Raw genomic sequence first — 72,089 nt, forward strand, 5'->3', positions numbered from 1 at the left:
GTGTAATTACCGGGTCCGTCGGTACTATTACGTACATCTGTCACTTGCCTGTATGTAGGGCAAAAATTTGAAAAAGAAGAACATATTATCTTCTGAGTCAGCCCACCTGAGAGATGGAGCTTTCAATTTTCCACATTAATACAATACAATATGTTGCTATCTGAAGAAGAATGATGAAAGGTGGATATATTGGCATATTATATACATCATGCTGACAACTTGGTGGGAATTTTGTGCCATGTAACATAATATAATAAAATGCCACTATTTCTTTTATCCCTTTATGCTTTTAACGGTAATGGAGCTAGGATTTTCATTGAGCGTGTTTAAAATTAAATTGCAGGAACTTTTTATTTTTGATGTCACACTCGTAATGGATTCTCCAAAATTTACTATTTTTAGAGAATCAGGCATGCACTTGTTGATGTTTTTGAAGAGTCCAAGCAACTAAATTCAAAATGTGAACACGTAAACATACGAGCTAACCCAAGGAGTTTAACATCTACTCTCTCTCTCTCTATATATATATGTCTGATGAACCCCTAGCTTCAAGCCGACTTTGCTCGCCCTTGATTTTTAATAAACGTGATATTCGACTCAACTTATGATTTACGTCGATTATTTTAACAAAATTAAAATTAATATGCCACTTTTCCCCAACACAAATAAAGTTTTTCTATGGAGGGGAAAGAATTAATATCACCTTATTAACGGATTTTTGGATGTGTTTTAATTAGTATGAAGGGAAATGTTTTCCAAGAAAATAATTGAATTTCTTATTATTTTTCTTGTATTTGATATATAAATAAAACATATTATTTTAAAAATATTTATATAGAATCTACATAAATATTATAGGAGAAGTAGGGAGATTGAAAAATTATTGCTTTAATTTGATTGATAGATTTAAAAACCCGATACAATTAATTTAGTTTAATATTTAAAAAATCGAATCAACTCGACCATGTACACCCTCCTTATAAATATGTTTATTACTAGCTATGGTAGAAGTTTCAGCATAATTATTAGTATTTGTTTCATATTATAGTATTTGATTCTCATTCTTACTTCTATATCCATCAGGATTTTATTCACAAATAATTACTTAAATATTTAACAGTGTCCCTGTAATTAATTAACTTATTATATGCTCGATTAAAGCTCGTGTTGGATTATTTTTTTACGTAGTTTTCTACTAAAATAGAACTACATGTCATATATAATTATATAGTTAGTGCATATGCTTAGTTTATACTACTAAGTACTACCTTTTTTTAGATTTATTAGACGTAAGTTGTCATTATAAAATATAGGGAAAATGCTTTGTTTTCATCCTAAACTATATACGAAATTGTTGAGACGCGACACACTCGAATTTTAGGAGGGTCCTATTACCCCTGAACTAATTAAAATCGTATTTTTGGCCACCTTAGTGCCTACGTGACACGTCAGTGAATCAACACACTGAAGGTCCACGTATGTGCCATATAGGTAGTAAGGTTGCAAAAAATACGATTTTAATTAGTCCAGGGGTAATAGTATCCTCTTAAAGTTCGGATATATCTTAGAAATTTCATGTATAATTTAGGATGAAAATAATACATTTTCTCTAAAATATAAATTGTGATCTATTGATAAGATTATGTTAAAAGAAGAAGGGGTTTTTATTATCTATAAATAATTATATTTAATAATCACTTAATTAGCTCCATTTAGATTCTATTCCCAAAACCAATACTCATATATCAAGTACAAATTTGACTTCTCTCCATTTTTTTGAAGTTCTTATCTTGATTGGTGACATATGCCATAGTTTAAATTGAATGAATAATATTTAATTATTCTAAAATAAATCTCTAACTATAGTTTAGATAATAAATTCATTATATATTTAATTTAAAAAATATTATGATCCCATAATCTTAGCAATATGTCCATAAATAAAGCAACAAAAGGTTTTCTCTTTCAAATCTTTTAATTTCTTTGTAAATCATTTTTTATTATTTGCATTTTTTGAAACTTTTTCTTTAACAATTATCTATTTTATTTTATTTAAAATAGGTGAAATAAAGTAGGAGAAATAATTGGCTCTTCTATTTTAGATTTTTTTTTATTTTTTATTTTTTTCTTAAAAATTAGATATTTTAATTTCTTTAAAATAGGTGAAATAAAATAGGAAGAACATGAGAGAAATATTTATCTCTAGTATTCTAAATTATTTTTTTTATTTTCTATTTTTTTTTTTTGAAATTTTTTCTTTAACAATGATCTATTTTATTTTCTTTAAAATAGGTGAAAGAAAATAGGGGGGACATAGGTGGAATAAAAGAGGAGAAATTATCGGCTCTCCTATTTTATTTCATCTATTTAAAGAAAATAAAATAGCTGGTAATTATTAAAGAGAAAATTTCGAAAATGCAATATAAATTTTAATTTAAATAAAAATTAAAAGATGGACTATGAGTAGGAATTTTATTTTTTTTTACAAGATAATATGTTGCTAAGATTGTGAGATTATAATTTTTTTTTAAACTCAATATATAATGTATTTATTATCTAAACTATGGTTAGAGATTTACTTTAAAATAATTAAATCTTACCCATTCAATTTGATCTAAGTCATATGTCACCAATCAAGATAGAGACTTGGGAAAAATGAAGAGAGTGGAAATGGAGAGAAGGCAAATCTATTAAGTACTAATTCGTGGTTATTTATTCCAGCATTTATACCATAATGATGGGAGAAGTTATCCCATATACATGGCGGGATAATTGGAATAGCAGACTTATTTTATGCCGTTATTTGAAAATAATTTTTCAACAATGTATGCTTCACTAATTCGTGATGGGAGAAGTTATTTCATATGCATGGCGGGATCATTGGGATAACAGATTTCTTTTAAGTCGTTATTTGAAAATGATTTTTTCAATAATGTATACTCCCCTAATTCGTGATGGGAGAATGGAGAAATTCTATTGGTATGCCTCTTTATTTTTCTTGCTTGCCCTAATTCATTGGTTTATTTTTTTGCAACTTCAGAGTATATATTGGAGTCACTGTAATTAAAACTAATCAATTATTGTAGGATAGAATTTTTGAGGTTTCTATTAAGCGTAGCATTTATAATGATTTAGAATCAACTAGAAATAGCCAAAGGATATAAATTAATCATTATTTTCTTATTAGAAAAATAGTTGTTGTAGGAAAAAAAATATTTTAATGGGTATGGGTCGGGTTATGTTAAATGAATCGGTTGTTTTTAATGGGTCTAAGATATTTTGAAATTAATATTGATTTATTTTAATTAATATCGCGGACCTCTAATAAAAAGCCACATGACAAAACTATTTTTGAAAACCCACCATTAAAAAGTAATGACATGGGTGAGCAGATTTTATAACGACAATGACATGAATGAGCTGAACTTTTAACTGATGGCATAAATGAGTCATTTCTGATAGTTTAATGACATATTTGAGCCTTTTTTTCTTATTTTAATTAATGACGTGAACCTTTAATAAAAGGCCACGTGGCAAAGCTGTTTTTAAAAACCATGATTAAAAATTAATGGCATGTATGAGCCGATTTTGTAACGGCGATGGCATGAATGAGCCAAACTTTTAACTGATGGCATAAATGAGTCATTTTTGATAGTTCAATGGCATATTTGAGTCTTTTTCCTATTTAATATAATCTAAAGAAAAAGCTTTTTAAGAAAATATGGGCAGAGTGCAAATACAGGTTGGCTCAAGGGTAAGACTAGTAAATCATTTGCTTTACATCCCGAAAATTTTGAGGTCTCAAAAATTTTAGTAGTAAATTTTATGATTTCAGCTTGACACTTAAAATAATAATGAAGATTGTGAAATACGTTTAGAAAAATTATCTTAAAAAAAGAAAGAAAGAAAGAAAGAAAGAAAGAAAAAACTATTTACTTTTTACTAGAAATATTTTAAAACTTTGAATCAAGCTACTCAAACTTCATACTAATAAATAAAGTTTTAACAATAACATCCAAGTTAATGTATTGCAAACAAATGACTCATATTTTATTAACTAGAATTGATTTTTACTTTTATTGATAATCATATTAATATGTGAAGTTAAATGATACGTGTATTTTAAAAATACTACAATAAAAATAACTAATATGTCAGAACAAAAATGACAACTCTAAATTATTGTAATATTATTTTTGTAACTATTATTAAAATTTGAATTTAGATTACTAATTTTATTGAGATGCCCGATGCAGACACCCAAAAGTGTATGGAACAAATAATGGATGTTGATTGAGGATTTGTACTTGAAATTTAATATTTGTAGGCCAAACCCATCGGTGGCCTCCTAAACTTGGCACCATCTTTCACTTATGCACGTCAACTGAACCATGTTCATTTTAAACACCTCAAGTAGATAAAAGTGTCTTACTTTGACACTTTTTGCTCTGTTGACAAAGTACGTATTTCACACGTTGCAGAGGCGCGTTCAAACCTCATTTTTTGCTGATTGGGTATAAAAATCTGCAGAGGCGGGTTCAAACCTCATTTTTTGCTGATTGGGCATAAAATCAGCCCCCAACGGTTATATCTCTCTTTCCGCTATTTATATTACTTTCTTCTTCATTCCACCATCCAAAAATAACTCTAATTTCTCAAATTTCTTCATTCTTCTCAACTTCCTTAAATTAGGCCTTAAGTTAATTTTAGATTTTATTTTGAATGGAAAATTTATTCTTCAATTTCTCAAAAGTTTAATTTTTTTTAAAAAATTTTCTCGAATTATATTGGACAATGTCAAGCTCGTTGTTCATAACCTATTCTGAAAATGATTACCGCTATTGTAAATGTGGTCATCAAGCATTACTGAAAACTTCTTGGACTCAACAAAATTCAGGCCGTCGATTTTTTACTTGTAAACTTTCAAAGGTAATGTTTTTGACTTCTTAATTAAATTAGTTGATTAATTATGATTTCATCATCGATTTTGTAATTGATTTTATAGAAATTGGGCGGCTGTGATTATTTTCATTGGTATGAAGAACGACACCTTTCACAAGCAAATAGGGTAATTTGGACTTTGTTGAAAAAAGTGAAGGCGTTTGAAAATAAAAAAATCAAACAAGAAGATTATATATTATTGGTATTACAAAATCCAGGCCGTCGATTTTTTACTTGTAAACTTTCAAAGGTAATGTTTTTGACTTCTTAATTAAATTAGTTGATTAATTATGATTTCGTCATTGATTTTGTAATTGATTTTGTAGAAATTGGGCGGCTGTGATTATTTTCATTGGTATGAAGAATGACACTTTTCACAAGCAAATGGGATGATTTGGGGTTTGTTGAAAAAAGTGAAGGCGTTTGAAGAAAAACAAAATCGAGCAAGAAGATTATATATTATTGGTGTTATTGCCACTGCTTTGCTGTTGTCGGAAATATGGATGTTGAAACCTAATTGCTGAAGTTTTGCATAGAACTCATTCCACTGATATTGATGCTAATTGCTGAAGTTTTGCGTTGAACTCATTCAATTGATTCAACTGGTATTGATGTTGTAAATTGGTCGTTTAGGTGTATAGTTGTGATGTGCATTAGGAATTATAAGATGTAGTTTTGTTGATGCAATGTTGGCCTTGTAATATTTCTTACAGGTGTAGTTTTGTTGATGTAATGTTGGCCTTGTAATATTTCTTACATTTGCTGAAATAAAATGTTTATCGTTAACTTTTGATCACACATTTATAACAACTGTCAAAGAAGACAAGCAACAACTTTATATAGCTCAAAGCAACACCAACAACAACTTCACAAAGCAACACCAACAATAAATGTGTTTGGTACAAAATGTTTGGTACACCAACAAAACATGCTTCAAACAACCCAATTGTTTAAGCTAATTGTTTATTGCATACGCTTGCATATTTAAACTACTATACACTACTAGATTTAAATTATCAAATTGTTTGGTACAAAATGTTACACAATAAAAATACAAAACACCATAAAAAAATACTACTTCTTCTTCTTTTTGTTTGTCATTTGCTACAATTGATTGGTGGTGACAACATCTTTACTTTTCCATTTCAAGCCTCTTGGCTTATAACCAAGATCAACACCTTTAGAACTTGCATCCTTGTAAGTTGTACCACTTTGTAGGATCCTTTGGCTTGATGTCTTCGATTTTTATTTTTCTTTTTTGAAAAGTAGGAGCAATAATTAATATATATGTACTTTCTTGTTAAAAAATTAATATTTGAGTTAACTTACATTCAATATTTGGGTTCCCCTTGGATTTGTGTAGATTTCAAATTCAGCATTTTTTGACCTTTTAGATCCACCAAAATCAGCATCTATTGTTGTTTCAACTCTACCTCTCTTGTGTCCAACAGTTTTTCTATTTCTAGGAAGTAGTTGGCTTTTTATTCCTTCTGTAACAGGGATCCTAGTATCACCACAAGATATAGATGTTGCAGCTGCCTTAAACCTTCTAATTCTGCTTGTATCAGCACAAACTGTTGTTGAAGTTGCAGCTTGACTTGAGCTTGTTGGTGCAAACTTACTTGAGCTGCATTTTGTTGATTTTATTGAGGTTGAAGGTGCAGGTTGGCTTGATCTTTTAGGATGACAACTTGCCTATGAACTATGACCACTAGGCTGGAACCCTTGGCTAGGAACTTGTTCATTTGGATCAGGAATCTATAAACACATACGCAACAGTTAAATCAATATAAAATCAACTTCTACAATAAAATTAAAAATCATTATTTTACCTTACAATATCTTCTGTTATGACCTTGTTGATGATACTTGAAACATGTTATTTTCACCCCTTGTTTTGACAGTTTTTCATATTTCTTCTTTGGTTCACCTTTACCTTTTCTTCTATTTCTTGCAGGTCTGCCAGATATTTTCTTAGGCTCAGGGGGCTTAATCTTTGGATTGTTTGTCTCAGGCCACATCTTCATATTGAATATTAGTTGTATAAAGTGACTGTAAGCCTTAATGAAGGTTTTCTTTTTATACCAATGCTCCACATAAAGTTCAGGCTCTTGTTCAACATGATACAAAGCACAAATAGCATGTTGGCAGAGAATGCCTCTTAACTGCCAAGTTCTACAACTACAAATTCTATTACTCAAGTCCACTGTATGCCTAAACTCCCCTTCTCCGATTTCAAATCCAACATCAGCATTCCAAAGAACCTTGCAAGTCCTAGCCTTTTCCTTATTCTCCTCCAATATAAGTCTAGCCATAGGTGCAATATCACATATCCAAGTATTGACAAACTTAATCATATTCACAGTTCTAGTCATGATTTTTCTCCTAATGTCCTCCAACATGGTAATGATAGATTTGTGTCTAGGAACGAAGATCTATGAGTTAAAGGTCTCACAAAAGTTATTTTCAATAGCATCACGCTTACAATCTTCTTTAAAGAATGTCTTAACACATGAATACCTAGGATAATATAATAAATCACCAACAATATCCTTACCTTGCATACCAAGTTGGCTCATGTAATCAAGTTCCTCTTTGAACTTCACTTCAAAGCTTGCCTTTGAGAATTTCAGAATTGTTTTCTCTTCTCTTCTTCCTTCCACTGTTGACTCCAATTGGACCAAATATGTCTAGCACATCTTCTTAATTTAGCATTTGGTAGCAAGTCAAAAACAACAGCAAGTAAGCCCTACATACAGAAAATAGTTAAAGTACTAGACAGAGAAATCAAGTATTTCAATTATGGGCAGTTAAAAAAAATAAAAAAAATTACCTTTTGCATATCAGCCATCACAGTAAGACCTGCTTCAGTACCCAACTGCAGATCCTCTTTCAAATACTTGATAAAAAAAAGTCCAACTATGCTTAGTTTTCTTGTCCACAACAACCCAGGCTATAAAAAACATCTAATTGTTACCATTCTTCCCAATTACTACTAGAAGTTCACCCTTACAAGCACCCTTTAAGAAACATCCATCAAACCCTATAATTTTTCTACATCCTTCCAACCACTCTTTCTTCAATGCGTCAAGACACACATAGAAATGCACAAATAAATTTTTACGCGGGACAGTTTCTGTATCCATTCTCAGCCAAATAGAACTATCAGGATTGATTTATTTTATCATCTCAACATAATCACATAATCTTGCAAACTTCAAGTTTCAGTCCTCCATGGACTCTCTTAGAACTTGTAATCTAGCCTTATGACAGATTGTTCTATGCACATATAATCTCAATTTTTCTCTGCACAGTTCTTGTATTTTCCAAATCCTCAAAGATGGTTGTTTAATTATGTCATCTCTAAATCTGTCAGCAAAAAATTTAGTTGTGCACATCTTGTTCTTGTTTGATGTTGTGCACTTATGCACTGGATTATAATTTTTAATCATGAAATTACCAGTATTCCTATCAATTGCACCATAACACAACCAACTATATTTTGGCTTAAATTTGCACTTAGCTCTCACTCTATGAGTCTCATTAGGTCTTAAAATAATTTGAACTCTGTTTTGTACTGCATACCTCTCCAATGTTTTTCTAAATTCCTTAGGACTATTAAAAATCATCCCAAGTTCAAAAACACCACCACCACAATCATCATCAAATTTGATTTTACTACTTCTTCTCCTTGGTAAGTCAGCACCTACAACAGCATCCTCATCTACCAAATCAATGCTATCAATACTATCACAATCTGAACTATCAATGAACTCTTCATTACCTCATAATCTATCCATATATCTGTCTTTTTTTTTCTGAAAATGTCCTGAAAAACTTTGTCAATACCAGCTTCACCTATAGGTATTTCTTCTCTAGCTTTTTCTTTTTCTTTTTGAATTTATTTTGCTTCTATTTTTAGCCCTAAAGGCTCTCAACTCTTCATCAATGTCTGAACCATCCTCATCAGGAATTTCAATATCTGAATTAGTACTGGGCACATCTGATTCAATACCATTCAGATCTTCATCAAGATCCCTACCCTCATTATCATAACTGCCTATATCATCTTCATCAATACACGCGGGTGGCCCTTCTAAAAGAAGAGAAGACTTTGACACAACCTCAATATCTTCATCAATGCCATGAAGAAGAAACACATCAAGCTCATCACCATCTTTTAAGTCTTTCACAAAGTCTAGTAACTCCCAATCAGAATTAATTGGAACTAACTTTTCACCATATGTATGTTGACAGCAGAACCCCTCAATATTTGAATATCCAAAATCTTTGGCGTAGGAAAGAAACTCAAAAAGACTATAGTGATTTTTATCAATAGCAACAACAAAGACATCAACCTCACCTTTATAACTAAGCTTAGGACCGGCTACAACATTTTCCCCATGATGAAAATAGGTCAAAATATAGTTGTCCATATATTTTCTTAACAGCCCCCAGAAGATTCTCAACAAAAGAAAATACTCAAAATACCCTTGAACAAGAAAAGTACCAAAATAACCTTGTATTTATCTAATAACAAAATTCAGAAAAAACACTACAAATTTTTGGGGTAAAATATCCATACAGTAAGGCAAATAGAAAATAGAACAACTTTAGTTGTACCTCAAATTTCTTCAATTTCATCAATTTTTTAAAAAAAATCTTCAATTTCGTCGATGAACATTAATCAACACTTCATTGCATGCATTGTATCTACAAAAAATAGCATTATTAGCTAGATCTCTCTACGAATCAATGAAAATATAATCAAAAGTAAAAAAAAATAAAAATTACTGGAGCTCTGAAATCGGGTTTGAGAAATGAAATGGAAATGGGAATTTTGTGGGATTTTACCCCTTAAATTTTGATATGCTGATGTGTAAAGTAGTTTCCGCTGTGGCAGGTTTTAAATGGCTTATAAAATTCACGTGAGTCGTTTGACCCACACGCGCCTCAGCTTAATTTTAATAAGGGCAAAAAGTGTCAAAGTAAGACACTTTTATCTACTTGAGGTGTTTAACATGAACATGGTCTAGTTGAGGTACCTAAGTGAAAAATTGTGCCAAATTTAGGGGGCCACCAATGGATTTGGCATATTTGTATTATTTGAGAGATCACTTTAACACATCTCATGTTTGTGGGTCCGGTGATAGAGTTAAAATTTCACTAGAAAAAGTTAAATATAAATAAGAGATAATACATCAAAAACCCCCTGAATTTGTCTTGATAACTTACTTTAGCACTTAAACTTTACGAATAATTATTTACCTCCCTAAATCTTTCTGAAGTGATTATATACAACCTTAAAAGCTGACGTGGCATTAAAATAAAATAAAATAAAAAATCAGGCGCATTTTTTTAAAAAATAAAAATAATTTCCAAAGTTATTTATTATAAATAAAAAATACCAAAAAAACCCCCATAGCCCACCCCTTTTCTTCTTCATCACTTCCACCTATTTTCTTTCTTTAAACTTCTCAAAATCCATTTTTGTCTTCTAATCCTACTTGACACACACAGCTACACTCACACCTCACACACATGGTTACACATATATACACACAACTTTACAGAGAAACACACAGATTACTCACAATATACACACGACTAATTGAAAAAAAACATTATTTTCATCCTCAATCTTGCAAAATAGAAACATAAGTTCAAATAGTGTGAATTTTTTACTCAGCAGAAATTGAGGATATGAATTTTGTAAAAGCATTCCTAATAATTGGAGTCATTAAATTGAATTTGAAAATTACAGAAAGTACATGATTTGGATGTTTGGTTGTTGATTTTAGAGAATTGGGTGTTGATTTGATCGAATTTATAAGGTGAGTTGAGTTTTTTTAGCACTATTTTATGGTATTTTTCGATGGTGGTAATGATGTTTTCCGACGAAAATTCACCGAAAAATGGCATGTGTGTGCAGCTGTGGTTGTGGGGGAGTGGACGGAGATGGATGAGGGTTTGTGCAAGTGTGGCAGTGTGGGGGTGGACCGAGGTGGACAAGGTGTGTGCAGGTGTGACTGTGGGGGGTGGATGGGAGAGGGGGGTATGAAGAAGATGAAAAATGGGGGGTGGGTTATTTTTTAAATTTAAAATATTTTATATATATATATATTTAAAAAATACTTTATTTACGTGGCGCTGACATTGTACTGACGTGTCAGCAAGTGTGGTGCACTCTCCCTCATGAGAGTGATATTATATATTAAGGGGTGAAATTAATTCACTTTAAAGATATTAAGGATGGTAAATAAATAGAAGGTTAGTTTAAGTGCTAAAGTGAGTTGGGAAGACAAGTTCAGGGGGTTTTGATGCATTATCTCTATAAATAATTAAACGCGTGAAGAAACTAAATAAATTCATCAACACACTCATTGGACGAAGTTAGTTAAGCTGGATGAAACTCACACTAATCCTCCAAAAGGAAAATTTGACCATTTGAAAGATTAATGAAAAGATTAACTATGAACTTAATTAAGTAGTAATTGTTGTCAAAACGTCATTTGAGAGAAATTAAGAACCCAAAAAGGTCTCTTTTCTTCCCAAGAAAATTAGGCTTTTAGTCTAAAGTATATATAAGATAAAATACTAGTCCTACTTATACTGGTAAACTCTTTTCCAATTAAATGTCTAATTAATGTTTAAAATTGCTTATCATGATCATCTCAAATGGGATGTGTTAGTTCAAATTGCACTATATGATATCATTGGTAAGTAATAAATTTGGATGGTCCATTATTGGACATATAAAATGAGAGTCATGAAACAACGGTAAAGTTATTTTCATGTCATCAGAGACGAACACGAAACTTCTGTTGGGGATTCAAAATCTGAAGAAAAATCATCGAAGGGGTTCAACATTTATAATATATGCATAAAAATAATTTTAATCAAGTATTAATAATAAAATTTTTCGTTGAAGGGGGTTCGGACGAACTCCCCTTTACTAGGCCGGCTCCGCCTCTGCATGTGATGATCAATATGTCACGAGTTCGAGCCGTGAAAATAGCCTCTAATGTTTACATTATGATATGTCGTTTACATCACCCTCCTTGAAATGTGACCCTTTTTCGAACCCTATTAACGTGGAATGCTCTGTGTATCGACTATTTATTAAAAAGATTGTAAAAAAAAAAAAAATGATTTGTCGTGTGTTTGATGATTGATGAGCACTTATTGGAAAAAAATTGTCTTTAAAGTTCTAAGCACTGAATGCCAACGCCAACTTTTTTTTACAACAAAACTAAATGATCTTTAAATTTTTGCTAGTGAAAGTGGGAAAAGTAACAATAACATTACTAAAAAATACTATTAATTATTTTTGTTTATCTTCAATGTAATTAGTGGAAATCAGGCTGGTCTAATTAGAGTTAAGCTATGTGTTTATGTTAATTTTATTTGGACAATAAGCAACATTTTCAATGAGAAACTCTTCATTAATTAACATAATTAACTTCATGTTCATCATCTTAATTTAGTTTTCCTTCCTTTATCTAATTAGAATTAAAATTTTGTAATTCAAGTTTTGTCTACTACTTATTGGATTTCTTTTTCGTTAATTATCTGGTATCCGAAATTTATCAAATCTGCATCACTTAAGGTTCATTTAACAGAGAAACGAATGCTCTTTTATAAGAAATTTCTCTATTTTCAAACATCGAACTCAGCCGAGACATCTGATTAAGAATGATGGGATCACATCCATCACTCATCACACCTTATTTGATGGTACTCATTTGATTTCTTCGTGACTAGTTAAGTATGAATTACGTGATGTTACTAAAAACGTTATGAAAAAGATAAAGAAAACAAACATAACTGAAATTACTATTAGAAAAAGAAAGGCAGGCAAGTAAAGTTAGTACCATGTTTGTTTTTTTAGCTTTATAATGTACTTTAAGTACTAATTATAATCCAACTTTTTACTCCCTCCATTCCTTTTTTTTTTTTTTTGATATTCAGACAAATTTTCACCAACATTTTCAGATGTATTTTTTTGATCATATTCAAAAAATAATGATAAATACAATTTATAGTATTTTTCATATGAATTTTGAGTATTCAAATTTTAATTTTAAATTATTGAATAAAGTTAATTTAATTTATCTTTGAAAATTAGTTAAATTGACTCATGAAAATAAAACATACAACTAAAGACGAAAAATAAACTAGATGATTCTTTTCATATATTCTAACCTTTGTAGATAGAGATATCTGGTATTTTTTGCTGGTGGAAGGTGGAAGACATCTTATGAATTTAGTCGATACACGAAAATTGATCCGAACTCCACGATTATTGAAAAAAAAAAAAAATCATTCATATAAAATGTAAAATCACAAGTGGAATGAGCATAGGATAACCATTGGATATTATTTGAATTGTGCTGTTCAGAATCTTGTACCATTCATAAAATAAAAAATATAATGAAAAAAAATTCCCTTTTCCCTCTCCTTAAATATTTCAATATATTCACTCATTCCAAACACACTTAGCTTCACTACTCTTCACTTGCATTTTGCCATTTTCTTTGTTGAAAAAAAAAATATATATATTTGTTATAGCAAAACCAAAAAAATGGTGAAATTTTCTAAACAATTTGAAGGTCAATTAGTTCCTGAATGGAAAGAAGCTTTTGTTGATTATTGGCAACTGAAAAAAGACCTCAAGAAAATACATTTTCTCAATGAAAATAACAACAACAACAATGTCATGAGCAACACCACCAACAATGAGAGTTCATTTTCGCGTACTCTTTATACGTCTCTTAAGAAATTACCTTTGTTTGGACCTCAGCGTCGCGAGCAAGGGGTCATACAAGTACTCATTCACCCTCCCTTTCTTTCTTTCTTTCTTATCGAATGTTTAACATTTCTTTTGGTTTCCTAGGTTGTTCTCATGATTTTAACGCGTAACATGTTGGATTTTGATGTTTATTAGGTTCATAGGAAGATTGGACAAACGTTGAGTAAAGGGGATTTGTATGAGACTGAATTGTTGGAGCAATTCGCTGATAATACTGAGTCTGCGACTGAGTTTTTCGCGCTTTTAGACCTTCAACTTAACAAGGTGAATCAATTTTTTCGAACGAAAGAGAAAGAGTTTGTTGAAAGAGGTGAATGTTTGATGAAGCAAATGGAGATTCTTATTGAACTTAAAGCTGCATTGATCAAACAACAACATGATAAAGGAACTTCTTTAGGACAAAATACCATAGAGGATGAGTCAATTTCAGGCACCATTTTTTGTGGTAAACATAACTTCCCTGTTTTCACTATGTTTCGTGTTTTTATGTTGCTCGGATTCTTCAAAAATACTGTCAAATGTATGTCGGATCGTACAAAAAATATGCATGTTTGTAAGATTTGGCATGAGTGTGGCAGCATTTTTTGAGAGTCCGAGCAACATAGGTTTGCATTTCTAGTCATTTATTTTGTTAACATTTTTTTTGTTTATTTTTTTTCATTCGGGTTTGGTACTAGCATTGGAACCACATTAATTCAGATTCTTATCGTGTAAGTAACATTAAAGGAGAAAATGCTCCTTCTGATACTTCGGGCTGGATATCTCTGGTTATGAATGTACGGATCTTATGCATCCCATCACAACGTTCGATTGTTTGTTCACATTTTCATAATTCAACATAGGGAGTAACACTAGTTTCCTTTTGAGTTTAAATTTTATGCACTGTCAGTGTACAAAATATTCTACATTATCAGGTAAACTTAACCTACTATTGCACGTTGCCTAATTTTTTACATAAAATTTGAAAAAGAAAAAATTGCGTAAGGTGCAATAGTAGGTCAAGTTTAGCTGATAGTGTACACAAAACTTAAATTCTTTCTTTTTTTAACTTTACATTCAAATATTCTCAGCATTTATGCATACTATCTAAGTTGTTACATGATTGATTGATTGATTTCTCATATGTAGTGTAGCTAGGAATCTAGAAATCAATTTCATGATATAATATATATATATGCTACTCCTCCAAGTTGAAGCAAAATGTTTCTTTAAGCTAACCGGTAAAGTTGTTGCCACGTGACGGAAACAGGCTCCGGCAGAAATTTAAGGTAAAGCTGCGTACAATACACCCTTGTGGTGGGCCCTTCCCCGGACCTTGCACATAACGGGAGCTTTAGTGCACCGTTTTGCCTTTAAGCAAACTTATACTCCTAGACAGAGTGTCTACCGACTTTATATTAATGACAACGGGGGGCTAGGACTTACCTTACCAATCCTAACGAAGCAACATGTTTGAGCTAAAACATTTTTGTTCTTTTTATCAATAGATGAAGAGTCCAACAAAGACAAGACAGAACAAGAACAAGAACAGGACATTGAGAACTCAATTGATCAAGTGACATTAGACTCTCCAAGATCAAATGAACTAGAAAATTCAACTAACATCAACAGGGAAGACAACAAATCGAAGAACTTATCCGAACAAATGATCAATTGCCAAGGGAAAAGCTTAAAGATTCACATTCCTCTAACGAATCCAACGCGAACATTCTCAGCTATAACTTACTTGCTAAGGGATGACATAATCAATCAATCCTCCAAGAAATGTGGCCCTGATGGTCGAAAAAAGTTGCACATCAACAAAACGAAGCTAAAACACGCGGAGAAGATGATTCGCGGAGCCTTCATTGAGCTCTACAAGGGACTAGGATACCTTAAAACTTATCGGTATGTTGCTCAAACTAACTACTCATTCAAGTGATGACTAGTTTTTTTCGCGCTAAAGAAAGATAACCTAACAATTTGCCCTGTTGAAATCTTAACAGGACCTTGAACATGCTTGCTTTTGTAAAGATCTTGAAGAAATTTGACAAAGTAAGTAGCCGTGCGGGCCTGGGCCCAGAGCGGACAATATCACTAGTGGACTGGGCTAAGGGGGGTCTCTCGGGCCTTCGTGGTTCGGGATGCCTGTCGCGGCCAGGGCCTCGGCTTGGGTCGTGACAAGAATGGTATCAGAACCGCTCCTGGGTCGTGAAACCTTTTTAGAGTACTTTTATTATGGCTGAGTTTAACTTTTGATGTTTTTGTTCCTCATAGGTTACAAACAAACAAGTTCTTCCTATTTACTTAAGAGTTGTGGAGAGCTCCTACTTCAACAGCTCAGACAAGGTAAATTAAACCTAAGTTGCGCGGACTCTTCACTATTGATGCTACACCCATGTCAGATTCTCTAAAAGTACGCTACTTTTGGAGAATCTGACACACGTCCGTTGACATATTTGAAGAGTCCAAGCAACTCAGAATTAATCAAAAATAAAAAAAAAGAGATCTTTTTGAACATCAAAATGTAGCAGCATGACATTGTTAGCAGTAGTATTGGTACTAAATTCCAAATAGATATCCCATCAAAATAACATCATAAGATTATTCTTAGACAGTACTAAGTGGTCTTATCTTAAGGTGAAAAAAAAGATGAAGTGCTATTCCACACAAGCAATGGCTTTATTTTGCTAAGATATTGTTGTCTCACATAGTGGCATAGCCAGTTCAACATCCTTCATTGGAAAATTATATTATGTATACATAAAATTGCATGAAGTATATAGGTCAAAAATTACTTTTTGTACGTATATATTTAACCTTTAACGCCCTTAACGAAATTTCTGACTTCGTCACTGGTCTCACACATTAACATTTGTTATTACACAGGCTTTGAAATTGGCTGATGATGTTGAGGAGATTTTCATCAAACACTTTGCTGAAGATGACAAAAAAAAGGCTATGAAGTACTTAAAGCCTACTCAGAAAAAGGAGTCTCATGCTGTCACCTTTTTCATTGGTAAGTTTCCATTAAAAAAAAATCTTCTCATACCTATGTTGCTCGGATTCTTCAAAAATGTCTAACGTGTGCATGTCGAATTCTCCAAAAATAATGTACTTTTGGAGAATCCGACATGGGTGTTGCATCCAAAGTGAAGAGTCCGCCCAACTTAGGCTCATATATACTTCCTACCTTTCAATTTGTTTGTCTAGTTGTGACTTGACATGAAGGTAACGAACACTTCCAATGTTACGGTCTTAAACAAAAGATATGTAGAATGTACCAAAATGTTTTTTAACCTTGTGGTTAAATATGTCCGGTGGCGGAGCCAGGATTGACACCAAGGGGGTTCACAAGTGAATATACGAACTAACCGAAGGGGGTTCGACATCTACTATATATACATAAAAAATAATTTTAACCATGTATATATAGTATAATTTTTCATCGAAGGGGGTTAGAATGAACTCCCTACCTTATATGTAGCTCCGCCCCTGAATATGTCATGTGGAAAGTTAGAATTAAAAAGTTGACAAAAACGGAAAGAATCATGACTCTTTTCTGAAACGAACTAAAAAGAAAAGCAACACAAACAAACTAAAATAAAGGGAGTAACAATAAGTGAAAGTGCCTAAGAAGATTATCCAGGATATTATACATAAGCAGTGGCGGAACCAGGATATTCACGAAGGGGGCTCATAAGGGAACATACGAACTAACCGAAGGGGATTCAACGTCTAATATATATACATAAAAAATAATTTTAACCATGTATATATAACATAATTTTTCGCCGAAGGGGGTTCGGATGAACCATCGGCAAAGGTAGATCCGCCACTGTACATAAGTAATAAGTGGCTTCTTTTTGAAGTTACCACTTCTTTTATTGGATAGTCAGATAAAAACAAAGAGTTATCAACATAAAAAGGGCCATTTGCTGCAAAAGTAGTATTTGAATCAACCATTAATCACCTGAAGGAAAAAAAAAAAAAGTAGACTAAAGGTCCACTTTTTTTCAGCAGTGGAAGACAAAGAAAGCTCCATTTTAGGTCATTATCATGTTATTGACCAAAGAAAATAATGTTCAAACTTTAAAGAACCCTTTAATTGTTCAAAAGACAATAGTACTTTAGTTTTCCTAAGGTTTGTACCTCTCTAGTTTGCCAATTATCAAGACTTCATACCAAACCTCTCTATAACGATGTCGTCTGTCCGGATATTTTTTGGCTGCTATAGCAAAATGCTGTTATAGAGAACATATGATGTAACATAACATGAAAAGTCAAAACCGAAGAAGACTTGACCATTACAGTGAAATGTTGTGATGGAGGATGATTGTTATAGAGAGGTCTGAACAATAGGAGTAGTGTCATGTGTATTAGAAATATGACACCAGCCTAATGTTGAAAAACAAAGGGTAGCCCGGTGCACTAAAGCTCCGCCTATGTTTAGGGTTCGGGAAGAGCCCACCACAAGGGTGTATCGTACGCAGCCTTACCTTACATTTCTACCAGAGGCTGTTTCCAAGGCTTGAACTCGTGACCTTCTGGTCACATGACAGCAACTTTACCAGTTACTCCAAGACTCCCCTTCACCGGCCTAATGTTGAAAGAACAATGTAAAAAGAAAAAAAAGATTTGGCATTAGATGTATTTTCACATTAGCAAAGATGATTTTGGTTTGATTTGAACTTCTGAATACTGAATGACACTGGCTTCTTGATTGACTTTCGAAACCAGGTTTATTTGCAGGATGTTTCCTAGCGCTTTTCGTTGGATATGTGATCATGGCTCATATTACAGGACTGTATAGACCTAAATCTGATACAATCTACATGGAAACTGTCTATCCTGTACTCAGGCAAGTGTTCGATTATGTTTTAAACGATTCAAATGCAATTTAACTCGTAAAAACTTTGGAATTTCATCGAAACATCTAATGGAGATCACACTAATGTTTGTGCAGCATGTTCAGCTTAATGTTCTTGCACTTTTTCCTGTATGGATGCAACATATTTATGTGGCGAAAGACTCGTGTAAACTATAGCTTCATCTTTGAGTTAGCTCAAACAAAGGAACTCAAGTACAGAGATGTGTTCCTTATATGTACTACATCGATGACTGCTGTTGTCGGAGTCCTGTTTCTTCATCTAACACTCGTGGCAAAGGGGTACTCGTATAACCAAATTCAAGTGATTCCCGGCCTCCTATTACTGGTAACTCTCTTGCTATTGACCAAAAAAGTCGATTTTTTCTCCATTTTGATTCATTTATGTATGTAAAAGTATGTAATCACAACGGTTTAACAGGCCTTCATTATGCTGCTGGTGTGTCCATTCAACATCATGTACAAATCTAGTCGTTATCGATTCATTTGTGTTATAAGGAACATCATATTTTCACCTTTGTATAAGGTTGTCATGTTAGACTTCTTCATGGCTGATCAACTTTGTAGTCAGGTTAGCAAGAAACATCAGCAAACTAAATACTACTACGCTACTAGTAGCATTCGCGATCATTTCTGATGTTACTTTTTCGCTGCTAAACAGGTTCCGATGCTCAGAAACCTCGAGTATGTAGCGTGCTACTACATAACTGGAAGTTACAAAAATCAAGATTATGGATACTGTATGAGGACAAAATATTATAGGGACCTTGCTTATGCAGTTTCGTTCTTGCCATATTACTGGAGAGCTATGCAGGTTTGTCAACAACTTCCCTCAAGATTTTAACGATTTGAACTTTCGTAGGATGATAGGAACTGAATCGAATACGATGTATTTGCAGTGTGCGCGAAGATGGTTCGATGAAGGACACAAAAGCCACCTAGTGAACTTAGGGAAATATGTGTCTGCAATGTTGGCTGCTGGTGCAAAAGTTGCATATGAAAAGGAAAAGAATATGGGATGGCTTTGTTTAGTTATTGTCATGTCAAGTGCTGCAACTGTGTACCAATTGTACTGGGATTTTGTTAAAGATTGGGGCTTGCTTCAATGTCATTCCAAGAATCCATGGCTACGGAACGAATTGATTCTACGACGAAAATTTATCTACTACTTCTCCATGGTATTAACTCCTTATCCTCCCTCGAAACAAGCTATGTTGCTCAGACTTTTCCAAAATGTTGTCGTACTTATGTCAGATCCTCAAAAAATTGTGCTACTTTTGGAGGATCAGACATGTACTAGTCGTCATTTTTGAAAAACTCGAGCAACATAGTACTCAAACCAACATTCTTAAAATGTTGCCCGACTTACCTAAAATGTTGTCACACCTATGTAACATACTCAAAAACCGAGTGACTTTTGGAGGATCAGACATGTACTAGTCATCATTTTTGAAAAGTTCCTGCAACATAGTACTCAAACCAACTTCTTGGAAAAAGTACAGAATGTCACAGACTACTAGTATCGGAAAAAAAAATTCAAGCCAACATTCTTAAAGTGTTGCTCAGACTTTTCCAAAATGTTGTCGCACTTATGTCACATCCTCAAAAACTGAGCTTCTTTTGGAGATCAGACATGTACTAGTCGTCATTTTTGAAAAATTCGAGCAACATAATACTCAAACCAACTTCTTGGAAAAAGTACAGATTGTCACATACTGCTATTTCAAAAAAACTTTTCCAACCAACATTTTTAAAATGTTCCCTGGACTTACCTAAAATGTTGTCACACCTATGTCACATCCTCAAAAACTGAGCTACTTTTGGAGGATCAGACATGTACTAATTGTTATTATTGAAAAGTTCGAGCAACATAGTACTCAAACTAACTTCATTGAAAGTACAGATTGTCACAGACTACTATTTTTGAAAAACAAAAATTCAAACCAACATTCGTAAAATGTTGCCCGGGCTTACCTAAAATGTTGTCACATCCTCAAAGACTGCACTACTTTTGAAGGATCAGACATGTACTAGTTGCCATTTTGGAAAAGTTCGAGCAACATATTACTCAAACCAACTTCCTGAAAAAAGAACACATTGTCGCAGACTACTATTTTTGGAAAAAAAAATGTTGCCGCACTATTGTCAGATTCTTCAGAAATGGACATGCATCTGTCAGCATTTTTGAAGAGTCCGAGTAACATACTACTCAAACCAACATAGCTTACTTTTTTTAGTATCTTTTTGTAAATTTCAAGGTTTGATGTAAGAAACTTTTATGTTGTTGTAGGGATTAAACCTTGTACTAAGGTTAGCATGGCTACAAACAGTACTACATTACAATTTTGGAACTGTAGACTACAGAGTAACAGGGCTATTTTTAGCAGCCCTTGAAGTCATTAGGAGAGGACATTGGAATTATTACAGGTGATTTTTTCGATATAGATTAATTTATACTGTCAGTGTATATAAGTTAAAATCGCGTGTTTTTTTTTTTTTACTAATAAGGACATTGTTTTCAATATTTTAACAGGTTGGAGAATGAGCATCTAAATAATGCAGGGAAATTTAGAGCTGTTAAGACAGTGCCACTTCCTTTTCATGAAGTAGATGAACAAAATTGAATTATTCCAATTTGCAACTTAGATTTAAAATTGCAAAAAAAAAAAAAAAAAAAAAAAGAATGTTATCACATTGAACAAGTTGATAAATTGTCAAATTGTTCTCTATTCCCTCACCTTTTTCTTTTCTTTTTTTTTTTACCTTGGAGTCGCTGTAAAGTTGATGTCATGCGATCAGGTGATTGCGGTGTTCAAGTCTTGAAAACAGCCTAAGGCTGCGTACAATAGATTCTTGTCGTCGGAACCTCCACATAACGAGAGCTTTGACGCATCGTACTGTCCTTTATGATATTTTTGTTTGGCCAATGTAATATGTTCTATTTTCTAGGAAATAAACCACACTTGTAAACTACAAAAATTCTTCTAATGTGAATGAAAATGACACCCTATTTTTTTGTGTCATTTATCTTATTATTTGATGCTTCTTGTATTATTGGAATTAGAACAATGCTAGTAATATTATGTTCAGTATTCTCTTCTTCTTTTTTTAAATTTTAGTGGTTCATCTACATTTATTTTAATGACTTGTCCATCGAATCGCTGTAATTGATGTTCCATTTTGAAGAGAAAGAAAAGATCATTGAAAATTAGTTTATATGATCCGGCAAAGAATCAAACTTACTTAAATACAAATAAAAATTTCAAATTTTTAATCAAGAAAAATATGTAACGAATAAAAATTTATTCCATACTGTTTAAAAAAAAAAAAAACATAAAAGTGATAATTTTGTACCCAAGTTTTTTTCTTCCTTTCTTGTAATATAATATACAATCAAGTAGAAAGTAATTCCTTTCGAATTCATACACATGGAAATTAAAGAGGATTGTATTTAAGAGATGAAGTGAAAAAGAAAAAAGTTGAAATGGAATTTATTTTTCCCTTTAAACTCTTTTTCCTAATTGTTGAACTTATTGTAAATCACTTTTGGAACACCACCAACAATAAAATAATATATTTAATATAATTTAATAAGTAAAAAAATTAATATATTTTTTAACAGATTATTAAGTATCTTTATTTTTAATTGGATATCTCACTTTCATGATCTAAAAATAGCCATGTTGCTCACTCTCTAAAAATACAGTTATATTCATTTTTGTTATAAAATTATAAATAACAAGAAGAAGAAGAGTAGAGAGAGTGATTCTTATTTCTTCTCTTGAGGGATGAGAGATCATCAGATTGTAAATACAATGAACAAAATCCCTCTATTTATAGGAAAAATTTACTCTTAGTCTGAGTAAAAGACGGATGCTTCAAATCCTAATAGATATCAAAGTAGATCTTGATAGACATTTACTATAATGTAAATACATTTATAACACTCCCCCTTGAATCCCTTGAATGTCTAATTAGTAGATGATGTACCTCGTTAAAACCTTACTAGAAAAAAAAATCTAGCGAAGAAAAAAGAGTGCGCATCTCTAATAATACGCATTTCGGCTGCCTCATTAAAAACCTTACAAGAAAAACCCAGTGAGACAAAACCTCGTAAGGGAAAAAGAGTACAGCGCGTATTAACTCCCCCTAATGAGAACATCCTTGAACCTTTGCATCCCGATCTTGTGCATCATCTTCTTAAAAATTGTAATTGGAGAAGACTTGGTGAATAAATCAGTCACATTATCAATTGAACGAATCTGTTGCACATTAATATCATCATTCTTTTGTAACTCATGTATGTAGAAAAGCTTTGGCAAAATGTGCTTCATTCTATCTCCATTTATGAATCCTCGCTTAAGATGTGCTATGTATGCTGAAGTATTTCTGTATAAAATTGTGGGTAGACTGTCATATTTCACACCACATTTTTCTCGAATGAGATGTATCATGGATCTCAACCATACTCATTCTTGACTTGCTTCATGAATAACTATTATCTCATCATGGTTCGATGAAGTGGCTACGATAGACTGCTTTGTATATCTCCAAGATATGACAGTATCCTCATATGTGAACACATTGTATATTTGAGACCGAGATTTATGCGGGTTAGATGAGTACCCAACATCAGCATGACCAGTAAGATCGGGAATGCAATCTTTAGAATAAAATAAACCCATGTATCTTATCCCATTTCGATGTCTCCTAGTAGGAGTAGAAATATACCTTGCTAACAAATTGAGCAAAAGGCTATATTGGGTCTTGTAATTTTTTACAACATACATAAGTGCACCAATTATACTAAGATATGGTACTTCATAACCAATCCAAATTGGTATATTTTTCATTTCAGCAAATAATCTTATTGCTTTTGAAAACTCTCCAAGAGTTTCAATAATTTTCAAGCTATAAACTTATACAATATAAGGATTATCAATAAGTTCCCAGAAACTTCTATATTTTGAATCCTTAAAGAAGTTTTCATACAAATTTTGTCAAAGTGACAATATTCAACATTTTATATGTGATATCTTCAAGTGTCTGGACTGCAAATCAAATAAGTTTTCACTTACCAAGATGCATCCTTTCATGTCACTTGATAAATATTTCTACGTCACCATGCTTAAATTAACGTAGAATTCAAATCCTCGTAATCTTTCACAATATTGCATCAATATTGCGTCAAAGATATTGATGATATATCATTTTGTATCGGTTCACAATGCGACATAACATTTGAGATCTCATCACTTCATTATTTTCGGGCACATGAACCTTACATATGGTTTCATGAAGTGTTATGTCATAGGCTCTTCAAGAGTTCATTTTCTTCTTATTATGATTATTTGCTCCTTATTTTTCATGGACTATTTCATTTGGAACCGATTAGTCTACCACGTCACACATGCATAGACTTTGTCCTTTAGGAACACAAAATAAGAGCACTTGCGTTTAATGTGAGATGCTTTCGGCATTTGACTTGAATTATCTTTTGGATGAGGATCTGGTGATAATTTCTAACATATTTCATAGCGCTTATAATCTCCCCTTATGTTAGGTTAACGAGGAATCCATCGTTGTGCATTATGGTATATTCATTAATTGTATACCGCACATCAAAATTATTAGATGGAATAATTGGTTTCCGACCTTGAACCAATTGAGAGGGAAGAAATAATCATAATTTATTAGTCTAATGCATACAAATGTTATTGCAATATATCATATTTCAGACCAATACATTAAGTTTTGTTCTCATTAACAATGATTTATATATTTATCGAAGACATTCAATGTTTAACCATCACCATCAAGATGAATTACTTTGATTACACAATCTGAAAATTATGCTCAATTTATATTGAACAAGTAACTTTATGAATGTCAAACGTAGTTTGACCATGAATGTACATGTGATCATCTTATTGATGTATCTTTTCAACATATCACATGATAGGTGAACGAGCCTTTATTCACCTTTTATAATTTTCAGATTTGAAGGGATCCAATTAATTGGTCCAACCAACTTGTCATGAGAACAAACAACATAAACAATTCTTGAAGAATCTTCTAGTTCTTCAATACATGCACATCTTCGAGATGTCACAATCGTTCATATCAATTTATGAACTTTTATTCTAGTAAACTCTAAGTTTACCATGACATGTACTTTTTCTTTAGTAAATTTCAGATTTACTATTACATGAATAAATTTTAAATTTACTAATTCAGAAGTAGATTTCAAAATTATTCAACCTCTTTCAGAGGTGAATTGTGATACAATCACAATCAAGTGCACGTTTGCATTAATAAGTTTCTCATTTCCCAAGAATGGAATATAATCATGCCTTAAGCGTATCAAATTATGATAGTTACTACAAGAGCAAATTGAGGCATACATATAATTTATTGCTACCACATTCAATTCAAGGAATGAAGCATATTTAATGGGATATGTTTCACCGAATATTCATTATTTTGCTTTAGCCATCATAATATCATCAATATGATGTATTGAGATTCAAATTCAATATTTGATCCATATAAAGACATCTTAGGCATGAATCGTTGGGACTTGAACCCAACATATTATCATCTTTTTTTATAATATTGTTCTTGAGAAATAATTTTAAAATATAAATAGTTCCAAACCAATTATTTTTCCTCAAATCCAACAATAATTATATCATTAATAGAAAAATACAAATAACATAAGCATTACTAACCTTGACCTTTAGATTTATAATCTCACCTTGTTTTATAAAATATAAAGAAAAAATAACAAGAATAAATAGAGAGAAGAGGGAGATTTTTTTTATTTCTCTTCATGGATGAGAGATCGTAAGATTGTAAATACAATGAACAAAATTCTTCTATTTATAGAAAAAATTTACTCTTAGTGTGAGTAAAAGACAGATGGTTCAAATCTAATACATATCAAATAGATTTTGACAGACATTTACTATACATTTGTAACAATTTCGAATTTCTCAAAAATACATTATTTTTGAAATATTCATGTATATTTAGTGATATTTTTGAAGAATTAGAACAACATATAAAAAAAAAAAAAAAAGTAAGTATATTTTATTGATACAAACTGGAGGAAAAGTAATTGAACCTAAAAATAGAATATGAAAACATGAATGAATATAGAACTTTTATCAATTGTTATTTGCATAGAGCACCTTGGTTCTTGATTCTTCCTTCCATGGCTATTTCCACAGCAGGAAACAGCAAAATCTTTTATAGTTTCAATAATTGCAGCTCTTCCTTCAAAACCCATGTGTCCATTTGTTCTATTAACTTCTCCTTGATACCCAATTCCTATCATTACTCCATCAAATCCACAAGGTAAGTTACAATTTTCATTCTTTTTCTTTCATGGGGTTTGTCTTTTTTGATTCCCAGTTTGTTGTTTGGTATAAAAATGTTAACTTTATTGGACTTTATTGGTTACCTGTTTTAAGAAAATGAACTTTTAGTATGTAGATTTGAGTAGTGGAAGTGGAAGCGGAAAGTATCCCGTGAAATTAGTCGAGGTATGAACACGGTTTTCAAGAAAAAGAAAGAGTTAAATAGTGGAAGAAAGGGGTTCCCATTAAGCAGAATGGTGCAGGCTGCAGCTCACCGAGGACATGATTCTAGATAGGAAGGTGTGGAGGCACGAACTAGGATAGAAGGGTAATATATAGGAGTGGAGTCCTAATACTGCACTTGTAGTTTCTTGTTCTTCGAGGATATGATTCTAGATAGGAAAAGGTGTGGAGGCACGAACTAGGACGGAAGGGTAGTATGTAGGAGTGGAGTCCTAATACTGCTCTTGTAGTTTCTTGTTCTTCGAGGATATGATTCTAGATAGGAAAAGGTGTGGAGGAACGAACTAGGACAGAAGGGTAGTATGTAGGAGTGGAGTCCTAATACTGCTCTTGTAGTTTCTTGTTCTTCGAGGATATGATTCTCGATAGGAAAAGGTGTGGAGGCACGAACTAGGACGGAAGGGTAGTATATAGGAGTGGAGTCCTAGTACTGCTCTTGTAATTTCTTGTTCTTCGTGGACATGATTCCAGATAGGAAGGTGTGGAGGCACGAACTAGGATAGAAGGGTAGGATATAGGAGTGGAGTCCTTGTACTGCTCTTGTAGTTTCTTGTTCTTCGATTTTAGTTACTATCTATTGGTTTGTGTAGTTCGATTATAGTATTATTTTGTTGTAATACTGTTATGTTATTATCCGTTGTTTTTGTTACTATCTGTCCTCTCTTGTATTACCATTACATCTTTTTCTAGATTGTTTTTGTCTTGAACCGAGGGTCTATCAGAAACAGCCTCACAGCCTCTCGACCTCACCTCTGAATTAAATATAAGGTCTGCGTACACTCTACCCTTCCCATGCCCCACTTTGTGAGACTACATTGGGTATGTTGTTGTTGGATATAGAGGATTCATATTTCAACCTGAACTAGTTTGAGATTGAGGCATATTTTCTTGTTTTCTTTTTTTGATTCCCCAGTCCAGTTTGTTGTTTGGCACAAAAATCTTAAATGTACTGGTTATCTAAAAAAAAATTGAATTTTAATATGTAGAGTTGAATAGTGGAACTCAAGAGTTACCTAGTACCTGGTGTTGGTGGGAGGTGCCATGTATCTGGGGAATTAGTCGAGGTGTGCACATATCAAGAACAAAAGGAGTTTAAGTAGTGGATTTTAGAGTTACCTAGTGGGAGGTGGCAGGTATCAGGTGGAATCAATCGAGGTGTGCGGAGATCAAGAAACAAAAGAGTTTTAGTGGAAGTTAGATTTACCTAGTGGGACGTGGCAGGTATTCCGTGGAATTAGTTGAGGTGCACAATCAAGAAAAAAAGAGTTGAGTAGTGGAATAAATGGGTTCACATTAGGCGGAATGGATCCATAGAGGATTCATATAGCTGACCTCAACTAGTGTGAGATTGAGGCGTACTAGTTGATATTGTTGTATTATGTTGAACACGGTAAAATTGAGAAGTTGAATGGATATAGATGATTTGTATAACCTACCCCAACTTGGGGCTGAGCCGGGATCTTTATTTTATGAGTTCTGAATCATAATCATTTTTACTTACCGGGTTTTGGATGAATTATTTGTACATATTAAATGAAAATCTTAACTCAAATCCAGAGTTTGAGCGAAAGTTACTTTGGTTCTATTGAACCTGTAACTATCATTGTGGCTCCGCTCCTGCCCCAAGTATAGTAGTAGTAACTGTTGTACTATGTAAAACCTAGTTAAGCTGAGTAGTGGGATGAAACGGATCCAACTGGAGCTAAATGTCTATGAGGATATGTATAGCGAACTCCAACTAGTTTGTGATTGAAGCATAATTGGCCACTGAAACCCAGAGCCAGCTTCTTCATGTGTATGTGCGTCTCTAAGCTCGTTGTCATACTAGTTAGAATGCATGAGGATTATGTTGGTTAAAACACTATTTATGTTATTTTTATGTAACAGGTCTATAAATGGGAAGAGAGCATCAGAACATTTGTTCCGGGTTCCAACTATTTTCTGTGTAGTGGAAGATACAAATGAAACACGTCCTGAATCTATCAAATCGTCTGCTTCAAGTGATTCTACGAAGGTAGTTTTTTCCGTTCTTTGCATGCATTGTGAACTTTTGCCTAACGATTTTGGATATCTAGACCACCAGCTGGGAGAAATCGTTGTCACCCTGAGCCTCTAGAATCTAGACATTTTCGTACTTCCTAGTAGTGAGAGCACCAATTAGTTAGATGCAGATACTTTGATGGGATTTAAAGTTGAGACGTATTTGTCTCCACACCTTAATTGGTTAAAGCAACCCTTGGTTTATGAATTGCACTTTCTGTTGGTTAGTTTTCTGTAATGTTAAGTTTCCCCTTCCTCTTTTACTAGACTTTTATGGAAAGATTGGCTCTTGATGGGTGGTTGTCAGTTATCACCTTGACTCGATACCCTTTTTTTCTTCAGCAAAGAGTTACTAACTTCAGTTGGAAGATCTGACATTTACATCCTTATTTAGTGAAGAATGGGGGACTGACTAAATGTTGTAATTTGCAATTACAAGAAAAAAGAATTTCTAATTGCTCTTTGGACACTCAAGTATCATTTTTTTCCTGGCCAAGAGAATCATGACAAAAATCTCCTTTAGCTGCCTTCTCCTGAGGAAACAAACCATGCTCTTTGCTCTCACAACAGAATATGGAAATAAGTAAGAACTCTGTCAGTTCAACTTGCCTGTAAAACGTGCACCAAACCATACCCGTAACATAAGGAAGACAAAAAATGAAAGTTAGGCGACATAATGGGAGGAAAGCAAATACCTGTGCAAGAAAAGGAAGAACAAACAGAAATTGAATGGATGCTTCATGCCTTACTATAGAGTACTAGAATTGTATAGGTGTGAAAGAAATTTTATAGTGGTAGAAAGATTGTAGTATCCGACTTAGGGAGCAGAGTACACAAGGAAATGAAAAGAAGGAAAACTATCTTGACGATGGAAGCTTCTGATTGGGAAAGCTCACCTTCATTAGTTTTTCCTTATTGGCATTTTCCTCTCAGCTTTCCCTCTAAATCTCTCTTTACATCATAGCAGCAAATCTTTCTATTAATCACTTCTGTGGTACTTGTGCATCTCTATCACCCCCACAGAGCTAACACATTCTCTGAATCACAGTACGAAGTTTTCTTCCCCGTAGATAATTAGTTTCTTTTTATTTTTTTGGTGGTGGGGGGGGAGGTCCCACACCAAGTTGGTGTGAAAAGTATGTCGCTTTCTTTGTTGGTTTCAGTTGCTTTCCTTTTCGCGTGCATGTAATGTTTTTCTCGGAATTAGAATATCTTTTCTGAAAAATCAGAATAAGTTCTTTGTATCAATTTTCTAATAGGAAGAGGGAGTTGAAACGAAGTACATTTGAGACCCTCTGATGTTATATAGGTTGGATTGGGATATGTTTAATTCATTCATGTTAAGTAGGTTGCAATGATTTGATTTGTAGCTAATTGACGTGTAACCAAGGTTCAATTGCTCTATATTTGACATAGGAAAACCAACTTTTAAATATTCATTTCCTTAATCGTTGGGATAAAATTCACTGAAGGGTAAACATAGTCCCAACTATATTTCAATTGGTAATGAAGGTGAAATATTTTGTGTTGATCTGTTTATGAAAATTTAACTTTTAAACTCAAAGATGCAGAACAAATATGGCCTTTACCCGGAAAGAAGCTCATTTCTTTAGTCCCTTCATATAACCAAAATTTTAAATCTAAATCTGTCAAAAAAAAGGCAAAATATTTCTGCTGAGAAAAGGTTAAAAGCAAATTGTCGGTGATCTTAGAATATGTTGTTTCCGTTTCTATTCTTTGTTCTTTTTTGTTTCTTCTTTACCTCTTACAATTGGTATTGTTGTGTTTATTAACTTTTCAATTGTCCTAGTTCAGTTTCCTTTTTGAATTTCGTGACATTTTCTTGGTGTATTCTTAATGAGTGGCTGCCTTCTTGCAGGAACCAGCTTTTAACTTGAACCTACCGAGAAGAAGTCTATTAGCAACATTCACATGTAATGCTTGTGGTGTTCGATCTCAAAAACTCATAAACAGATTAGCATATGAAAGAGGCACTGTGTTTATACAGGTACTTCAGGTTGAGCATAGTGGTGCTGTCACGCCTTTGATAATTGCAAAACAAAACTAATTTTCTTATGAGATACCAAAGTCAAAAAATGTCTCTTAATTTATTTTCACTAAGACATTTTATACTGGAAGTGTAAACCATTGAAGGTACTGACGGGTAATCACTTGTATTATACTGTGCTGTCATTTGTTCTCCTCAATTTGAACTATCTTTCTTAAAGCTTTTAGCTAAAAATATAAGTTTTCAGGTATTGGTGCGCTCAATTGTGGGGGACATATAGGATCTTTTAACTTTACCTTACTACAAGAATCGCATTTTTCCATAATGTGGACAAGTTAATCATGTATTTTGGTTTGAGTAAACTTAAGTTTGATCACTGTTCAGAACCAATCATACCCATCATTTGTCTATTTTGTGCTGCTCGCATCTTATTCTAATCCCTTTAAACGTCCTACTCCTTGAGTGTGAGAAAACTTCTAAAAAAGGGCGGTGACAACTTTTGGTAACACCGTGTTTGCTTTCCTGCAAGCAGGAAAGTAAAGGGGGACTCTTAAATATTAACCTACTTAGCCTATTCAGCGCATTGCTTTATTGTTCCTCATCTTGGTATTCTCTGAGGCATTAACTTTGGTTTCTATTACAAACAAACAGTATTTGACTGCTTACTGTCTCGACCATGGTTTGCTTGAGTTATAAGAGTTTTTCGTATCATTTGCATAGCTGTCTTATTTGCCTCTGATTTCTTTAACTTTTCTATCACTAAAGAATATTTGAATCAACTGCCTTGTCAACTGAAGACTCTCCTTTCAGTGTTCTGGCTGCTCTCAGTATCACAAATTGGTCGACAACCTCGGACTTGTGGTCGAGTACAACTTCAAGGATGAAATTAGTATGGATCTAGATGCTGATCAAGATTGACTGAAGCTTATGCATTATATAACGGTAGGCTATAGCAAGAGAGTAATAGTACTGATTGTGCCATTCTGTAGGTGAAAGAAAATCAATTACATTCACGTAAATCTCTGGATGAAAAGAATATCAATGATATTACAACAATAACAATCATACTCCACATTATTTTTTCTCTAAACATATAAATAGTCCCATCTCATTTCAAAACTTTCTTTCTGGTAATGCAACATATAGCTTCTCGTGTAACGTCTGTGGGAATCTCAGATTATGATGGCCAAAAGAATAGTCATCGCCAAACCAGCATTCGTCCACATTCTAGATGTGCTTCCTTGCAGTAAGATCGTTGCTCCATTCTGCAGTCGAGTAAGAGAGAGTAAGTGAATTTATCATATTAGAGTTGTTCCTGTCTCTGTAATAAGTTATTTTGGAAGAATTACAGTTTCCAGACTGGAAAAGCGATGGAAACATTACCAAATTCAAACTAGGTGATGGTGCTGGTGTCACATCCACAGAATCTTGGACGGTTGGTGGTGCTGGGGGGCTGGGCACAGTCGGTGCAGGTGCTGGCGCGTGATGGTGCTTATGCCTGTGCCTCCTTTTCTTGTGCTTGCCATGAGCTGGTACTGGTGCGGGTGGTAACTCTGGTGCTGCTACTGGTGATACCACAGCCGGTGGAGGGGCTGGTGGTTGAATGACTGGTGCCGGTGCTGGTGCTGGTGGTGCCTTAGGCGGAGACACTGGTGGTGGTACAGGTGCTGGCGATGGTGGCTTTTGTGCTGGTGCTGGGGCTATCTGTGGTGGAGGAGAAACTGGAGCAGGTGGTGGTGTTGCTGGTGGAGTTGGTGGAGGTTGTGGTGGTGGGGTCGTTGGAGCAGAAACGGGGGCAACTTTAGGCGGAGGTACTGTTGGAGGTGGTGCTGAAGTTGCTGGTGGTTGTGATGGTGCAACAGGCGTAGTGGAAGGTGGGGGTGATGCTGCAACGGGTGTGGTAGTAGGTGAAGGCGTTGTCGTTGGTGGAGGTGAAGCTGCAACAGGTGTGGTAGTAGGTGGAGGCGTCGTGGAAGTTGGGGGTGATGCTGCAACAGGTGTGGTAGTAGGTGGAGGAGTCGTGGTTGGTGTAGCCGGTGATGCTGCTGGTGCTTGCGCATTAGCCATCACTAGCCAAATGCAAAAGCAACTAGAAAGGTAAACCAACTTAGAAGAAGCCATTTTGTGCAGGATTTTGATTGTCAAGAGCTATCTACTTATATACATCAACAATATTATTGTAACTTCTAAAAAAGAATAAAGAGTTTGGTGGACATGTTTTGAGGGGAAACTTAGTTTTATGTGAATGCTACAGCAAGTCTCATCAACAACAAACAAAAACATGCCTCGCGAAATCCCATAAGTGGGGTCTGGGGAGGACCCGGTGCTCGAGTACAACATATTAAGAAAACAAAGCAACTAATAAGGGAACAGTAAATCTCATATTTTAGCTAGATTTGGCAACAAAAATGTGCGTAATGTCTAGTATGTTTCTGCATTACAAGATTTTACAATACATGGGAAAGTTTAGTACTGGTCATCAAATGCTATCAGTTACCAATACAAGCCTAAAAGACCATTTAGGTCATGATTTTTAGTTAGCCTATTATTTTCAGTCACCACATTGTTATAAGTGATCTAATTATGTATAGTAAATAATACTTTTAATGCACCAAATGTAGGTGACTTGGTGGTTCATTTATAGCTTGTGTTGGGATCCTCTCATAGCTCAATTAAGTGAAATTTACTTCTTTCTTTTTTTTTTTAATTATGAGTTTTTTGGTAGGAAGCGTTTTATCCTCTTTGATGAGCTTACTCGACACTCATATCCAGTGTAATTTCACAAGTGGGATTTGGAACAGCTTACGCAGACCTTATCCCTATCTCGTAGAAACGGAGAGTTTGTTCTGATATACTCTCGACTTAGATAAGAGACATTATCAACCAGTTTGAAAAAGGAAATACATGAACGAAAAACCGTTATAACCAACAACAACAACATACCCAGTATATTCCCACAAAGTGACATTATCAACCAGTTTGAAAAAGGAAATACATGAACGAAAAACCGTTATAACCAACAACAACAACATACCCAGTATATTCCCACAAAGTTGGGTCTGGGGGAGGGTAAGGGTATGCAGTCCATACCGCTACCAAAAAGAAAAAAAAAAAAAACTTTTACTATGTATCATAGCAAAGAAACACTGTACAAGAAGATTAGTAAAGTGTTTTCCTCTATTTTTAGCAAGTTTTTTCTTCCATGAAAAGCAAAGCAAAGTATGATAATACCAAATGTCATAATGGTGATCAATTTTACATTTGTTGTGGGGAAATGATTTATGGGATGCTTATTACTTGGCAATACAGCAAAGGTAAAGTGGTTATATATTTTAAGTATGTTTATTTATTGTTTATTATTATTAATCATACACATGGCAAATTAAATTACTAAATAAACCAATGAAAACACAATGAGGGATGATTATGATACTAGAGTTTAAGGTTTACCAAATACCACCAACTTTTCTTGATTTTGATTTGACACTTGAGCTATGCTTGGTACATAGTCTCAATCAAAAAAAGAAAAAAAATTACCTTCCATTCAATTTGATTGTCTAGTTTTAACTTGATACAAAATTTAAAAAGATCAGTTCGGTGTACTCAAGCTCCCACTATGTGCGGGGTCGAGGAAGGGTCAGACGACAAATGGTCTATTGTACCAATGGCGGAGCCGGAAATTTGACGAAGAGTGAGTAAATTTTCTTCTCATTTGCGTTAAGGGTGTGCAAAATTAAATATACACTCATAATAGCTAACATTTAGCCTATATATATGACATAATTTTCTGACGAAGGGTGTGCACTTGACCACCCTTAGATATAGGTTGTTCCGCCCATGTATTGTACGTAGCCTCATCTTACATTTTTGCAAGGGTTGTTTCCACTGCTTGAACCAGTGATCTCCTGATCACACGACAACAACTTTACGGGTTACTCCAAGCTCTCCTTCATTGATACGGAGTTTAAGAAAGTTAAAAAAAAAAAAAATTGAAATTCTTATCTACCAAAATGTCATTTATTCTTGTTGTCTTAAACATGTCATTCTTTTCAAAATAAACTAACACGAAAAGTAAGACGAACAAATTGAAACGGAGTATCGAACAGGTTGCTTTCTTTATTTCATGTCATTCAACTATAAATGTGACAATTTCCAAACTATTAAGCTATAGCTCTTTCAATGAACCTTTTATGTCCTAAGTTTTATAATTAGTGTGTATTTTCAGATTATCACAAAGATTTGAAATTAATCAATCAAAATAAGCCATAAGATTTCCATTTCAAAACACAATATTATTTATTAATAACTTGGTAGGTGAGAAGATAATACCTAAATGGTGAATTATTAGCTAACCGTATTCGATGTTTACACTAAGTTAATTTAACTTGTGATGGTTAAATTATTTAATAAAGTGAAACAATACATTAATTAAACATGATTAAATTAAAAAAAAAATAAAAAGCTCATGTACAAATACATGTCCTACTTCTATCGTATACATATGTAACGATTATACGAGTTGATTTCGTAGATGGTCACTCAAGATATATTGAACTTTTATCAACCTAACATTAGCATCTTAGTAACCATAGCACCTTAAAACAATTTAATTACCATCCTGTTTCTTTACAATCTGTTGTAAAGTTTAGACATATTGATATCTGTTTCACCTCCCTTTTCACTTGTGCCGAGGATTTATCGAAAATAACCTTTCCATTTTTTACGAGGTAGTGACAACATCTGCGTACAAAGCTAGTTGCAATCAGACTACAACTCTAATCTGGAAGGGCAATAAATTTGCAGATTACTTCAGACGTTAAAAGAACATCAGCTGTTAATAGGATACCGCGAAAAAGAGCATGTCAGAGAGTTAGCTCAACTACCCATAATCACCGCCTTCCTGCTCAAGGCATCCGCTACCACGTTATAAAATACAATTTTGCAGAAAATATGAAGTCCAGAAACAAGAATCACAGGCAGAACATCATATGAAACGCGTCATGAATCTTGCTGAGGAATTTCGGTTGGTGTCTTGAAATGGGAAGACATGAAGGTGGTGGTGGAGATTCCGACTTCTTTTCCTTCTTCTTCCGCCTTAGTTGAAAGAACTGCTGCATAGCATCTGCACAATCCGGTGCCAACACTCCACGCCGGATTGTTATGTTAGGGTGGAAAGGATGAACTGGAGCAGGAGGCTTATCTGTTGGTTCCAAGCTCCTTTCTCCATCTCCATCAGGGAAAAGCCTGAAACATTATGAATAACAAAGCCTTTATCCCGAAAACCAAAATAAGTAGTTTCTTGTGGAGCAAACTCCGCGAACTACAGTGGTGTATGCAGAATTTTTCATAAGCGATGTCAGCATTTGAAAAAACAAACAAACGAAAAAACAACTATAATGACAGACGGTGTCATTTTTTATATTTATATCCGCTATTTTGATTTTTAAAAAAATCAATGAAGCGGCGTCGAGTGACATACCAGAGGCAAGGTGTGTCCACCCTTGGCGAGCAACATGAATGATTAATCACGTACATGTCGAGCAAAGGTAGCAAGATGGGAGGTACAATTTGATCACATAGAGATATCAGTGTTCAACTTCGTTTCATGCTAGGGAAGCAGCAGAAGAATAAGACAACAACAACATACCCAGTGTATTCCGACATACTGGGGTGTGGGGAGGGTAACATGTACGCAGTCCATACCACTATCTTTGAAGAAGTAGAGAGGTTGTTTCTGATAGACCACCCGGCTCAGGACAAAAGACAGTAAACGAATGAGCAGAGAATAAGAAATAAGTAATAATGAATGGCGAAATACAGGAGAGGAACCACAATAGGTACTCATGTTAAGGTCAATACTTTTGTGGGTACACAACAACCACAACATACCCAGTGTAATCCCACCAAGTGAGGGTAGAGTGTACGCAGACCTTACCCTTACCTTGGGGGTAGAGAGGCTGTTTCCAAACTTTTGTAGCTAGAGTAAGATAAATTTAGTAGCTACAAGAGAAATATTTCAGCTGACGAGTTGGAACGAACAAGCAATAAAGACATCAGGCATCATGTACAGGCACGAAAAAAGACAATATCAAAGCACAAATTGCAAGCAGCATGAATTAAAGAGAGAGGTGAGTTCGTCTACAGCAAGCTATAGAAGAACTTGAGAATAAGGTTAAAAAGAATACAGATCGCTAAGAAGGGAGGAACTATTTTTGGAGAATGACAGAATAACTAGATTTTAAGATTTTTGTTTCAACAAGGCAACCAGGTTGTTGAGACCAAATTATCTGAATTATATTCTCATCTACAGCAGTTATGTAGATGCTAGACCAAATGAAAGTGATTTTATAAATAAGCAATTACGTATTTGGATAGAACTTAGAAGTGCTGAAACTATTAAAAAGTAATTGATGTATTTGGTTAAAAAAAGCTGATAAGTTGTTCTTTCGTTAGAACGACTAAAGTACCTAAAAGTTTTGCAAGATATTATAAATCTAAAAGTACCCACATAAAAAAAGGAGGAACAACGGATACGAGGTGAAGAGTTTTGTTCTGCGAAAGATAATTTGAGAACTAAAAGAAAAAATTAAGAATAAAATAGTAAAATTTTGGTCAAACCGAAAGTGCTTATAAGCTGAAAAGTCAGAAGTTGGGGATGACAAGCTTATGGCGTTTGACTGAATTAGGATTATAAGCACTTGACGTATGAGCACATTGGTGTTTACCAAACACGTAAATAAGCTAAAACGTGCTGATAACTGAAAAGCCAATACACCATCTATGTTGATGTGAGGCAGGTGAGAAACATCAAGAATATCTCTATTATATATTTTCAGCTAGCCAGTCTAACTAGTATTCCCTTTGTCCCAAAGAGAACGTCACCTTACTATAATTTGAAACAATTTAACTTTGAAATTTCCTTTTTGCCTTTAATGAAATGATTTACAACCACACAAATATATAAGGATTTTTTTAGACCACAAGTTTCATAAGTCTTTTCTTTTTTTCTTAAATACCATGCCAAGTCAAACGGTGCCACATAAAATGGGACGGAGGGAGTATTTTCATTCCGAAACTACAAGCTCTACACTAGGATTCCTGATCATCTTTTCATCAATTGAAATAACTTGACGTTCAGACCGGAACATTCAGACATCTCAGGAGGGAGATCCTCTTTCTCCTTTCCTTTTCATTCTTGCCATGGAGGGTTACAACAGCATAATGAGAGTGGCTATTAAAAACCAGTGGATAAGAGGTTTCAAGGTGGGAAATCTTGCAGGGGAAGAGATGCAGATTTGTCATCTACTCTATGCAGATGACACAGTCATTTTCTGTGAAGCCAAGGCAGACCAAATTGCCTTCATTAGAATGTCACTAGTGGTTTTTGAAGCAGTTTCTGGTTTGACAGTAAATTGGAGAAAGAGCAGCTTTTTTCCTATAAATGAAGTTCCTCAATTGCAAAGTCTGGCAAACATTTTAGGGTGTAAAGTGGAGCAGCTTCCCACCACCTACTTAGGAATGCCTTTGGAGCACAAACACAAGGAGCTAGAAATATGGGATGGCATCATTGAGAAGATTGAGAAAAAATTGGCTAATTGGAAAGCTCAATACATTTCTTTAGGGGGGAGAGTGACCCTGATAAATTCAGTACTAGACTCACTGCCTACTTATGTAATGTCTTTATTTCCCATCCCAGCTAAAGTTGAAGATAGACTTGACACGCTGAGAAGAGATTTTTTGTGGTTGGGCAACAAAGAAGGAAAGGGCCTGCACTTAGTCAAATGGCAGAATGTACAGTTACACACAAGCAGTCTGGTGGCCTTGGTATCAGAAATTTGAGGTTACAAAACAAAAGTCTTCTTTCAAAATGGTTATGGAGGTTCACTACCGAGACACACGCTTTGTGGAGGGAGGTGATAGTATGTAAATATGGTTTGGAAGGGAATTGGTGCTCCAACTCAGTGAACAACACCCACGGTGTCTCAGTGTGGAGAACAATTAGGAATTTATGGCCTGACCTATCCAGAAACATTGCTTACAAGGAGGGATCTGGCACTAAAACCTTGTTTTGGAGGGAGAATTGGATAGGAAATGTGACATTGATAGAAATGTTTCCAGATCCTTTCTCTTTGAGCACTAACAGAGAAGAGACAGTGGCTAAAGTTTGGTCACAGCAGGGATGGAACATTGCTTTCAGAAGATTCCTTAATGATTGGGAGATTGAGAAAGTTGTTGAGCTACTTAAAGTCTTGCATGGATGCACAGGGCTATCAGAAGAGGAAGACTCTATCAAATGGAGGCACAATAGAGATGGGATGCTCTCAGTTAATAGATTATACACAAGGGAAGTGAAGGAGCTACAAGGTTGCAAGAGAGGGCCTGGAAAAAGATCTGGAAGACCAAGATACAAACCAAGATAAAGTGTTTCCCTTGGTTGGTGGCCAGGAGGGCTTGTTCTACGCATGAGAGATTGAAAAAGAAAGGATTCCAGATTGTATCTTGGTGTTCTCTTTGTAATGAGGTAGAGGAGACTAACAGCCACCTGTTTCTACATTGCAAAGTGACAACAAAATTGTGGAACCTATTTCTGGGTGCTACACAGGCAGAATGGATCATGCCAGAACATACATCAGACCTCCTGAGTTGCTAGATCAGAAGAGGAGGGAGCAAAACTCAAAAGAAGTGGTGGAACATAATACCATCATGCACTTGGTGGTCTATTTGGAAGGCAAGAAACAACAGGTGCTTCGAAAACAAGGCTAATCCAATTGAGAAAGTCAAATGGTTATGTATGTCTACCTTTTATTTCTGGTGTAAAGAAGAAGGATTAGAAGAAGATGCACAAATTAGAGAATTTATAGAATCCTGTAATCTATTTTATTTTCTGGGTTTTTGCTGTGAAACAATTTTTTGGAGGTCTCCAGCATAATCCTCAATGCTGATGAATACAACATTACCTTTATCAAAAAAAAAAAAGAATAAACAGAACATTACTTACACCATTCTGCATATTTGACTAGTGACGTAGAGTACTTTTATGGTAACTTGAGAGATGCTTAGCAGCATGTCTAGGAGAGAGAACAAAGTTTAACTGCATGACTTTGAGAAAGTAAGAAAAAGATTGAGGATAATACATCAGGGAGAAACATGGACTCACTCAGAAGTCTTTTAGGACAAACATCCTAAGTTGGTGTCACAATTATACACTTGAATACTAAAGAATAAAAAAATCTGACTTCCATATCCATACTTATCCACTATTCCTTCCTGAACATGACTGACGACTAAAGAGGCTTTTGATTTGACGGATAAGGATACGTAGTCCTAGTATAAAATTTTGTATTACTTATCTAGCATTGGGTTCTCACAATAAAGTCAGCATGAAACTCTGCATTGCATGTATAATATCGGCATAGCTAATTCAATATCTGGTTTCAGGTATTAAACTCCGCATCACTTAACTAAACTTCATTACTAGTTCGTAGAGTTTAATATCATATCAAGACATCGAATTATTAATATTGGTATAACTTGTTTTTTCAGAAGTTCTAATACTACTAATGGTACAATAATCTATGCATTATTTTACGTAGAATAGAATGTGAAGAGATAGAAGTGTCTTTAAAGTAGGCAATATCTGTAACCCCTGAATTATTGTTCATCACCAAATAACAAACCGCTCATAGTAATTCACCACATAACAATCATTATTATTATTAAGCATATAAAAGTTCCTTGTATTGCAGCCCCAGAGGAACTAAACCGTAAACCCAATGACCCCTAAAAAGTTTGAAAGTTGAGACTTCTTGAGAATCAATACAACTTCCTTTTAAATGACACCGGTATCCTGGCCAACTTGCACATACCTCAACTATTCCACTAGGTACCTGCTACCTCCCACCAATATAGGTACCGAGTAACTTTACCCGCTAACACTTAGGTAGATGAAAAGAAATTACTTAGTGTTGTTTGCCTCCACTGGGATTTGAACCCGAAACCTCATGATTGTCCTTCCATTGCATGGACCACCAATCCATACCCTTGGTGCTCTTGAGAACCAATAAAAACTTCCAACTCCACATTTTGAATTTTATTCTTTAGCTAGAGAAAATAAGAATCAATCTCAACTGTTGTAATGTTTCCGAAAAGCTGTAAAAAAGATAAATTATTGTAGATGCTAGACCATGAAACTAGAAAACTATTACAGCATGGGCAAACATAGAAAACTGTAAATATTCATCATATCTATAGCAAACTATTGTACTAAGAAAAAGCAAAAATATTGCTGTTTAATTTGAGCCCTTGACTAAGAAATCCTAAGATTGAGAAATACGAATATCATTTAGAATTGTAATTTTTGAAGGTTCAGAAAGTTAACACGTGAAACAACAAAGATTTCTAGTGGGATATAATCTCAAGTATGCATCCATTTTCTGAAAGATCCCGCCTTTCTAATTTTGGTGTATCTAATAAGATTTGTTTGCTGCTGTGGGTGTCTGAGGAAAAGGTTCCTACGGTGTGTTGCTAGTTCCAAACAGGAATCATTTCAAAGATTTTTATATTACAACCTAAAAACTACCTGTTTCATTTCTTACTTTTCAAGGACCTACCAGAGTAGATGATAAACACTTACTGACAACTGTTTAAGCTATCAAATGAACAAATATATATGATCTTGCTTACCTAATCCAGCTGCCATCAGCCCCTAGGAGCTTATTCGGAGCTCCCCATACAACAGTATCAATTCTAGCTTGAAGTATTGCTCCAGCACACATAGGACACGGCTCAAGTGTTACATAAAGTGTGGTATCCTGTAGGAAAAAAAGAATCAGAAGTTATACCAAAAGAAGGGATCTAAAACCTTGCTGGATTAGCATTAGATTTATTGATCAAGGAAAAGTTTGATGTTCAGGAAAAGAATATCCAACGGTGGCAATTGAATCATGTATGGTATCAAAAAAGAAAAGAAGCCAAAGCATGCAAAGAAAAGACAAAAGAGTATTACGATAACCATAAGTTGAAATCTACTTATCATACTCAACTCATACTTTCCCCATGTACATCACATTTAACAAAATATTACTAGTAATTATTGAATATCTGGCTAATACAATTCTTTCCACACCTTGCCAATGCTAGTTTCTTCAAGAAAAAGAAACGTTTGATCTAGTATAAAGGAGAAAAGAGGAAGTGTTAAGGATAGTAGAGGTTGCTGCCAAATTAGGAAATTGGCTACTAAAGAGTAGCTGAAAGCATTCACCTATTTTTAGTGTCGAAGTACAGACAATTTTGATAGTGCTTCTTCCCATTTTCCTACCTATAACAGTACATGTTATGTGACAAATTATATTCCATAAAATAGAATTACCCCATGCTGTGTAAGAATCACATTGTGCTAGTGCTAATTGAAGTCTCAAGTACAGTGGCCATAAAAATAGGAGGAATCTTAACTTAATCTTTAAGAGAGTATAAAAGGGTAAAGAACTACCGAAAGTCTCCATGACCGAAGTGTGCTTGAAGCCTCACGTATGCACAGCATTTCTGCATGAGCAGTAGAGTCGCGCAGTTCTTCTACACTGAAACATATATAATTACGTGAAAACCAAAGTCTAAGAAGGGGGGAAAGGAAATAGGAAAAAGCATAAGCTACCATGACTTACAGGTTGCATCCGCGAGCAACTATTCTTCCATCATGGACCAGCACAGCCCCAACAGGTACTTCCCAATTGTCAGCAGCCTTTTTGGCTTCCCTTAGTGCTTCCCTCATAAACATTTCATCAATTTTCCGCTGATCGTTTTCAAGCTTGAATGCTTCTTCCCACTCATCAAACCTGTCTTTTACAAATTGATCAGACCTTTGAAACTTTCCAAGTCTCACTTCAGCATCTTTAACCTTAGACCCCGACACCTCACCGGAGACAGTGGAAACTGCTTGCCCTTTGCTACTGCTGGATGGAACAGCTTGGCCAACTTCTGCTATTTCTTCTACAATGGGTGAGGTTCTCACTGGGACTGAAGAAATCGGAAGCCTCCCTTCTGGGACAATTGCACTAGAGCTACCTTGCAAGTTTTCCCCAGTAGTGACTTCAGAAGAAGGCAATGGAATAGTATTGGATGGTGAACTGCTCTGTAAAATAATTGGAGAAGATGATGTTCCCACTAATGTGAGGTTCATTTGTTCCCTTGGGCTTGATGAGCTGGATGTTTCTCCCGGACTATGAGAGCGAACCATTTTCTGCCGATTCCAGTCTAAAGATGCAGATTCTCGGCTCAACCTTCTGACTTTTTTGGCACTCTCATTACTATTATCCTCGGCTTCATGACCAGAAAACCACGTTTCGCTACTTGTGGATCGATTAGATGAGCTCCTTCGACCAGATTTAGAGGTCAAAGTATCGCGATCAGAACGAGACCTCCATCGCAAATGAACGATATCTCCAATAATATTCCACAAGGACCTACCACTTCTCTGGACAATAATTGTTTTGTCTTTGTCTGAATCCTCTGATACTTGTGTCTCAATAGGTTCCTGGACAGAGGGCTCAGTTACATCCCACATTTCATCTGAAGGTCCCTTAGCCCCTAAAACCAAAGAGGATTGCCTTGTTTCATGCTCATTTGATTGAGAATCACCACAACCATGTTGGCCTACAACTTTTTGAGTATGCTGCTCTCCCTCGCTAATTAACTTTGTCTCAGAGGTCTTTTCCTCCTTCAGAATCTCAGAGTTTGAAATCTCATGCTTGACCTTCTCTACAAATTCGTCAACATACTGAGTCGAGGATTTCTGCAATCGAGCAGCTGAACCAATTGCATCTTCATGGGATGTGAAATCCGAAGACAGACCAATAACCTCATCCCTTCTAGCTTCACCGAGTGTTTTGCACTGAGGTTGTGGAGGTCTATCTGCGGTAAGTTCGTGTTGTAGTGAAAAACCCCTTTGATAGCCTGAATCAGAAACTTCTTGAGTTGAAAACCCAGCCTGTGACTCAATAATTGATGAGCGTCCTGATAATACTTGGGAAGATGCTTTCACCTCTCTTTCGTTTGCCTGTGTTACTTCAACTCTGCTAGTGTCACTAGAATGAGTAGTTGAGGTACTCGACGCACCTACTAGAGTTTTCTTCTCATGTGATTCCATTACTGATTTTGTGCTTCTGGCATCTCTTATTCTGGCTTGGGAGGAGTGCTCTTTCAGTTCTACTGATGACTTGTTGAGAAGGTTAGCATAATCTTCCTGGTTCTTCATCCTTGTCTCAGATTTCCTATGTAAACCATGAGTTCTTTTTTCGTCCGCCTTAGTTGATTGTTCAGCCTTTTCTCTCAACTCAACTAACTCAGTGATCTGACTAGAGTGGTGGTGCTCGTTTGACACCTTCTTCCTGAGTTCAGTATCAGAGACTCCCTGAATGGCTGATTCCGTCCTAATGTCATTTTTCTGGATATTAGACTCTTGATTGAGCCTACGAGATCTTCTCCTATATTCATCTTCCCTTATGATGCTCCTGATTTTCTTACTATATTCTTCTCTAGCTTGCTGAATTTGACGCAGAGCCTCCTCGGAGGTTTCTTTTGTTTCATGATAAGATTTTGTTGTGCTATAATCAGTTTTAGATCTAAGGTCTTGACTCTCAGATGTATCAACAAATTGTTTATACTTTATATTTGTATTAGATTGTGCTGCTTGCCCATGTTGTCCAGCTGTTTTCCCCTCGAACTTTGTAATAGAAGCTGATTCTTGTTTTACATCATCATATCTCGTGGAGGAACCAGAAACATGTTCAGAACTACTTCCATGAATTTGAGATATCCTCGATTGCCTCTGCATTGATTCCTTTCTTGATGCAATCTCCTCAACTGATATGTCAGTAAGCCTCTTCTCTGACTTCTTTCTCCAGTCACCAGTCGTCGCACTATACAATCCCATTGCAGAATCATCCTTCCGTGATATAACCCCTTGTTTAGCAGTGTAATTCCGATCTCTTTCCTCCACTGCAACGCTTTCACTCCTTAAATCTCCTCCATGCTTCCCTGACGATTCTTCTTCAAAGTGTTCATCCTCAACCTGCGTTTCACTGTCATAATCAAGGTCATTTGTTGAAGAAGCAGAATAGTACGACGAACAGCTGGATCCATCTTTCCTCAGTCGCTGCCTGTGTTCCTCCCTTCTTGAAAAACTTCCCCTCCCTTCTTCTCTTGTCCTTTCATCGTGATTTTCCCTCAACAAGGAAGCTCTTTCTTCCTCTGTATGCCTTGTTCCTCGATTCTCTCTCCTTAACGTCTCCACCTCCTCTTCTTCTCTTGCTCCATTTCTATGACTCTCCCTCAACAACGAAACTTTTTCTTCCTCCTTACGGTTTGTCCTTCGACTCCCTCTCCTTAATAACGACGCCCTCTCTTCTTCCCTTCTCTTATCCTCCTTTCTTGACGGAATCACCTCATATTCATACGTATACTTCAACGTACTCCCCATATCACCCGATTCATCCCTTTTCTTCTTACCAACACAATTCATCCCACCCCCGTTTTTCCTCTTCTCCGCGTCTATCCTCTTATACGACCTCCTATTCCTCTCTTTCACACCAAACAACTCCTCATCCACATCCTTACTCAACAAACTAAGCATAACCTCCGCCTCATCAAACTCCGAAAACACATCACTCTCTTCACCCCCTTCCTCATACACCAAACACCTATACCTCCTCCCCCTTCTACTACCCCCCTCATTTTCCTTAAAAGAACAAACTTTTTCATAACTACACTCTTTACCAACATCAAAAGCATGAAATCTTGAATTATAATTTCTATCTAAACCACCAAAGATCAGTTTTTTACATTGAATTAAACTAGATTGTCTCAAACCATACAAGGAACTAGAGCAAATTGGCACTTTATACAACATAGTACTACTACTAGCATTATTTGAACAACAAGAACAACATGATGATAATGAGGAAGAATACGCAAAAGGGTGCCTAAAAAATCTATCATTTAAGCAATATGAGTTATCATAATATGAAAATGAAGATGACCCTTTACACTTTAGTGTAAGAGCTGAACTTACACAAGTGTTGTACATGGCTTAAACTGAAAAAAAAGACTGTACCTTTGATGGAAAAAATGTGTTGTTCTTTCAAAATTTTGTTGGGTTTGGAGAATTATAATAGAGTTGGATCAAGATTCAAGATTGAACAACAGAGAGAGATAAGGATTTTTGTTACAAGAAAAAAAACAGCATAGACACAGGTATGGAATCTTGGGGTGGGGGTGGGGTGGAGTGGAGTGGAGTGGTTGGAAGAGCGGGGCGGGAAGGGGGGGGGGGGGTGGGTGGGGGGGGGGGGGGGGGTATTTTCCATGAGCTATTGGTAATCGTTGAGGGTAATTAGGATATATGACTCAATATATTTAGGAGTAAATTTTTGTTGTTATTTTATTTCGAAAATATGTTACTATATTTGAATATGGAGAAAATTTAGCTATTAAGTTTCTTTAATTTTTTAATTAACAAAATGGTCTACTTCTATTTTCTCATCTACGATCTGTCCATATATAAATCGGATTGCTAATGGATCTGTCGGATTGATAATTAATCTGTCCATATATAGATCAGATCGATAATGAATCTATCGGATTGATAATCTATTTGTCCATATATAGGTCAAATCGATAATGGATCTGTCGAATTGATAATAGATCTGTTCATATATAGATCGGATTGATAATATATTTGTCTCTATATAGGTCAAATCGATAATGGATCTGTCGAATTGATAATCAATCTGTCCATATATAGGCCGGATCGATAATTGATCTGTCGGATTAATAATCGATCTGTCTCTATATAGGTCGGATCGATAATCGATCTGTCGAAACGACAATTAATTTGTCGAATCAATAATCGATTTGTCTATATATCGGTCGGATAGATAATAGATTTGTCTCGAAAATGGGTCATTTCCCAAAAAATAAAAATAAAATCGTAGTCTATCTAATTAAAAAGAAGACTTGAAAAGACCATTTAACAAAAGATCCCTTGAATATGTGCGGAACTATAAAAAGGGTCGTTTGGCACTAAGCTCTCGTTAAGCAATAAATTAGTGAAAGAATTGAATCACAAAAATTTATTGTACGCTATCTAGTTCTGCAAGAGGCTATTTTATAGGTCGAACTCGTTGTATCCTGATCACATAATAGTAATTTTTCCAATAACATCAAAATTTCCTTTATAAGTATTTTTAGAACTGTATCACCATCAAATATGAGTAATAGTTCAAATATAATTCAATTGATGAAATTTTGTGATTATCTTTAAATTTTACTTGTCAAATTTGAAACTCCATAATAATGGCTATGTCTCAATTACAGAGACGAAAGTGGCTATTTTTTAAAATTGTACCCTTTGAACTTCCTGTGTAGTAATGTAATCAAAATGAATGGGCTGCTATTTAAATGTGATGTAACTAACCCAATAAATTGGGCTTCTGTTCATTGGGCTCTGGTCCACTTTGCTGGTTTGTGATTTCATTTTAGTTAAAATAACATAAATATACACCATAACTTATCTTATTTACACAATTTTTCACCCTTACAAAATAATTACAAAAATCTCGGTTAACTATGTATCTTCATTGAATGTATCGAGGAGCTAATTATGTATCTCGAAGGACCTAAAATCAGAAAAAATATAGCGGGAGCTAATTATGTGTCTTTTTTTAAAAATAAAAGTATCTTTGTTGGATATATTATGTATCTCGATAGACCTAAAATTAAAAAAAAAAATCGGGAGATAATTATGTATCTTTACAGAGGAAACAATGTATCATTGTTGGATGCATCGGGAGCTAATTATGTATCTAGGCAGATCCAAAATCAGGATTTCAGTAATTATGCAAAATGTCGTGACTTTCTGTAACTAAGCTCAAAACAATCGGGATTTATGTTGTTTGCCCATTTTATTGGACCAAGGTATTTGAAACCGTCTTTCTATTTCTACAAGGTAGAGATAAGGTCTGCATATACTCTTTCCTCCCAGACCTTACTCGTGAAATTCCACTAGATATATTGTACATTGTTAAGGTATTGGAAATAAGAATACTTTTATTTGAAAAATTAAGCATGAATAATGTATCACAAAAAAAAAGAGCGAGACATGACACTTTTTTTAAAAAAGAAATTAATATTCAAAAGCATGACAATCTGAACAATAACAATTATTTTACAAGTTTCTTAAATTTAAGATAATAATTATTTTTTAGCGATGTAATTAAAAAGTGATCGGTCGACGTTATTTCTAAGTTGGACTCATAACATTCAAAATTTAGAATGCTAGCCCAAGGAAATAGGCTGACCTCTAGCCTAGCAAATGTTAGCCCAAAATGATGAATATTATTCTAGCTCCAAGATCAGATATATATTTTTGGATTTCCAATTGTTGTCTAATCTGTATTGGAATCCCGATTAGTTCAGATTTTCATCGCATAAAATTCATTTAAGGACAAATGCTTTCTAACAAGATTTTTTCATATTCGAACTGAACTTGAGACCCCTGATTAACGATGGACAGATCATATTCATCCTATCACATCCCTGCTGGTTGCTTTATATATTTGTTACCATTCTTCGATGGTTCCATAAATTGCTTCGTCTTTTGCTTGTCATTGTATTGAAAGTCGCAGACAGTGCCTACTTGCTTGCGTCGTTGGCCTTGGTTCTACATATATTTTTTAAATAGACAAAAGAATCATCTTAAAATAATTTTAAAAGTAAAATGAATAGAAATACTAGTAATTAGGAACATCCAATTTTAAATCTACTCATAATCCAATCCAAAAAATAACAATAAATAAAATAAAAACAGATCTTCATTTTTTAAAGAAAAAGAATCAGTCAACATCACATGTGAAGGATAATTAATCTACCTATAAAAAGCTGAAATTATATTCTTACATTATTATTTATTGATTTATCATTTTTTTATTCTCTACAAATCTGACAAATATATGCAAATATTTTGTTATATGTGCAAAACAATGTTTTTGTTCCTAACATCATATAATATAATGCCAACCCACAATGCTTAGCATATAAACATATGGCAATAACATATGGAGTACTGTGGCGGACCTAGGTTTTATAATGTGCCGTTCCGGCACCCATTAAATCCGATGCAGAATAAATATAATTATATAAGAAATGTATAAAAGTTGGTATAAGATGGAAAAAAGCATCCATGAAATCAAGAAGATAGCTGGTTGTTTTGATTTCCAGGCAGAACCTTACAGTTTTATGTGTTAATACGTGTGTTTGAACCTCCCGAGCATCTACGACCCTTAAATCCTGGATCCAATAGATGGCAGTCCGGTGCATAAAGCGAGAAAGAGCCACATCTCAATAGCAGTGACAGAGCCATGATTTTCACTGAGAGGGTTCAGAAGTATATATATGAACTAGTCGAAGGGGGTTCACCATCTATTATATATGCATAAAAAATATTTTTTAACCATGAAAACATAATATTAAAACAATATAATAACTTTTCATCGAAGGAGGTTCGGATGAACCCCTTGAGCAAAGGTGGCTCCGCCACTGCTCAACAGCCAAGAGGTTTGATATATATGTAGACAATCTATACCCCATAATGCAAGCACCAGCGAGTAGTGATTATTTCTATGATTCGAACTTATGATTTATAAGTCACATAAAAATAATTTTATCGTTACTATAATGCTCTACTCAGAGGCAGAGCCAGGATTTCACCGGAGGGGGTTCCATATTCAAAGAAAACTTAGGATTTCAACTAAGGGGGTTCCATATTCAAAGAAAACTTAGTCGAAGGAGGTTCAACACCTACTATAACCACATAAAAAATAATTTTAATCATATATAAATAATATATTTTTTCATCAGAAGAGGTTCGACCGAACTCCAAACAGAAGGCTGGCTCCGCCCCTGGCTCTACTTCGTTACGATAATGTAGATATGATTTCATAATAAAGGGAAAACATCATGAGAGAAAAAGAAACAATACTTTTGAACCACACAAAAAAAGTTTTTGGGTTTTGGAAACTTCAATGCCATGCCACAAGTTCTCTTAAAATGTTTTGATTACTTTCACTTTTTTAAATGTACTATGACTCGTATTTTCATGTAAAATTAGAAACTTTTGTTTATAAAGTATGTTTTTATTATTCTTTTTGTAAATATATTGCAGTTCTGAGGTAGTGATAACGTTCGCGTACACTCTATTCTCACCGCTATAAATATGATGTTGTTGAATTGTGGACTTAATATTTACACCACCATGTTATAACTTAGCAATTTTTGTTACCGTTACAATGAAATAATTGAGATTGGTCTCGGCTTTTTAGTCAAAAATTTTGAATTCAATCTGTAGGAGAGTCGAAAGTATTTTAATCGAATGCATTTCATATTGTTAGTACCTTGCGATTCAATTAATCAGGCATTAAGATTCGAACATCGAATGGTTAAATTGGAAAAAGAAAAAAAACTATAATTTACGATAAAATTGTCCTTAATTGAAAATATCTAATTTTAAAAATTTATCATAGTTACTTGACTTTTCTATTAAGAGATTTGGCTCATTAATTAACTTTAATTCTAGAATTCATTTTGAAAATTCAAATATAATGTGAACTCATATCAAACATTTTCTAAGGAAAATTAGAACCTGAAATTTCATAGTAATTTAAATTGAGTTGACAAGCATAATCAATGTACAATTTCATATACATCATGTAATCTTTAATTAATTTGTATGTAATAGTTCACTTAATGAGGCAACATGTATATAAATTGTTATAGGTTCGCCAGAATTCAATATTTTTAATTTATAACTCATATATATGATAAAAATTCACTTAATATGTATAAATCAAAAAAATCGCTAAACTTAATATTCTAGATGTGCCTCTGTTGCTTTGATGTCTTCGAGAGTAGATTATGTTAACTTCATGCAAAAATGCATGACCGATATTGTAAAGCTAAGTTGCTGAAACTCTTTAAAAAATATTATTGTATTCGTATCGGATCATTTAAAATTGTACTATTTTAGAAGGATCCACCGTGTATCCAACTACATTTTTGAAGATTCTGAGTAACGTAATTGTAAAGAATATATGATAATGAAATGAAATTTCACAGTAATTTTGCATGAGAAGAGCTAGACCAAGTCAAATGTGGAAATGGAATAATAATGAAAGGACATAACTTAAAACTTGGGCAAAGAATCATTCAAATGAAAGTACATTTTATTTTTCCACAATATTTGTACTCATTGTGAGTGAAAGGAATAAAATAAATAATATTTTGATCAATAGTTAACTCACAAAAAATATTAAAATATAAATTAAAAAAAATAGAGCGTGCTTGTGTAAGTTTTTGACCTTGCATAAGATTTAATTTAACAATTATAAAAGTATATGAATTAATTAAAACTTGCCAAGAAAATAAGAATACTCAAAATTTATTCAAAGTCTATGTACCCTTAAGGGCGAATTTATGATTTTAAAGTTATGAATTTTAGATTTTAAGAAAAGATAATAATTGTGTTACGGATATATAGCCAGATAATTTATACATATTGAATGAATTTCTATATACAATATATACAAAATTTAGTCGAACTCATAACTTGTGGTATAGATGATCGGTTGATTTATACAAATGTTGCTTTTTATGCCACTATATTTTTTTTCCTTATTTTAAGAAATTTTCCAAATACAATCCCGGAGATCGACAAAACTCTAGACTATCTTCTAACATAGACAAAATTTTAGACCGAATTCTAACTTTGTCCAAACAAATTTTTTTTTTTTTTTTTTTGTATAGATCTTCTCTTCTATGTAATTGATTATGTATTTGTCTCATAACCTTAAAAAAAAACAGAATGTTGACAGGTGCATATATGTAGTGCGTTTTTTAAGAATTCTAAATAGATATGACAATATTTTAAAATAATCCGAGCAACACAAGCCATAAGTATGTGATGAAACAAGGTGCAAAGTACATCATCTCGTACAAATTTAACAGATAAAGTCCATTTTTAGCATAATTAATCTTTAATTTATTTATATTTTTAAGAAAATCATCATATGTATTTCATTTTCTATACATATAATATAATATGATGTGATGATTAAAATGGTTAACAAAAAAAAGCAAAATTTGACCAAGTAAACGTGTCTTTCGTGCTAACAATAGTGGGACAAATTATTAGTACAATATTTTAACATATGACAAAAGAAAAGCCATCATTTGTGGCGTGACGTATCAACAACTCACACAACATGGGCCACCATTATCGTGACGGATTCAGAATTTAGCGATCGTAAATACTAAAAAGATTTAAACATATATATCGATATCCAAATTTTAAGGTTTCGATTAGAAATACCAAAGGACTTAGCTATCTTCGTAGTTTAATGTGTCCTCTTCTCCGTCCTATATACCAGTTTTTATATATTTCTTATATAATTATATCTAATTTGCGTTAGATTTAACAGGTGCCGAAGCACCACAAATTAACACCTAGGTCCGCCCTTGCAAAAATCCGTAACCAATTGTCATCAACATAATTACGGTGGAGCGGTAAGTACTTTTCCGCCTTAATCAGAGATATTAGGTTCGAATATGGATATAAAATTAATGTCTTTGGTAAGAAGCTCCCCAAACGGGGAACTTTCACGGGAATCCAAACTATTCGAGTCTCAAAACAGATACCAAATACTTGAAAAGATGAGGAAAAAAAAAAACAATTGCCACCACAAAGCACTCAGGGGTCGTTTGGTTGGAAATAAGTTATCTTGAGATTAATCATTCCCGAATTAGCTATCTCAAGATTACGTATCCCACTCTCGAGGTGGGACAAAAATAACAAACAGTACAATTTCAAAATGAGCTATCGCATGCATTTTATCACAATCATACATAAAATAAGTCCATTCTAAAATTAATTTCGAAATTAATTAACCCTTATCCCGCACCAAACGGGCCCTCAGTGTGAGAAACTTCCATGTGTGAACTCTTTGGAGGTTTATTTAAAATAATGAGTTCAATTTCCAAGTACTTAACTTTATTACAATTTACAAAAAGAAAAACTAAAAAGAACAACGAAAAAAGATCAAATTTAAAAAAAAAAATAAAAACATAACCTACAATACATAAATTCAAATTTAATCGAAGAGTTTAGCCAAAGGGAAGCAAGTTGCTTGAATCATGGTAAATTCAAATGTTGGTTAATTTGGACCATCGCAATAAAATAGGAGTAATAAACTTTATATTCTTTCTATTTTATAGTAATTCTTTTTGAATTCTATATTACTCAATACTAATAATGATGGAAGTAAAATATATTATTTCCTTCAATTATTCAGTCTAATATTTTAACTATATATATATATGCAACAGCTAGCCTTTGTTACCTGGCCAAAGATTCTATTGATATTTTTCATAATGCAAACAACCACATTAGACGTGAATTTTAATTAATATAATGTCACCAACCATTATGTTCAATATATTATTTAATTTATCGGCGGATTTACGATATATGATAATAATTTATGTTATTAGTTACTTCTTCAATCTCGAATATTTCATTAAATCTTGGGTTTATCAACGAGATTGAGACATTAAGTATTGTTTCTTGAAGTAAAATCATGTTCGATGTTCTTGGCGATCAAATATACAATAAGAAGGCTCATATCATATCTTAATTTGAGAAAAACGCTGCTAATAATTATATTAAATCACGAAAAATGATAAGGAGAAAGAATCAAAGGATAAACAGATTTCACAAAAGTTTTATAACATTTCTATTCTATCATATTTTTTTTGTGAAAAAAAATTCTTTACTTCGATTCACATTTTATATTTATGCTAAGAAACCCATCTAATACGTATAAATAGTCTATTCTGAATTCCTAAAAAATATTTTATAAATTTAAAACTCGTAAAATTAAAATCATGAATCCGTCATTCACTGTATTTAGGTGATATATGAGCATAGGTTATCTAATTAACATCCAACCATATATGACAACATATGCCAATTTGGATTAGGTGTGTTTTGCTCGTCATGTATTAGTATTATAATATATATATATATATATTATATCACTCCGTTCTAAAATACGTGTCCTTTTTATTCTTTCTATGTTTATTAAAAAATAATAAATATAAATAATTAGTTAGATATTTCTTGAGAATTGAGCAGATAACGATACTTTAGTAAACTATTTTTTTTTTTAGGTTTTAGTCTCCTTTTACTTTTGCTAAGAAATGCTTTATTTTCTATTGTTAATTTTTTCAACATAAATTCAAATTTAATTGGTTGATACTTCGACGAAAAAAAAAAAGGAGTACTAATTAGTGGACGATGTTGGTTACACGTTGAATATAAGAAATTATTTCTAGTCACCAACAAATGATATCTCTTTTTTTTTTTTTCTTCATATGAAATATAGCAATTTAAATTATATAATTTTCAAGCTACAAGTGCTCTTCGAGTTTAGTCACAATTGATAAAGACATTAATTGTTTTCTGTACTTACTTCACTAATAATAAAAAAAGGTTATTCCGTTAATAACATTTTTGATCCTTCAGTTATTAATATTTTTTTTTAAATTTTAATCCATATAATAGTATGCTATCAGACTAATTATTAACTTTCAATTAGTTGAATCATACACTTTTAATTTCTTTATTTGTGGATTAATATAACAACAACAACATACTCGATATAATTTTATAAGTGGGGTTACCAGCAAGATAGAACTTACACCTTACCGATTTTTGTGAAGTTAAAAAAACTACTTCCGATAGACCCTCAGCTTAAAAAAAAAAATTCACAGATAAAATATATCAAGAATATTCACATATTCATTTAAGTTCAAATTAAAAGATTGTACCTATTAATTACTCAGTTAGGCAATACAGTTTAATTATAGTTTACAACAAGATGGATGAAAATTTCATGCACATTCCAATTTAAGTAGTTTTAATTAATTTATTCATCTTTGTGCAATGAGTATTCAACTACGTGCATTCTCAAATGTTTGGTACAATTTGACAATGGATTAAATGAGTACGTACAAACTTTAATTACTATGGGCGGACCTAGGTTTAGAAATACGGTGCTTCGACACTTATTAAATTGGACACAGAATAAATATAATTATACAAGAAAAGTATAAAGGTTGATATAAGATGGAAAGAAACTACCTATAAAACCAAGAAGATAACTGGACGCTTTGATTTTCAGGCGAAACCTTAAAGTTTTAGGTGTTAAAAATGCGTTTGAACCTCCCGAGCACCCATGACCCTTAAATTCTGGGTCTGCTACTGATATGACCACGATGTTTAACCATGCATAGCCTATTATAACTATGGTGTCATTTTATGATTTATCAGATGTTTCGAATTCGAATCTTGAGTATAGAGTCATTCTTGTTAGGAAAAGTTTTATCCTGCCATGTGAGATTTTTTCCGTAGAAGTACATTCAGATTTAGTCGAACAATGTATATCAAACACCGAGTGTAAAACCATTTAAAAAGTTATATTAGTAGCAATTTTTTGTGGATCATGGAAAAGTAAATTTAGGTTATTCATATATAGTGTTTATTTCAATTTTAATAAACTTTTGGATAAAATTTATGTTTTGCAACAATAGTACTCACTAAAATGAATTACATTGGATCCACACCAGTCATAATATACTAAGTATATAATATTAATTAATGTACTCAAAGACCATGGTTTTTCACCACATGTTATATAACTAGAAGTTTCGATATATAATTGTAGTCATCAATCATAAAAAAAAAAAAAAAAAAAAAAAAAAAAAAAAACAGTTTGGTGTATTAAAACTTTCGTTATGTATGGAGTTTGGATAAGGGCCGGACCACAAGTGTCCTGTACGTAACATTAATGTTGTCTTCACGACTTGAACCCATGACTCATGCAAGTCACATGATAACGACTTTACCAGTTACTTCAAGACTCCCCTCCGTGTCACCAATTGTATAGTATATACTCAGTTAATATATATCACGGCTTTGTTGTTGTAAAACAGTCATTTTGAAAACATGACTTTGGCTAATTGTTGGCACTAATTAATTAGCTAATTAATGTGATAAGAGATAACAAAATTAAATCTACACGATTATTACACAACACATGGTTTCTTACCTACTCTAGCTAGTATTAGCCAATATGGTGTAAAGTTTGGAATTCATTTTTTTTTTTTTTAATAGTTATGGTGTTCGGGTCAGTTTTCTCGCACCTCAAAACACAATGATAGTAGTATGAGTTTAAATTTTATGTACCGATATGGTCTAAATTTTTACACCATTTGATAAGTGTTGTATTGATTGATAGAGTGAGAGAGTCAATCCCTTTACAAGTGAGTAAGGACGACTATTTATAATTTAGGAAAAAGGTTCAAATATGCCACTGAACTATCAGAAATGACTCATTTATGCCATCCGTTTAAAGTTGGGTTCATTCATGCCATCGCCGTTACAAAACTAGCTCATCCATACCATTACTTTTTAACAGCCAGTTTTTAAAAATTGCTTTGCCACGTGGCATCTTATTAGAGTGTCACGTCATTTTTTTTCTAATTTTTTTTTTTTTGCACAATTATGACAAAGTGATATTTTTAATGATAGAGATAATATTTGAAGAAAATAATAAAATTATCTTAATTTCATAAAAGGACAACTAAATTGGAACAAAAATTAAAAAAAACAACTAAAATTATATTTATGAACAAATACAATTCCAACTTTAAAATTTTAGTTATCATGGTCAAATGCTCATTAAGTTATTTAATGATAGGCGTAGTATTGAAATAACATAATAAAATTATCTTAATTTCATAAAAAGACAACTACATTAAAATAACAAAGAGATAATTTATTTATAATATTTTCATGATATGGTTTAATTGTCAAGAGCTGGAGAACCATAACTTAAACGGCACGTATTATTAGTTATTTTAGGAGAAAATTATAAATAATATTATAGAGTATTATGTTTCTTTCTCTTTCGTAAAAGTCGTTTTACCAAAAAGGCTCTGTATAATTTTATTTGTTTAAACCAAAACGAGAAGTTAATAATCAAGAAAATGAAGACTAAAGACTTGTTGCCTTCCAAAATTCAGAACAATATATAAAACGTCTTTCTAATTTTATTTTAAAAAATGATTTTTGGGAATCATAAACATCACCTCCTTTTATTTTATTCTATAAATATAATATTTTTAGGATATGGTTAAATAATTAAGAGCCATATCTTGAATAACACGTATCAACAATTATTTCAGTCTCAAATTATAATAACACTATGTTTAATCTTTCTCTTTCGTATGTGTCATTTTTACCAGCAAAATACTACGTCTATCATTAAATAACTGAATGAGCATTTGATCATGAAAACTAAAATTTTAAAGTTGGAATTGTGTTTGTTCATAAATATAATTTGAGTTGTTTTTTAATTTTTGTTCCAATTTAGTTGTCCTTTTATGAAATTAAGATGATTTTATTATTTTCTTCAAATATTATCTCTATCATTAAAAATATCACTTTTTCATTTTTAATGGATCAAAAATAATTAGAAAAAAAAAATGTCGTGGCACTCTAATAAGATGCCATGTGGCAAAGTAGTTTTTAAAAATCGGCTGTTAAAAAGTAATGGCATGGATGAGCCGATTTTGTAACGGCGATGGCATGAATAAGCCCAACTTTTAACGAATGGCATAAATGAGCCATTTTTTGATAGTTCAGTGACATATTTGAGCCTTTTTCCTATAATTTACAATCTTAGGCTTTGGCCAATCATAATTTGTTAATATTGCACTAAAGGACTGTGGCCTATGCGGGTGTCGTGTTACGCATCAGTCTACCAGCCTATCCGGATCATGCCATGTGTCCTAGCTCTCACCTCGCTTTACCCCATACACAAACACAGGGGCGGAGATAAGGTCAATTTCGGGATGCTCCGATAGCAGGGGCGGAGCTACCTTTTATATAGGGGGTTCATCCGAACCCCCTTCGACGAAAAATTATACTATATTTACCTGGTTAAAATTATTTTTTATGTATATATAGTCAATGTTGAACCCCTTTTGATTAATTCGTATGTTTACTTGTGAACCCCTTTACTGAAAATCCTGGCTCCGCCACTGTCTGATAGTCATTAAATTTGACGCAGATTTGGTATAATTATATAAAAATTGGTATAAGACTTAGAAAAGCATTCAGTAAACCAAGAAGATAGATGGACGCTGTCACACCCCTTTTTTACGTACTCCAAAAAAATGTATATTTTAAAGTTCGAAAGGGGTTTACTATTTAAGTGACAAGAAATGAAAATTTATTTCGGAAAAAGATTATTTACATTTTTATTCAGAGTCGCCACTTGGCATAATCTGGTGTGCCAAGTCACCTTTTGAAAATCCTTTTCGAAACCATTTGACTCTTAAACTGGTTTGCGAGCAGAGATTTCGGCTAAGGAATTCTATTGACCGAGGGGAAGGTGTTAGGCACCCCTCGATCCCGTGGTTCAACCACAGTCGCTTGGCAGAGCGTATCGGCTAAATTGACGTTACAAATGCATAAACCACAAAAAAGCACGCAAAATAATCAAACAATAACAAAACAAAACAAAAATGTAAAGTCTAGTCCAATTATTACAACCTGAAATAAAAAACACTGAAATAACCTACACTAGTCCTAAACCATGCTTTACCCGATGCCTCGGGCCTTGATCACGAACATCCTTAGCGTACAAAGTTCTTCGGGGCATTCCCCGGTGAGTAAATACAAATTACCTCGGGGCATTCTCCGGTTAAATAAATGCGCTTTCTAAATACGATAAACAAAACATTCAACAACTATTCCAATCATTCCCACACTACACCAATCCTAAACTTGCCTACCCGAGCTTACTGTTTGCCTATCCGCTCGACAACATACCGCATTCAACATCAACGATGTATCAAAAATATCATAATACTTACTTTTATCAATTTTCGATTCCCTTCCCTAAATTTATTTCAACCAACATGATTAAATAAGTCTCAATCAAATCAACCACGGTGATCGCAATTTCTCCAACATAATATCGAAATATATCACCACGTCACAATCATCAAAACAAACACTAACAACGAAGATTCAAACCAAACACACAACAAATAAATCATCCACACCCACAACATCACAAAAGAAAAGTCAAGATAAAATAAAGATTCGGTTAGAAAAAATGGAACTCGATGAAATTGATCCTTGACGATAATAAAGAAATCCGAAGACCAAAATACTCAATCGGAGAACCTCGATCACGATGAATCCAACTCAGTATAGGGAAAAAATAATAGGACAACTTCAAAACCAGTGAGACAAATTTTGTTATACGAAACCCAAACAAGAACGACGACGCGATTTGATAACGACAACTCAAAATCCAATATTGACGACGAACCAGGAAACAGACGAAACCCAAAACCCCAACAAACAACAGGAACCCAAAACCCAATGCAGATCAAGCTCCGGTGAGCTCCGGTGACGGAGAGAACGGCGGTGGTGCTTGTTTTTCGGTGGTGACTGGAGCTGAAGCTGTCTACGGCGATGTTGTTTCGTCGGTGGCAGCACTGGCCCGCTACTGTTGGCTGAGGACGATAGGTCGCCGGTCGGTGTCGGTTTATCGGCAGCGGGAAAGGAAGTCCGGCGAAGATAGTGACGGCGTTGGTCGCTGAGTTGGCTGTCGTGGTGCTCCGTCCATCGACGGCCGGAGAGGATAAAGGCAGAAGGGGAGAGAGATCATGGACCGAGAGAGAAGGCGGCGCCAGCGCCTTTGTCGTTGTGGTTGGATTTTGGGCTGGGAGAAGAGCTGGTTACGGAGGGGGGTGGTGTTGCTGGTCGTTATTGTTTTGCCGGCGATAGAGCTTTCTCCGGTGGTCTCGCCGGTGACGGCGATAGAAGGCGACTGGTGGGGCTTTTTTGAAAGAGAGAGAGTAGAGAGAGGTCTAGAGAGATGGAGGCTCCCTTTTTTTTTCTTTTCTGTATATGCTCCTTCCCCCTTTTTCTGATTGTATGTGTGTATATATTGTAGAGTGAATTATGAGAGTGAGTGGGGTAGTGGGGTACACGCGGGTAGGGGTAAGGGGTAAGGTATGGGGTGTTAAGGTGGTGATTTGTCATTTTCTTATTGGAGAGGGTTGTTAGGATGTTAAAAGAATAAAAGTTTGTTAGGGATTTTGTTGAGAGTTACTTTTTTTGTATTTTTGTGGGATGTAATCACGTGGGTGAGGGTACATGATATGATAAGGTAAAAATGGGTAAAAACGACATCGGGGAGGGACGAAATTAGGTGTCTACAAACGCTTTTAAAAATTGAAGCCCAACTCCATCAAATTACAGGTTGTATCGAGCCGGCCCAACGGGCCTGACCCATATTGACGGCTTTAGCTGAACTCTTTAATTTTCAGACAGAACCATACAAATTTGAGCGTTAATATGTGTGTTTTAACCTCCCGAGCATCCATGACCCTTAAATCCTGGGTCCGCCACTGATATGGCCACGATGTTTAACCATGCATAGCCTATTATAACTATGGTGTCATTTTATGATTTATCATATGTTTCGAGTTCGAATCTTGAGTATAGAGTTATACTTGTTAGGAAAGCTTTATCCTGCAATGTGAGGCTTTTCCCGTGCAAGTAAATTCAAATTTAGTCGAACAACATCAAACATCGAGCGTAAAACCATAAAAAAAGTTATATTAGTAGCAATTTTTTTGTGGATCATGGGAAAGTAATTTCAGATTCATATCTAGTGTTCATTTCAATTTTAGTAAATTTTTATACATAAATTTATGTTTTGCAACAAAAGTACTCGACTAGAATGAATTACATAGGATCCACCCCAGTCATAATCTACTTTTAGTATATAATATTAATTAATGTACTCAAAGACCATGGTTTTTCACCACATGTTACATAACTAGAAGTTTCGATAAGTAACCATCAATCATAAAAAAAAAGACAGTCTAATGCACTAAAACTTTCGTCATGCGTGGAGTTCGGGTAACGGCCGAATCACAATTGCCTATTGTACGCAACGTTAATGTTGTATGCATGACTTGAACCCATGACTCATGCAGGTCACATGACAACGACTTTACCAGTTACTTCAAAACTCCCCTCCGCGTCACCAATTGTATAGTATATACTAAGTTAATATATATCACGGTTTTGTTGTTGTAAAACGGTCATTTTGAAAACATGACTTTGGCTAATTGTTGGCACTAATTAATTAGCTAATTAATGTGATAAGAGATAACAAATTAAATCTACACGATTATTACACAACACATGGTTTCTTACCTACTCCAACTAGTATTAGCCAATATAGTGTAAAGTTTGGAATTCATTTATTTTTTTTTTAATAATTATGGTGTTCAGATCAGTTTTTTCGCACCTCAAAATACAATGATAGTAGTATGAGTTTAAATTTTATGTATCGATATGATCTAAATTTTCACACCATTTGATAAGTGTTGTATTGTTTGATAGAGTGAGAGAGTCAATCCCTTTACAAGTGAGTAAGGATGACTATTTATAATTTACAATCTTAAGCTTTGGCGAATCACAATTTGTTAATGTTGCACTAAAGGACTCCGACCTATGCTGGTGCCGTGTTACACATCAGTCTACCTATCCGGATCAGGCCATGTATCCTAGCTCTCACTAGTTTTACCCCGTACAGAAACACGGGACAGACTTAAAGCCAATTTTGGGATGATTCAGCACTCGTTAAATTCGATGTAGATTAGATATAACTACATAAAAAATACATAAAAATTGATGTAAGACTTAAAAAAACACTCAGTTGTAAACCAAGTTTAGTTTTCAGTCGAAACTGTACAGATTTGGTCGTCAATTGTGTGTGTTCAAACCTTTCAGATACCCACAATCCCTAAATCTTAATTGTACCAATGCACAAAGTTAATTAATCATCAATATAAACATCAGATACCAAATGAAAACAAAAATTAAAAGTGAAAAAGTTTACCATGACATTGTCGATCTTACTATATGTCCTTTTAATTTTGTGGTGATGTTGCCAAAGCAAATATCATTTTCTTGAAAGCTTTAATATGAAAGAAAAAACATACCATGATACCACTAGCAATATGCCACATATACCAATTATTTATTGACACTTTTTTCCTTCAAAAAAGAAAAGATATCAATTTAAAGAGAGGATTGGACAATAATTTCAAAGGGGAATTAAAGTTTACAAGATAATATGTGACCACATCAATCAAAATTGGTATTTATTGTTGCTTTTTATTTTCTTTGATTGAATTATGTTTTACATAAATTTTTACTTCCTCGTTTTACTAATTTTGATATGATTTCTTATTATAGGCCAAGAATCGTCAGAATGATAGTATTATACTTCACAATTGTAACATGATTTGCTTTTCCAGTGACAGTATCGTGACATTGCTTTACTTGAATTTCGCGTGATGCAAGTCGAGCTTCATCTGAACGTTGCACTCTCCAAAGCAAGCTACGAAGTTCATGGACTTGGAATGAAGGGTTGAAGCTCAAAGGACATATTAGTGACTAATATTTGTACGAGTGTGTGTGACATCGGGGGCAGAGCCACCTTTAGATCAGGGGTTCATTGGAATTCCCTTCGACGTAAACTTATACTATTTATATAAGGTTAAAATTATCTTTTATGTATATATAATTGTTGACTAGCTCGTATGTTTACTTCTGAACCCATTAAAATAATTGACTCCGCCGCTATGTGACATCTCTTAGACATCATGAAAGTTAACTAAGCCTAAAGAGGGAAGAAAAACATCTACCTAAAACTTTTTGACTAATTGTCCAAAATATAAAATTTAAGGGAAATCAACATTTTAGTCCCTCAATTATAAATAATTTTTTTATTTTAATCCTTGTGGTTTTTGGTTAAACATATTAAAAGTCAAATTAAAATTTTAGTTCCTCAATTAATATTTAAACTTTTGATCAAGCCGTGAATCTTCATAAATTTAACGAATTATGATGTGTTCAACTATTTAATATTCATGTATTATGTTATATTTATATTGTTAACTAGAGGTGCAAGGCCCATGTTAGCACGGATCCAACATTAAGTTATTTTTACTATGTATAGTAAGTTAAATTGATATTAATTCGAATTGTGAATTATAAAACATGAATACACAAAACATATTAACTACGTGACAGTATTTTTCAAGGAGTCAAGTCTTACAAGATAACTATGTATAACTTACTCATATAAACAACAAATTTTGATGCATTTAAAAGTTTATATCTTTAATCATATGATCGAGATTTGCTACATTAAGTAGAAAATTTAAGCTTAAAATTGATACATAAGACTTGACATTTATTGTATAAAATAGAGAATAATTGTTGAAAAATATAAAAGGTTGTCTAGTCATTGCATATTACATCACATGTGGATTGCAATTAATAACCCATATTGTATTTCTTTACTAAGCCGTCATGGACATCATCATTTGCTTTCATTTTCTCCTTCTCTTTTATTTGTCAACTTGTTCTTTGAAGTTAAACTAAATTAATATTTTAAATTCAAATTTCAAGTATTTCAGAAATTATATAAAATAGAAAATTATAAGTTTCCATCTTTCGTATTAATTTAAATTATTTGACTTTGAGAACACGATAAAACATACGTATGTAGATATTTTATTGAACTTTATTTTTGTATATGTTCCTTCCATTAAAACGTGGAGTCGTTTGTTAGAGAGTACAAAAATAATGCTGATAGAATGTATTAATAATAATGTTGGCACTAATAATGCTTGTATTAGTAATATTTATATTATTTATGCTAATATTATTTCTTATACACTGTTTGATGTACTGTACTAGAACTTGCATTTTTAAATTTTGATATATTTAAACAAAAGTTGAAAAAAAAGATGAATTGCATATACATCCTAAGATTCATCCGGAATCTAGCATGAGCTTAATATATGTTTTTTTGTTTCTATTTTTATGACACAAATTAAATTTAGATAATCAATCATACTTTTAATATGTATTTAGATATTTTAAGTTGTTAATATTGTAACCTATAATATTTTTATGTAATTTTTAAATAATATATGTTACTCTCTCTATTCAAACTTTTGTGGCATTGATAGTCAATTGTATTTAATAAAATAATTTAAATTATTAATTATTGTGATTTATAATATTTTTCTTCTATTTCAATTTAAGTGATATTGATATAATTTCGAGAGTCAACCAAATATTTATATTATTTAAATTTTTTAAGTTGTTAATTATTGTGATTTATAGTATTTTTTATGTATTTTATAAAAATATATAATAGAATAAATTATTTATAGATATTTCAAGTTTTTAATTATTGTAATTTATAATTTTTTTATGTATTTTTTTTAAATATGCTACACTCCTTGTCCAGAGTCTTGTGTCACTGATAGTTAATTATATTTTTAAAATAATTGTAATTTTTAATTATTGTGTAAAAATTTTTCTACTATAATTTAAGTGACATGATGCTTAGATGACCATAATAATTAATTAGAGGTGATATAGTAAAATCACGATTGAAGTACCGAAATAAACATGTCTTAAATAACTCACAACAGCTAATTAGAAGTGATATAATAAAATTACTATAAAAGATACTTGTGAAAAAAAGTAAGTGAAATCTCATATAAGACATCAAGTTATTTTAAAACATCAAGAGTTAACTTATCATTTTTTATCTATTTTATCCTCTTTAGTTAAATATTGATTATGTATTTAATACTTAGATGACTTATAATAATTAATTAGAGGTGATATTTATTAAAATTATAATTAAAACAGCTGAAGCAAACGTGTCATAAATGTCTATTTTATTGTTTTATTGGATATTATTAATATTTTAATATATAAATAATTTATAATAATTACTTAGGAATGATATAGTAAAATTATGGAGCAAATAGCTGAAGCTGACAGGTCGACAGAGAGCTACTTTAAATACTTAGATGACTTTTAATAATTAATTAGGGGTGATATTAAGTGAAATTACGATTAAAGTAACTGGAACAGACATGTCATAAGTGTCTATTTTACCTTTTTTTATTAAATATTATAAATTTTTTAATATATAAATAATTTATAATAATTAATGAAAATGATATAATAGAAAGTAAAACTACGATTGTAACAACTGAAATAGACATGTCATAAATGTCTATTTTTCTTTTTTTAAATTAAATATTATTATTTTTTAAATATAAATAACTTATAATAATTAATTAGGGGCAATGTAATAAAATCACGATTGAAGCAATTGAAGCCGACAACATAAGCAGGCACATCGAAATTTTCTCTTCTATATATTAATAAAATAAAATTAGGTGAAATTATAGTAACAAATAGTAAAAAAAGTAAATTATAAATTTTATATGAAATTAAATAAAAAATAAAATTTATTTAATTGTATCACTAATTAATTTTTACAATAAATTATCATCTTACTAATCAATTTACTTAAATATAATATATTTGAAACAATTTTATACAATAAAAAGCTAAATAAAAATGAAAAATAAAACTAAATAAAGAATACAATTTATTTAATTGTATCACTAATTAATTTTTACAATAAATTATCATCTTACTAATCAATTTACTTAATATAATATATCTGAAACAATTTTATTCAATAAAAAGATAAATGAAATGAAAAATAAATGAAAGATATAGGGTCCACATGTGTGAAAATATATACAAGGCATGTGATGACATTATGATAAATTTTATACTTGGCATTGTTGGTAATTAAAAAGAAAAAAGGGGATTTTATTAAAACTTTTCATGAGTTTCAAAAAATAAAGCACAAAAAACTATCAATTTGAGCTTAGAACTTGAATTGAACGATCAAATTACCCTTAGATAAATTTATTATGTCATTTTCATCCCATGACCAAACCACCTCTTCTATGGAATAGAAAAATCATATTTAAAGATAGTATATGTTGGGAAACAATGGAAAAATAATAATAACAACAATATTGTTTAATTGTTGACAAAATATTATGCTAATAATATTAGCAATACAATAATATAACAGTGTATAGTATTATTACTACCTCAATGATAATACTATATTCAATATGAAAACTATAACAGTAATCTAACTACTTTTTAACAAGTTAATAGATTAATTATACTTGAGTCTTGTTAGACACTGTCCTAAAAAACTATTTCAACAGTGTAAAATATTTCTCCAAGATTAAACAAACACTTTCCTGATTAATTAGAAGATATTTTGAGTTAAATAAAGCCCCCCTAATTAAATAAAGGGTACAAAAATCAACAAAATCAATAATACAAATATCAACAAATTAAATTAGAAAATTGGTTAAACAAACCTAAGCCAAAATTGATGCAGAGAATGAAAAGGAAAATGTTGGTGGATGGAGAAAGAAGTTAAAGAAAGCTACTTGTTTCTATGTTTCTCATTGGTTGACCCGTTTGAGGATATAATACATATTATATATAGAGAGAAAGGTTAGGCGACAACTTTTTTCTTTCTTTTCATTTTCTTCAAGTAAATAATATGACTCTTTTTTTTTTCTTTTTCCAAATACACAATAAATTATTTTGAAATAAATTATTTTTCCTATAGTATAGCTATAAAAATAGTCTAATATAAAAAAAAAATTATATAGAAATGTGTTAGGGTTTTTGTCCTAATTTTCTTACTATATTTAAGTTTTATTTTTTCTTAGAAGAAAAATAAAAGTTACCATGATTACTTTTACTTTTCCTTAAAGAAGAATATAATTCTTTTCCATATTTGGCTAACGTCTTTTTTGGAGGAAAGATTTTGGACATCTATAAATAGAAGACCCCCCTTCTCATACCATAACACAATAGCATTCACAATGTAGTTGTTTAAAGAGTTTTGTTTAGGGGGAAAATTTTTTCTCTAATAGTTTTATGTTTTATTTTATATTAGGTTTTTATACGTAAGTCAATTGGTCAAACTATATAATCATCATGTTTTTAGTATGTTTTTCTTTCGTCTGATTTATCGTCTCAATAGTTTGCAACTAATAGCTTCCGCATGACGCCCTCTCTATTTCGAACCCAACAAGTGGTATCAGAACTTACGGTTCAATGGTCCAATGGTGTGGTTACGAGATTAAACAGGTTCAAAGCGGTTTCAAAATCAAGCTGCAACAATTTGGGCAATAATGAAGATTTTTGTCAAACTACATATGGAGAACAAGTTTCAACCATATTTTCAACACGTCTGCTTCTACATCCTTAAAAATGAAAATAAAATATTACTTTTAAACTAATTTTTAATCATGATATTTTAAACTTTATTTTTAACTATGACAAGCAGCAGTTATGAAGATTATTACAAGAACGAAGTTTATGCACGTGATATGAAGAGAAGACGGATCAAGTGAAGAAAATAAAGCCAAAAAGGGGAGATTTGTTAGGGTTTTTGCCCTGATTTTCTTACTATATTTAAGGTTTTTTTTTTCTTAAAAAGAAAATAAAAGTTACCATAATTACTTTTACTTTTCCTGAAAGAAAAAGATAATTCTTTTTCATATTTGGCTAACCTCTTTCTTGGAGAAAAGGTTTTGGACATCTATAAATAGAAGACTCCCCTTCTCATATCATAACACAATAGCATCCACAATGTAGTCGTTAAAAGAGTCTGACTTAGGGGGAGATTTTCTTTCTTATTAGTTTTATGTTTTTTTAAAACTATGAGACAATAAATCATGCGGAAGCTATTAGTTGCAAACTATGAGACAATAAATCAGACAACCAAAAACAATACCAAAAAACATAATATTTTTATATGATTTGGCCAATTGTCCCATATATAAAACCTAATATTAAAAAAAAACATAAAACTAATAAGAGAGAAAATCTCCCCCTAAGCCAGACTCTTTTAACGACTACATTGTAGATGCTCTTGTATTATGACATGAGAAAGGGATCTTCTATTTATAGATGTCCAAAACTTTTTCTCCAAGAAAGAGGTTAGCCAAATATGAAAAAGAATTATATTTTTTCTTTCAGAAAAAATAAAAGTAATTATGGTAACTTTTATTTTCCTTTTAAGAAAAAATAAAATTTAAATGTAGTAAGAAAATCAGGACAAAAACCCTAACATGGAGCAATAACCCAAATTTCAATTAGTTAAAGACTAAAATATTTTTCACCAAATATTAGAAGAACCAAAATTAGAATTCATCATTAATCAAGGGCTTAATAATACAATTATCCCTATTACTAGTTTTAGTTATCTAGAAATTTGAGAAAAGACATCTTTTCTCTCTGAGCTTGTCCTCCAAACTCACTTTAACACTTAAACTTAACTTTCGTTTATTTACCTTCCTTAACATCTTTAAAGTGTATTTGTTTGACCCCTAAAGCTGACGTGACATTTTTTTTTAAGAAAAGGTGCGTTTATTTATTAAAAAAAATTAATTTCAGTAATATTATATTTAAAATATAATTAAATAATTTTTAAATAATAAAATTAAAATTAAAATAAAAAATGGACACTTTTTTCTTCTTTCTTCTTCAAATCATCATCAACAACAACACCCAAACCTCCATTAACAACCTCAAATTTTTTTCACTTTCCTCTATTAACAACACCACCCAAGAACAACATTTTCCTTTAATTTTCTTTACTTTCCTACATTTACAACACCACCCAAGAATAACACTTTTCTTTAATTTTTTTCACTTTCCTCCATTAACAACACCATCCAAGAACAACACTTTTCCTTAATTTTTTTTCACTTTCCTCCATTAACACCACCCAAAACAAACATGAAAACACTATTAAATAACTTTCTCCATTGAACACCATCCCAACCTGCAATCCAACTCCCTCAAAATTTAGAAAAAAAATTAAATTAAATTAATTATTTTATTTTTGAATCACTTATCATTAATGAGATTTCTTTTGATTTTTACTTTTGAATTTTTTTGTTAATAAGACAATTTGAAAAAATTAATTTTAACTTGATGAAAGTATTTTTGTGTTTGAATAAGAAAGAAGAGGGAAGGGTGGGGGGCTGAAAGGGAGAAAGAACAGGGGTGGGGGGCTGGAAGGGTGCAGTAGGGGAGGGGGAGAGGGGGGGGGAGGAAGAAATGTTGAAAGAGATTGGGAGGGTGGTTGAATTTTTTAATATATATATATATATAAATAGTACATGAATATTTTTTATTTTTAAAATATAAATGAATAAAAATAATTATATAAAATATATATTATTTAAATAAAAATAGGGTGGGCGTGGGGGCATTTTTTATTTTACATATATATATATATATATATATATATATATATATAAATAGTAAATATATATTTTTTGCTTTTTAATTTATGTTTAATTTTATATACTTCCTAAAAAGTGATTTTTTTTTGTACGTATATTTTCTTTTATAAAATTGTTTTTCCTATTCAAATTAAAAAGGAATTCAATTGATCAATTTTCACGGTTTAGGCTGCTTTTGAATTATGTTTACTATTGAGACATGCAAAGAATATGGACTATGATCACGTGATTTCTTATTCTAAAAAATTCTTCACATTAATGTTGAGTTTGTTTTTGTATTATTATTTTCTTTTGTCAGATCACATCATCTTTATACATTCAACCTTATCTTACACATTTATAGTTGTTGGGTCAGTGATAAAAGTCAAAATTTTTATTAAATAAATTAAAAGAAATAGATATACAAACTAATCGAAGGAGTTTCATATGTATATATATATATAAATAATTTTAATCATGTATAAATAATATAAGTTTTCGCCTAAAGGGGTTTGGGTGAATCCCTAACCATAGTATGGGTAGGAGCAAAAGATTCCCTTGAATTTTTTTTTTGATGGAAAATTATACTGAACGTATATAAGATTAAAATTATTTTATGTGAATATAATATATGTTGAATTTCGTTATTTATTTATATTTTCATATTTTGATTTTTTCTTTTTTCGTAAAATTTGTAATAATAGTTGCATACTTGCATTTAGAGGTGTTCACGATTTGGTTTTAACCAAATTGAACCGCGATCCAAATCAAATCGATTAAAAAAAATCGATATTTGATTAGATTTGATTTAGTTTGGTTTGATTTTGAATTTTACAAAACCGATGCTAATTGGGTTTGGTTTGGTTTTACTCTAAAATAATCGACAAAATAACCAAACCGAACTGATATATATATATTATTCATAAATACAATCTAAATATTTGTTACATTTTATATTTTAATCATGATTTAACTTTAGTCGTAACACATTCAGTCATATGTCTTCATCTAGTTGACAGTATCTTATGAGATTCTGAATGAATTTCGCATTTTGAATGACAAATGATAGTAATTGTGAAAATAATATCTTATTTTATATTGAAATTTACACCTGAGATTCATTAGACTATAGACAATTACTAATTTTAACTTTCTTTTTGAACCTTGTTGAGTAAGAAATTTATATGTTCACCTTTTGGGGGGTTTATCATATCATTCTGTTGAATGTAGTTTTTAAATATTTTTTTAGAAGCGTTCATATGGTGTTTTTATGGCTTTGCCAAAGTATAACACTCAGTTGACATCGTAGTTTCAAGGTTGAGATACAACACTCGGTTGACATCTCAAGTGTTAATTGGATTTGTTTTTTTAAATTTTCAACTTTTATCATTAGCTAAAGTTATAAACCAAAAAAATCGAACTAAACCGAACTAAACCGACAAGAACCAAACTGATGGTTATTTTTTTGTTTGGTTTGGTTTGATTTTCAAAATTTTAAAACCGATTAAGTTGGTTTGGTTATGATTTTAACCAATAACCGACCCAAACCGACCCATGAACACCCTTACTTGCATTCATGAGAAAGACAAAAAAGGTGGTTGGGCAGGGAGTGTATCATTTTCCATCTTCTCTATTGTTAATAACTTTTTGAAAATAACATAATTTGTTATATAATGCGAATATTTTTGGTTGATCTTTTTGACAATATACTAAACACTTCTAACAAAAATAAAAGAAATCATGTCTATTTTTTTTTTATTCGGCGTGAGGTGTCGTATTGAAGTTCGATTAAATTCAAATTTGTTCTGAGAAGTCTCACATTGGTGGAACAAAGCCAATCGCATACTTGGAGGACTAGAATTCGAGATGAGACCTCTGATTAAAAATGAAGAATTACTTACCACCGCACCATAATCCTTATCGTAGGAATTATGTTTATTGATCTTTTTGACAATAGTATTGAATCAATGGCATGTGCATATTTTTGACCAATCAAATCAAAGGATTAATATGAGAAATAGAAAAAGACAAAAAAAGGAAAGTTAACACATGTAACAAACTTGTTGAAGGAGGAATATTCCAAGAAACTAGAAAACTAGTTAGACAAATTTTAATAACTAAATTGAACTCCAAAGATTTGTGACCATGACTGCGTGCCGTGTACTAAGAATCTTACCTTCACTTAGAAAGCGGTGGCGGTATCATGTTCTTCGATGCTCGTAAATTGACTTACCTGTGTGTTATGATTGATATGATGGATAAAATCTCTCATTTTTATTAAAAATTTTGAATTTGAGCGAGAATAAAGAAAAATTTGATACTATTGCCCTTTTAATGGATCCTAAGGTTCTAAGAGTAGCGAGAATTGGAATTAATAAGAGGTAGCGGTATCATACTCTACTGTGCTTGTAGGTTGGCTCACCTATGTGTTACGATACAAAATCTCTCATTTTTATTAAATATTTTGAATTTGAGCGAGAATAAAAAAAAAAAGTTGAGAGTGTTGCCTCATTAATGGGCCCTAAGAGTAACGATAATCTGAATTAATAAAAGGTAGCGGTATCATGCTCATCGGTGCTCGTAAATTGGCTCACCTATGTGTTACAGTGTGATGGATAAAATATTTTATTTTTATTAAATATTTTGAATTTGAGCAAGAATAAAGAAAAATTTGGTAGTGTTGTCCCTTTATTGAGCCCTAAGGTTTTAAGAGTAGCGAGAATCTGAATTAATCGAAATTTGCAAGTAGCTATAGAACATTGGACGAAAAAAAAAATATATTCGTAGTTAGGGGTGAAACCACCTTTGAGTTAGGATATTCACCCAAACCCCCTTCGGTAAAAAATTATACTATTTATGCATGGTTAAATTATTTTTTATGTGTATATATAGTAGATGTTGAATCCCCTTCGACGAGTTCGTATATATACTTTTGAACCTCCTTGATGGAAATTCTGACTCCGCCATTGTTCGTAGTTGAAGCTACTTGTTTACTTCATCGAAGGATATAACAATGAAAAAAAAGAACAATAAAGATTGTAATAGAATGGTATATTATTTTATCAACATCTAGCGGTTTTGATTCGAGCCTAAAATATGAAGATATTTTTATTAAGGAGCGTTTTACCTTAGCTTGCGACTTCTTTATACAAATTTAAATTTCATAAAATCTCAACATGAATATCGAACATAGAATGAGAAAGCAAAAAGATAAGGAGAGAAAAATATAAGAAACTACGAGTCGATGTATTATAAATCTCAAATAATGGTAACTTGTAAGACAACAAATAATATTTTAAGGAAATAATTTTTTGTACTTACAAAGAAAAGGATGTTTAAGTATTATTTAGTGGTTTAAATTAGAGAAAAATACTTTGTATTTCTATTATACTT

At 32.8% G+C, this 72,089-nt stretch overlaps 4 protein-coding genes and 1 long non-coding RNA gene across 6 annotated transcripts in view; 3 read left to right on the forward strand and 2 right to left on the reverse strand.

Moving 5' to 3' along the window:
* Positions 1-13,421: 13,421 nt before the first annotated feature.
* LOC107848491 (phosphate transporter PHO1 homolog 1) lies at positions 13,422-21,652 on the forward strand. Of its 2 annotated transcripts, none has more exons than XM_016693267.2 (13): positions 13,422-13,768; positions 13,889-14,198; positions 15,241-15,640; positions 15,739-15,787; positions 16,010-16,081; positions 16,622-16,751; positions 18,473-18,593; positions 18,699-18,948; positions 19,042-19,191; positions 19,282-19,434; positions 19,520-19,798; positions 20,911-21,047; positions 21,154-21,652. In XM_016693267.2, the coding sequence occupies exons 1-13, from the start codon at positions 13,526-13,528 to the stop codon at positions 21,242-21,244; spliced, it is 2,385 nt and encodes a 794-aa protein (XP_016548753.2). In that variant the 5' UTR covers positions 13,422-13,525; the 3' UTR covers positions 21,245-21,652. The 2 variants fall into 2 exon arrangements, with proteins under 2 accessions (XP_016548753.2, XP_016548752.2); XM_016693266.2 differs by having other exon boundaries at positions 18,485-18,593.
* Positions 21,653-25,736: 4,084 nt separating this feature from the next.
* LOC107848003 lies at positions 25,737-31,364 on the forward strand. Its single transcript, XM_016692651.2, has 4 exons — positions 25,737-25,979; positions 28,112-28,238; positions 30,144-30,272; positions 31,083-31,364. Exons 1-4 carry the CDS (start codon positions 25,768-25,770, stop codon positions 31,188-31,190), a joined length of 576 nt encoding a protein of 191 aa, XP_016548137.1. The 5' UTR covers positions 25,737-25,767; the 3' UTR covers positions 31,191-31,364.
* Positions 31,234-32,520, reverse strand: LOC107848002 (lysine-rich arabinogalactan protein 19). The gene is made up of 2 exons (XM_016692650.2): positions 31,656-32,520; positions 31,234-31,537 (listed from the first exon to the last, which is right to left on the reverse strand). Exons 1-2 carry the CDS (start codon positions 32,391-32,393, stop codon positions 31,445-31,447), a joined length of 831 nt encoding a protein of 276 aa, XP_016548136.1. The 5' UTR covers positions 32,394-32,520; the 3' UTR covers positions 31,234-31,444.
* A 2,533-nt stretch (positions 32,521-35,053) lies between these two features.
* LOC107847472 (tRNA(adenine(34)) deaminase, chloroplastic) lies at positions 35,054-45,573 on the reverse strand. The gene is made up of 4 exons (XM_016691743.2): positions 41,933-45,573; positions 41,761-41,848; positions 40,956-41,083; positions 35,054-35,516 (listed from the first exon to the last, which is right to left on the reverse strand). Exons 1-4 carry the CDS (start codon positions 45,349-45,351, stop codon positions 35,243-35,245), a joined length of 3,909 nt encoding a protein of 1,302 aa, XP_016547229.2. The 5' UTR covers positions 45,352-45,573; the 3' UTR covers positions 35,054-35,242.
* A 24,394-nt stretch (positions 45,574-69,967) lies between these two features.
* LOC124888614 overlaps positions 69,968-72,089 on the forward strand; it is a 16,107-nt gene continuing 13,985 nt past the window's right edge. The window contains exon 1 of the long non-coding RNA XR_007047084.1: positions 69,968-69,980. This is a non-coding gene — a long non-coding RNA (uncharacterized LOC124888614). The remainder of the gene's footprint in view (positions 69,981-72,089) is intronic.

Source organism: Capsicum annuum, chromosome 11 (genome assembly GCF_002878395.1).
Source record: "Capsicum annuum cultivar UCD-10X-F1 chromosome 11, UCD10Xv1.1, whole genome shotgun sequence".
Lineage (NCBI taxonomy): Eukaryota > Viridiplantae > Streptophyta > Magnoliopsida > Solanales > Solanaceae > Capsicum > Capsicum annuum.

Excerpts from the sequence above, each read along its gene's own strand:
- LOC107847472 (XM_016691743.2), bottom strand. The coding sequence starts at position 45,351 with ATGTACAACACTTGTGTAAGTTCAGCTCTTACACTAAAGTGTAAAGGG. Across the intron at positions 41,849-41,932 it reads GTTGCTCGCGGATGCAACCT|TGTAGAAGAACTGCGCGACT; the intron begins GTAAGTCATGGT and ends TATATGTTTCAG. Across the intron at positions 35,517-40,955 it reads GCTGATGGCAGCTGGATTAG|GCTTTTCCCTGATGGAGATG; the intron begins GTAAGCAAGATC and ends ATAATGTTTCAG.
- LOC107848002 (XM_016692650.2), bottom strand. The coding sequence starts at position 32,393 with ATGGCTTCTTCTAAGTTGGTTTACCTTTCTAGTTGCTTTTGCATTTGG. Across the intron at positions 31,538-31,655 it reads CATCACCTAGTTTGAATTTG|AATGGAGCAACGATCTTACT; the intron begins GTAATGTTTCCA and ends ACTCGACTGCAG.
- LOC107848491 (XM_016693267.2), top strand. The coding sequence starts at position 13,526 with ATGGTGAAATTTTCTAAACAATTTGAAGGTCAATTAGTTCCTGAATGG. Across the intron at positions 13,769-13,888 it reads GCGAGCAAGGGGTCATACAA|GTTCATAGGAAGATTGGACA; the intron begins GTACTCATTCAC and ends GATGTTTATTAG. Across the intron at positions 21,048-21,153 it reads GGACATTGGAATTATTACAG|GTTGGAGAATGAGCATCTAA; the intron begins GTGATTTTTTCG and ends ATATTTTAACAG.
- LOC107848003 (XM_016692651.2), top strand. The coding sequence starts at position 25,768 with ATGAATGAATATAGAACTTTTATCAATTGTTATTTGCATAGAGCACCT. Across the intron at positions 28,239-30,143 it reads CTTCAAGTGATTCTACGAAG|GAACCAGCTTTTAACTTGAA; the intron begins GTAGTTTTTTCC and ends GCCTTCTTGCAG. Across the intron at positions 30,273-31,082 it reads GAGGCACTGTGTTTATACAG|TGTTCTGGCTGCTCTCAGTA; the intron begins GTACTTCAGGTT and ends CTCTCCTTTCAG.